At 36.2% G+C, this 71600-nt stretch overlaps 6 protein-coding genes across 9 annotated transcripts; all 6 read right to left on the bottom strand.

The window, feature by feature from the left end:
- Positions 1-6724: 6724 nt before the first annotated feature.
- On the bottom strand, positions 6725-16798 carry LOC114530319 (syntaxin-binding protein 1-like). Its single transcript, XM_028551930.1, has 29 exons — positions 16686-16798; positions 16547-16596; positions 15649-15730; positions 15422-15498; positions 15025-15103; positions 14873-14923; positions 14702-14754; positions 14457-14531; positions 13752-13819; positions 13314-13398; positions 12949-12989; positions 12827-12872; positions 12456-12499; positions 12225-12265; positions 12007-12061; positions 11768-11831; positions 11259-11324; positions 10615-10695; positions 10318-10406; positions 10056-10105; positions 9774-9834; positions 9279-9327; positions 8965-9060; positions 8519-8597; positions 8313-8331; positions 8207-8231; positions 7830-7916; positions 7679-7715; positions 6725-7312 (listed from the first exon to the last, which is right to left on the bottom strand). Exons 1-29 carry the CDS (start codon positions 16711-16713, stop codon positions 7251-7253), a joined length of 1740 nt encoding a protein of 579 aa, XP_028407731.1. The 5' UTR covers positions 16714-16798; the 3' UTR covers positions 6725-7250.
- Positions 16799-17090: 292 nt separating this feature from the next.
- LOC114530315 (probable Na(+)/H(+) antiporter nhx-9) lies at positions 17091-25928 on the bottom strand. Its single transcript, XM_028551927.1, has 22 exons — positions 25533-25928; positions 24638-24683; positions 24504-24545; positions 24286-24360; positions 24108-24189; positions 23640-23759; positions 23466-23541; positions 23109-23179; positions 22934-23045; positions 22755-22836; positions 22282-22377; positions 21372-21493; positions 21051-21124; positions 20673-20804; positions 20280-20369; positions 20017-20082; positions 19679-19794; positions 19408-19464; positions 18957-18997; positions 18636-18721; positions 18362-18435; positions 17091-18218 (listed from the first exon to the last, which is right to left on the bottom strand). The coding sequence occupies exons 1-22, from the start codon at positions 25771-25773 to the stop codon at positions 17726-17728; spliced, it is 2394 nt and encodes a 797-aa protein (XP_028407728.1). The 5' UTR covers positions 25774-25928; the 3' UTR covers positions 17091-17725.
- A 4529-nt stretch (positions 25929-30457) lies between these two features.
- On the bottom strand, positions 30458-36814 carry LOC114530275 (carbohydrate sulfotransferase 3-like). Of its 4 annotated transcripts, none has more exons than XM_028551875.1 (4): positions 36455-36814; positions 35839-36249; positions 34320-34431; positions 30458-31669 (listed from the first exon to the last, which is right to left on the bottom strand). In XM_028551875.1, exon 4 carries the CDS (start codon positions 31662-31664, stop codon positions 30504-30506), a length of 1161 nt encoding a protein of 386 aa, XP_028407676.1. In that variant the 5' UTR covers positions 31665-31669; positions 34320-34431; positions 35839-36249; positions 36455-36814; the 3' UTR covers positions 30458-30503. The 4 variants fall into 4 exon arrangements, with proteins under 4 accessions (XP_028407676.1, XP_028407677.1, XP_028407678.1 ...); XM_028551876.1 differs by having other exon boundaries at positions 35871-36249; XM_028551877.1 differs by lacking the exons at positions 34320-34431; positions 35839-36249; positions 36455-36814 and adding an exon at positions 34193-34262.
- Positions 36815-37847: 1033 nt separating this feature from the next.
- On the bottom strand, positions 37848-54140 carry LOC114530333. Its single transcript, XM_028551945.1, is given in 28 exon segments — positions 37848-38282; positions 38510-38651; positions 38796-38849; positions 39086-39144; positions 39411-39563; positions 39692-39781; positions 40181-40396; positions 40544-40627; positions 41049-41423; positions 41708-41827; positions 42144-42332; positions 42456-42512; positions 42515-42715; positions 43072-43151; positions 43362-43563; positions 43838-43987; positions 44359-44519; positions 44678-44968; positions 45636-45747; positions 45958-46022; positions 46284-46368; positions 46533-46631; positions 46752-47042; positions 47412-47561; positions 47712-47860; positions 48286-48432; positions 48733-48939; positions 53909-54140. Coding segments are annotated over 28 exon segments (4038 nt in total). The 5' UTR covers positions 53961-54140; the 3' UTR covers positions 37848-38225.
- Positions 54141-56661: 2521 nt separating this feature from the next.
- LOC114530198 (long-chain fatty acid transport protein 4-like) lies at positions 56662-71372 on the bottom strand. Its single transcript, XM_028551776.1, has 8 exons — positions 71105-71372; positions 69977-70368; positions 69710-69859; positions 69481-69550; positions 67597-67798; positions 66348-66726; positions 65467-66078; positions 56662-57003 (listed from the first exon to the last, which is right to left on the bottom strand). The coding sequence occupies exons 1-7, from the start codon at positions 71266-71268 to the stop codon at positions 65507-65509; spliced, it is 1929 nt and encodes a 642-aa protein (XP_028407577.1). The 5' UTR covers positions 71269-71372; the 3' UTR covers positions 56662-57003; positions 65467-65506.
- On the bottom strand, positions 57002-64079 carry LOC114530197 (long-chain fatty acid transport protein 4-like). Its single transcript, XM_028551775.1, has 7 exons — positions 63779-64079; positions 62601-62992; positions 62005-62154; positions 61229-61298; positions 60596-60797; positions 59532-59904; positions 57002-57615 (listed from the first exon to the last, which is right to left on the bottom strand). The coding sequence occupies exons 1-7, from the start codon at positions 64009-64011 to the stop codon at positions 57044-57046; spliced, it is 1992 nt and encodes a 663-aa protein (XP_028407576.1). The 5' UTR covers positions 64012-64079; the 3' UTR covers positions 57002-57043.
- Positions 71373-71600: the final 228 nt, after the last annotated feature.

Raw genomic sequence — 71600 nt, 5'->3', positions numbered from 1 at the left:
CCGAAAGGAATTTTGGTGTATTTTTGATTGACAAAGAAAGGCAGTATGGTGTTTGATCATTGATTATGGGCACTTCCGACTGGAATTTTGGAGTATTTTCAATTGCCAGTTATAGGGAAGATGCAAACATTTTTCCAGAGCAAGCAATGTGAACTTCTTTGGAGCGATGCAGATGTCATTCAACATAGGTTATGGTGCACTTCTGAAAGGAATTTTGGTGTATTTTTGATTGACAGAGAAAGGCAGTATGGTGTTTGATCATTGATTATGGGCACTTCCGACTGGAATTTTGGAGTATTTTCAATTGTGCGTTATAGGGAAGATGCAAACATTTTTCCAGAGCAAGCAATGTGAACTTCTTTGGAGCGATGCAGATGTCATTCAACATAGGTTATGGTGCACTTCTGAAAGGAATTTTGGTGTATTTTTGATTGACAAAGAAAGGCAGTATGGTGTTTGATAATTGATTATGGGCACTTCCGACTGGAATTTTGGAGTATTTTCAATTGTGCGTTATAGGGAAGACGCCAATATTTTTTCACACCAAGCAATGTGAACTTCTTTGGAACGATGCAGATGTTATTCATCATGAGTTATGCGGCTTTTCCGAAAGGAATTTTGGTGTATTTTTGATTAAAAAAGAAAGGCAGTATGGTGTTTGATCATTGATTATGGGCACTTCCGACTGGAATTTTGGGGTATTTTCAATTGTGCGTTATAGGGAAGAGGCAAACATTTTTCCAGAGCAAGCAATGTGAACGTCTTTGGAGCGATGCAGATGTCATTCAACATAGGTTATGGTGCACTTCTGAAAGGAATTTTGGTGTATTTTTTATTGACAAAGGAAGGCAGTATGGTGTTTGATAATTGATTATGGGCACTTCCGACTGGAATTTTGGAGTATTTTCAAATGTTTGTTATAGGGAAGACGCCAACATTTTTTCACACCAAGCAATTTGAACTTCTTTGGAACGATGCAGATGTTATTCATCATGAGTTATGCGGCTTTTCCGAAAGGAATTTTGGTGTATTTTTGATTGACAAAGAAAGGCAGTATGGTGTTTGATCATTGATTATGGGCACTTCCGACTGGAATTTTGGAGTATTTTCAATTGCGAGTTATAGGGGAGATGCAAACTTTTTTCCAGAGCAAGCAATTTGAACTTCTTTTGAAGGATGCAGATGTTATTCAACATAGGTCTTGGTGCACTTCCGATAGGAAATTTGGTGTATTTTTGATTGACAAAGAAAGCCAGTATGGTGTTTAATCATTGATTACGAAGCACTTCCGACTGGAATTTTGCAGTATTTTCAATTGTGACTTGTAGGGAAGATGCAAGCATTTTTTCCAAAGAAAGCAATATGAACTTCTTTAGAACGATGCTAATGTTATTCAACATAGGTTATGGTGCACTTCCGAAAGGAATTTTGATGTATTTTAGATTGACAAAGAAAGGCAGTATCCTTTTTGATAATTGATTATGGAGCACTTCCGACTGGAATTTTGGAGTATTTTAAATTGTGCGTTATAGGGAAGATGCAAACATTTTTCCAGAGCAAGCAATGTGAACTTCTTTGGAGCGATGCAGATGTCATTCAACATAGGTTATGGTGCACTTCTGAAAGGAATTTTGGTGTATTTTTGATTGACAAAGAAAGGCAGTATGGTGTTTGATAATTGATTATGGGCACTTCCGACTGGAATTTTGGAGTATTTTCAATTGCGAGTTATAGGGAAGATGCAAACATTTTTCCAGAGCAAGCAATGTGAACTTCTTTGGAACGATGCAGATGTTATTCATCATGAGTTATGCGGCACTTCCGAAAGGAATTTTGGTGTATTTTTGATTAAAAAAGAAAGGCAGTATGGTGTTTGATCATTGATTATGGGCACTTCCGACTGGAATTTTGGGGTATTTTCAATTGTGCGTTATAGGGAAGAGGCAAACATTTTTCCAGAGCAAGCAATGTGAACGTCTTTGGAGCGATGCAGATGTCATTCAACATAGGTTATGGTGCACTTCTGAAAGGAATTTTGGTGTATTTTTTATTGACAAAGAAAGGCAGTATGGTGTTTGATAATTGATTATGGGCACTTCCGACTGGAATTTTGGAGTATTTTCAATTGTGCGTTATAGGGAAGACGCCAACATTTTTCACACCAAGCAATGTGAACTTCTTTGGAACGATGCAGATGTTATTCATCATGAGTTATGCGGCTTTTCCGAAAGGAATTTTGGTGTATTTTTGATTGACAAAGAAAGGCAGTATGGTGTTTGATCATTGATTATGGGCACTTCCGACTGGAATTTTGGAGTATTTCAATTGCGAGTTATAGGGGAGATGCAAACTTTTTTCCAGAGCAAGCAATTTGAACTTCTTTTGAAGGATGCAGATGTTATTCAACATAGGTCTTGGTGCACTTCCGATAGGAAATTTGGTGTATTTTTGATTGACAAAGAAAGCCAGTATGGTGTTTAATCATTGATTACGAAGCACTTCCGACTGGAATTTTGCAGTATTTTCAATTGTGACTTGTAGGGAAGATGCAAGCATTTTTTCCAAAGAAAGCAATATGAACTTCTTTAGAACGATGCTAATGTTATTCAACATAGGTTATGGTGCACTTCCGAAAGGAATTTTGATGTATTTTAGATTGACAAAGAAAGGCAGTATCCTTTTTGATAATTGATTATGGAGCACTTCCGACTGGAATTTTGGAGTATTTTAAATTGTGCGTTATAGGGAAGATGCAAACATTTTTCCAGAGCAAGCAATGTGAACTTCTTTGGAGCGATGCAGATGTCATTCAACATAGGTTATGGTGCACTTCTGAAAGGAATTTTGGTGTATTTTTGATTGACAAAGAAAGGCAGTATGGTGTTTGATAATTGATTATGGGCACTTCCGACTGGAATTTTGGAGTATTTTCAATTGCGAGTTATAGGGAAGATGCAAACATTTTTCCAGAGCAAGCAATGTGAACTTCTTTGGAACGATGCAGATGTTATTCATCATGAGTTATGCGGCACTTCCGAAAGGAATTTTGGTGTATTTTTGATTAAAAAAGAAAGGCAGTATGGTGTTTGATCATTGATTATGGGCACTTCCGACTGGAATTTTGGGGTATTTTCAATTGTGCGTTATAGGGAAGAGGCAAACATTTTTCCAGAGCAAGCAATGTGAACGTCTTTGGAGCGATGCAGATGTCATTCAACATAGGTTATGGTGCACTTCTGAAAGGAATTTTGGTGTATTTTTTATTGACAAAGAAAGGCAGTATGGTGTTTGATCATTAATTATGGGCACTTCCGACTGGAATTTTGGAGTATTTTCAATTGTGCGTTATAGGGAAGACGCCAACATTTTTTCACACCAAGCAATGTGAACTTCTTTGGAACGATGCAGATTTTATTCATCATGAGTTATGCGGCTTTTCCGAAAGGAATTTTGGTGTATTTTTGATTGACAAAGAAAGGCAGTATGGTGTTTGATCATTGATTATGGGCACTTCCGACTGGAATTTTGGAGTATTTTCAATTGCGAGTTATAGGGGAGATGCAAACATTTTTCCAGAGCAAGCAATTTGAACTTCTTTTGAAGGATGCAGATGTTATTCAACATAGGTCTTGGTGCACTTCCGATAGGAAATTTGGTGTATTTTTGATTGACAAAGAAAGCCAGTATGGTGTTTAATCATTGATTATGAAGCACTTCCGACTGGAATTTTGCAGTATTTTCAATTGTGACTTGTAGGGAAGATGCAAGCATTTTTTCCAAAGAAAGCAATTTGAACTTCTTTAGAACGATGCTAATGTTATTCAACATAGGTTATGGTGCCCTTCCGAAAGGAATTTTGATGTATTTTAGATTTACAAAGAAAGGCAGTATCCTTTTTGATAATTGATTATGGAGCACTTCCGACTGGAATTTTGGAGTATTTTCAATTGCGAGTTATAGGGAAGATGCAAAAATTTTTCTAGAGCAAGCAATGTGAACTTCTTTGGAACGATGCAGATGTTATTCAACATAGGTTATGGTGCACTTCCGATAGGAATTTTGGTGTATTTTTGATTGACAAAGAAAGCGAGTATGGTGTTTGATCATTGATTATTGAGCACTTCCTACTGGAATTTTGGAGTATTTTTAATTGCGAGTTATAGGGAAGATGCAAACATTTTTCCAAAGAAAGCAATTTGAACTTCTTTAGAACGATGCAGATGTTATTCATCATGGGTTATGAGGCACTTCGAAAGGAATTTTAGTGGTGTATTTTTTATTGACAAAGTATGGTGTTTGATCATTGAATATGGGGCACTTCCGACTGGAATTTTGGAGTATTTTCAATTTATGAGTTATAGAGAAGATGCAAACATTTTTCCAAAGCGAGTAACTTGAACTTGTTTGTAAGGATGCAGATGTTATTCATCATGGGTTGTAGGGCACTTCCGAAAGGAATTTTGGTGTATTTTCGATTTATGAGCTCTTTCGAGGGAACCCGACGTTATTGATTTAGGATTAGGAGCTCGTCCGGCAGGAATTTTGGAGTATTTTAAATTTTGAGTTATAGGGAAGATGCCAACATTGGAGAACAAGCAATTTGAGCTTCTCTGGAACGATGCAGACGTTATTCATCATGGGTTATGGAGCTCTTCCGACATGAATTTCTGGGTACCTTCGATTGACAGAGAAGACAAAATCCGACGTTATTGATCAGCACTTCCGACTGGAATTTTGTTGTATTTTCAATTGTGAGTTAAAGGCAAGATGCATACATTTTTCAAGAGCAAGCAATTTGAGTTTTATTGGAACGATGCAGACGTTATTCATCATATAGGATATGATATAATATGTTGCTATATGATACGGTATGATATTGTATGATACTATATCATGCTATTTTATACGATATGATGTAATATGATGCCGTATGATACGGTATGATATAGTATGGTACTATATGACGCTATATTATACGATATGATAAAATATGATGCTATATGATACGATATGATGTAGTATGGTACTATATGACGCTATATTATAGGATATGATATAATATGATGCTGTATGATACGATATGATACAGTATGATATAGTATGATGCAATACGATACAGTATGATACGGTATGATATAGTATGACGCAATATGATACAGTATGATTCGGTATGATATAGTATGATACTATAGCATCATAATGCTATATGATGCTATTGTTATAGTTTGATGCAATATGATACAGTATGATTCGGTATGATATAGTATGATACTATAGCATCATAATGCTATATGATGCTATTGTTATAGTTTGATGCAATATGATACAGTATGATACGGTGAAACAATGAACAAATAAAATCGAATGAACGAATGAACAAATAAAACCATACTTTCAAGAATTTCGAAATTTCAGTTAATTCGGCAATGGGGGACCAAAGGAAAAATCCCAATTTTCGTCAAATGCTGCCAAAGTAAGTAGAATTGCATTCTTTCATGAAAAGATTACATATGAGCACATAAAATCACACTATCATCAATTTTAAAATTTTAGGCAAATTGGCAATGGGGGACCAAAGGGAAAATCCTAATTTTCGTCAAATGCTGCCAAAGTAAGTAGAATTGCATTCTTTCATGAAAAGATTACATATGAGCACATAAAATCACACTATCATCAATTTAAAAATTTTAGGCAAATCGGCAATGGGGGACCAAAGGGAAAATCCTAATTTTCGTCACTTTTATGTAATTTCAAAATTCGGTTGAAAATACGTCGAAATGCCGACGAAGTAAGTAGAATTGCATTCTTTCATGAAAATATTACATATGAACAAATAAAATAATACTTTCATGAATTTCAAAATTTCAGGCAAATCGGCAATGGGGGACCAAAGCAAAATCCCGATTTTCGTCAATTTTTTGAAATTTCAAAATTCGGTGGAAAATACGTCGAAATGGTGCCGAAGTAAGTAGAATTGCATTTTTTCACGAAAAGTTTACATATGAACAAATAAAATCATACTTTCATGAATTTCAAAATTTCAGTTAATTCGGTAATGGGGACCAAAGCAGTAATCCTTATTTTCGTCAATTTTTGAAATTTCAAAATTCGGTTAAAAACACGTCGAAATGCTGCCAAAGTAAGTAGAATTGCATTCTTTCATGAAAAGATTACATATGAACACATAAAATCACACTATCGTCAATTTTAAAATTTTAGGCAAATCGGCAACGGGGGACAAAAGGGAAAATCCTAATTTTCGTCACTTTTTTGAAATTTCAAAATTCGGTGGAAAATACGTCGAAATGCTGTCGAAGTAAGTAGAATTGCATTCTTTCATGAAAACACTACATTTAAACGCATAAAATCATACTTTCATGAATTTCAAAATTTAAGGCAAATCGGCAATGGGGAACCAAAGAAAAAATCCCAATTTTCGTCAATTTTTGAAATTTCAAAATTCGGTTGAAAATACGTCGAAATCCTGTCGAATTAAGTAGAACTGCATTCTTTCATGAAAAGATTACATATGAGCAAATAAAATCATACTTTCATGAATTTCAAAATTACAGTTAATTCGGCAATGGGGAACCAAAGGAATAATCCTTATTTTCGTCAATTTTTCGAAATTTCAAAATTCGGTTGAAAATACGTCGAAATGCTGTCGAATTACATTCCTTCTAAAAAAGAATACACATGAACACATAAAATCATACTTTCGTGAATTTCGATATTTTAGGTTTGCATTGAGTACAAAATAGCTTAGCTTTGGAGAGGATTTTATTTTAAATAGGGTAAGTAGTATTAATGTAATGAGTATTAGGGTACTTGTTTATGCACTAATAAATTGTTTTATGAATTGAATTGCACGTACGGGCCACCGTAGTAAACGGATGAGGCGGTGGCAAACAAAGTAAAAACAGGTTTAGCACATTTATTGAAACCATTTTTTGATACACTGCAGTGTTTATTCCAGCAATCAGCCTGGAGAGCCGTGCATGTCATCAGGACGAAACCTATATATCTGAGAACCAAGAGAATAAATCTTCGTAACGTTGACAAAAAGTAATATGATTTTACTGTGGTTACACACTTACAATGTCGTTTTGATTTGCTATTGTTTTTCCAGTTTTTAAAATAAGTTTACCAAAAAATGCCTCATTGACGAAAGAATTAAACACCCAGAGAATGTTATAATACGAATATTGTACAATTAAGTAATGGCATTATATGGCCCTTATGTCGTCCACTTATGCGGACAGTGTCTGCAGCATCGAGAGAAAGTCTTCTGGTCTGATTAAATGAGTTGAACCTAAACGTGAAAAATATTGGAACAACAGCTTAACCTATAGTTTCACTAAGTTATAAGTATATATACACTCTTATGAAGAGTAGCATACATGAAGAATAGCATACATTAACAGTAATAAGCCATGGGTTGAGTTAAGGCCCAGTTACAAGGTGCAATTCCTCTTGCAACGCAATTCTACTTTTAGATACTCTGCACTAATTTACATCTCAGACTCTGCACTGCACGTTGCAAGAAAAATTGCACCGTGTAACATGGCCTTTACTGAATAGTGAACCTATAACTTAGGCTTAGGCCTTACTTGGATAAATTCATGCAGTGATGCAGAGAGAACACATCATTTTTCTAGACTTAGCTTAAATATCATACCTATAATGATGTCCCAGTCTTTGTTCGCAGCTTTTACCTAAAAATATTGTGTTTATCTCTTAAAGTTATTCAGGTATATTCACTGGTACATTCTGCTAACAATACGAGTTCAAGATGCACACGTATGCATAAATCCAGTTAACTCACTGACCTCATAAGCAGTGCGCATTTCTGAATATGTGACACCCCCCATGATGAACACAATCAATCGAGGACAACTTCTCGTATTTTGCTGACCCTAAAAAAATTCTAACTTTTTCAAAGTATATTCCCATCCATGCTGTACTGCATGCATTATACATGTAAAAAGCTCTCGTTCATTGCATTACTTTAATAAGACTGTACTATAATATGCGAAATTTTGAACTGGGAAAGCGGGGTTGCCTTTGAGGGTGAAGCCTCGTATTCGTGTAAACCTGCAATAGAGCAGCCGTTTAGGTAAAATGCGCATGAGCACAGAGATATAAAGATGATTTATACGATGATAGGATACTAATTTTATAGGAGAGAATTATTCTTCTCACAAACCTTATGCCACTGGCCATAACGAGCGCTATAAAAATGAATATAAAAGTGAAAGTTTGGAAATATAATTTCTTAAAAACCAAACTTACTCTATAATGACATGTCTCACCTTTTCCCAACGCCACTGCCTAAACGAAATAATGAAAAAAAGTTATCAAATTGCCGTCTTGAACATCTTGAAGCTTTAAGCTTGATTTAGATTGAGTTTACAACCAAATACAAATGGAAAATACAAAATCGAAAACATCGTGTTGTGCATGGGCGATCCATTTGAACATCTTTTTAGGGAAAAACTTTCTATGAAAACAAACTTACTGTAACCGGAAGAAACACTTCCTCTTGCCACTGGAATATAATTGAACATCTTTTCATTCAACTTTTCTAGCAAGGAATCCTAAAGCAAAGCAAAGTCAAGGCAATTTTCTAGTGAAAGTAAAACCAACTGCATTTATCGAATAGAAATCCTCAACAACAGATTTTAATTTGATACAAGAACTCAGAACAAGCTTGCGATTTGACACGAGTACATATTTTTTTCATGGTTGTATCCAACCTCTACACCAAGCCTTTGCCGGATTTAAATAGCGTAAATGAGTCTATACTGTATGATAGGGGATATTTCGTTTCTTTTATACATTGTCAAACAGTCTCTTTTCAAATTTAGGCTACCGACAGGGCCGGTTCATGAGCACTCTCTACCCTCATTATACTATGTATATCGATCCATCATCATCGACTTCTTAGACACGCTATTCGCTCACCTCCATCAAGTCTTTAACAAATGGAACATATCTTGAAAGCTGGTACGTCTCAGGAGGTCTTTCTTTCCTTTCAGGTTTTGACTTCTTCTTCATATTCTAGATATGGGAAATAAATAACATTCAAATTTTAATAAGCTTGTTTGAACATTCAGGACAGTTGCAGGAGAATAATAAACTATTATAGTTGGGCTAAGGTTTTGCACACATGATAGAAGACATTATTGTGTTTTACTGTATAACAAACTCTCAATCGCTAGTAGCACTCATTCTTGTTGACTTGGGCAAACCAACACATGCCACCCACATATACATACCCCTTCTTTAATCAGGACTCCAATATTGGCCATGTTATGGATAATTTGCCTGAGAAAAAAGATGGGTATAGTGACTATAACAGAAAATCGTATCATATCTTATCTGAAAGAAATATTGCGCATTTTCATGAAGACATGCTGTAAGTACCAGGTGGCAGGGGATAAAAAGAGTGCCGTCATCTAGTAAACAGTGATTTAAATTCTCCAAACAAAAAAACATAATTTTGAACTATTTCCCATCTACCACTCGTCGCGGTGGTACAGGTAACAAAAAAGGGAACCTAAATACGCTTAAATAGAACAAGTTTTTCTTAATTGCCCTTTTTTTGCTAAAATTTTCTAAAGCGGCCGAAAATCCTCATGACAAGGTTGTGTGATATTAAAATTGATGAAATTTGCAAAGCTATTAAAATTAATAAAATTGGCAAAAGAGACACGCAAAATAAATCATCATCCCGCGGTTTATCGCCAGCTGTTAAGACATGCCATACTTACTGTTCACGATATGGAATCTGAGCATGTTGGCAAAGTTTAAGCAAATTTTCCTCACTGATACCTGAAGAATAAAATTTATGAAACTGACAACACAATTCAGATCAAGCAATTGCATGGTACAATTTTAAAAACAATTTGAAAAGATAGTTTGACAGGGTATTGAGACGTGGCCCTTATATGTGGAAACAAAGCTTTTTGCCATAATGCTCAATGACATTTACAAACTAAATATATTATGGAGATAAAAAAACATGAGACATGTTCAAGTAGTACAATACATACCATCTTTTGCAATGATGTAGAGAAGAATTATTCTGATTTTATCTGCGACACTAAAGAAACATTGTTAGAATGCTTTTTCAAAGGATTGAGAGTCTGAGATGTGCGAACTGCCCACATTGGAGACCATAAGGCAGATCATATTCGTATTTTCTGTTATGCCTGGCTAATTTCTTTTGAAAGCAATTTACTTTCAATAGAAATCAGCCTGGCATAACAGAATATCAGAATATACAAAGGCGATCGGACAATTTCTAATACCGACCTCACACCACTGTCTAGCAACAACGGATTGATATTCTTCAATGGATCTTTGATTTTTTCGCCAAGATTATCAACACCAGTTGCAAGGTCCTAAAGAATAGACAGAAACAATGAATGGTCTATGTGATTTTGGATAACTTTCTCGTTTCTAAACTGTTCTCATCAGTAACGGTCGTTACTGGACTAATTTAGATAAACTACATCATATCCAATGTCAACAACAAAGTACTTGTTTGATAAAGTGCACGTGATCGTCTGAATTGGAAATCATGGCTTCCAACATTATCACACTACATACCTGTTCAACGGGACATATCTTTTCTGCAGTCTTTTTGTATTTTTTCATACATTCTTCTGTCAACATGAAATGTACGTTCAGCTAAAATGCGGAGAACATGTGAGTTGATAAAGTCAAGCAATCTAAAAAAACACAGATACACTGGCGACCAAGAAGAACAGCTCAAAACAAGTTAAAATACTCTCAAATGAACGTGACTGTTCCTTTAACTGTTTATACGAGTAAATATAGACTAGATTACAATGCTAAGCTATATGAAATATAATATTTTGTTGACCCTCTTTTGGCCTTGATGACGGCCTTACACAGGCGTGGCATACTTTCTATTAAGGTGGTAATCGAAGTTAAAGGAAATTCATCTCATGCCTATGGACAGTCTTCACAGCAATCCATAAATCATGGACGCTTTGTGAATTAATTCATCTCTTGCACTACCCCTTTGACATTGTCCCACAGATTTTCAATAGGGTTAAGGTCTTGTGCACGCCAATCCATTTCTGTCACTCCCTCTTGCTGAAACCATTGCTTGACTATCATGGAGGTGTGGCAGGTTGCATTACATTATTGAAATGATTCCTGTTACATACGATAATAGCAACATTTGAGCAGTTCTTTTTGACTGCCAGTGTAATTTGTGCACTTACACCGCTCATCTCCTTCTGATATTGAGGTAACCGCTTCAGCATTTGTTTCAAATCCCTCATGTCAGCCTAGAGAAGAAATGGCGAATGAAGGATCGAATATTTAGGTTTACGAAACGTCATGTTCAAAAGATTTCTATCTATATTCTATTTGTAAGTGTTGTATATGTGGAGACGTGAATATGAAATACTTGCTTCATGTGCAAAAAACAATGGACCTTTTTAATGGGATTCTCTTTCCTGCTGTAAAATCGAGTTCATGCACTATTAGGAAAATCGCCATTGTCAAATTTCGCTTTCTACTTTCAATCACTGCTCAAAAAACCCATCAGGAATGGCTCAAATGAATAATTCCTTCCAACAAAGAATTATTAAACGACACTGGTACGTAGGGCACGATAACTACGCTCTTGCATTGGTTGTGGAACTCCTCTAATGCATTATAGAATGCCATTATTATACTCATAATAAAAACACGAGAAGAGTTTTCGATCGATTTTCTAATAACACACCTTGTCGCCTGCTTTACTAAGCTTGTTAGACGTTGCAAACTTCTTTACTTTTTCTGGCACTTTGCTAAGATGGGAAGAGCAGAGAATAAGAGGCGCGTGTGAGGCACGAGTAAAGAAATATGTACTGTATAAGAACTCGGGAAAGGGGGAGGGCGAGGCCGGGGGGGGGGTGGTTAATAAGGAATGAACATTATAACCCTGATCTATGCTGAAGCTTGTATCAATATCATATTTCTTACGTGGAAACATCTGCGATGTGTTTATGTCGTAGTTCAACCCAAAGTTTATCCGATTCTAAAAGAAAGTAAACAATTTAAAGGAGATATATTGTAAAATGTCCATAACGTAAAGAAACGCTTTGCTCGCCTTGTTCACCAGCTTATTCCTATAATATGATGCACTGTTTAAATATGTTACACCATGCATTTTGGGCAGCTTTGGCTATAGACTGGCTTACCATCAAGCACAACAGACTTCTCATCATCTCCAGACATAAACCTAATGACATAAGGCAGAAAACTGTAAGATATATGATGCAATAACTCTCTTCAAACGACGGCGACTTATTACTGATACTAAGAGGTCTTTCCTTGCCGGTTGACAAAATGGACATGTTAAATACAGCCCTATTTTGTATGCATATTTGACAATTCCGCTAACGGTAACGATCTCAAATCCTTCAACTTACGTGAAAACGTCATTTTTTATGTCCAAAAGATCGTACGCCATTGCCTAAAATTTAGAATGAAAACAAAATCTAGTTTTCAGAAAACGAGCATTTTGGAAGTCAGCTACATTATTAGCGTAGAATCCGATATCTGGACGGATAGTAAAAATTACTATCCCGTGCACGCCTGTAATGGAAAATATCATTGGAAATCCGCATCCAGAAGGATTCTGATGAATTTCTATCGAGGAACTAATTTAAAAACGGTTATTACAGCACACTGAGACTAGTTTCATACATTTCGAGTTAAAAAATTGAAATAATACGACACGAGCACAATAACAACTTGTACAACTTAACTTCCAAATTATATTTTTATCATATTAAAATACCTGAAAGGTGAGTTCGTGAAGCAAGGGTGCGACGGGGTCAAATCCTCTAAAGAAATATTATTAAGGCTTAAATTGATGATATCAAATTGGTGAAATAGGTTTCAGAATTTTCATCCAAATACCTGTCCAGAAGTAGAAATTGGGAACGGTGTTTTTGAGAACCCTAAAACAGGTAAGAGAAATGAGAAATCTAATTTATGTAGTTCTGGAAAACTTCACATAATGAACATGTGCATAAGATGTTTTACAATGAGCATATTACAGTTTGTAATTTAGCTTGTAGGTACACCACGTAAGTATTTAATACTGCAAAGCTTTCGGTCCGTTAACCCGGGCCTTCATCAGTGCGATTACCTGAATACACATCTACAAGCTAATTTACTTATTTATGTCACCATGCAAACATACAAGAACATTATATTGCAGTAACTTCAAACAATGAACAAACTTTGCACATTTGAATGCTGATATGACTGTGTAGACTGACCTCTCCCATTGACGGATCCTCCGCCTTGTATGCTGTGAGCCTGTTCTGTAAAGCATGTGCTAACTCTCCTAAACCAGGACATGTACTGAAAGACATAGTGACACACGTTAGTAAAGAGAACTGACTAAACTCATTCTTCATATCAGAGAGATAAAAATGAAATTGGTTTCAGAATATGCCACTACACACTAATACCCCCCATCACTACGTCCCTGCCTCCGATCCTACAGTGAGTTGCCTGCGCCGAATTTCCTTTATATAGGTTATAGATAGACTTCATGTTTAGCCAAACAGCTTAAAGGTAGAATATTCAGGGGCAAAATTATAACAAAATCTTCAGTATATTGGATGTAGTGTACAGTGGAATTATCTGGCATTAGGAGAGAGGATTACTAAAAAAAACAAATGAAGCCTCAAAATATTAAAAATTATACTTACGCTCTGAACCGGATGGAGGGGTACTCTCCTAGTGTTGAACAAAGTGTTGCCAACTGCTCTGCAACTTTCTGCACATAAAATGAAGATTCAAAGGAAGAATGACTACAAATTATCTATGTAATAATTATTGCTTAGTTTTGCATCTATATTTTTATCCTATTATTGCCGGGTTGAGGTCTAAAAGAAATTTTGGTTTCTTGCCATTTATAATCTCTGGAGGCTGGTTGTTAAAAAGTGTTTGAAAGTGTTTGAAAGGCATTTAGCTTAAACGATAAGAGTTTCAAGCCAAAGTTTTAAAATACTCTCATAAATCTTATGAATGGGTGAACCTGCATCTTATGGATTTAATATGTACTTCCATTGACAATTAAACTATTTACATCGAAATATTTCAGCTCAGTTGTGCAATAAAAAGATACTTTTGTTTTCCATTTTGAACTTATCCACCGTTTAAGATGAACGCTTTTTAAACAACCGGCCCCAAATTTATATATGTGATAAAAGTAGCTAAAATGTATGTGCATATCTTGGATGCTTACACCTTGGCATAATCTATCAGAAATGGTTGGATAGTAACACATTTTGATATAATGAAGTCATGTTTTTTCACATTCAGAGAGAAAAGACATGTTATGGACAGACAATCAATAATTGTAAATTAGTACGGGTTTCAACTAGATCAATATAAACAAGTGCATTTCTAACCTCAATATCAGCAATATGTTGCTCAGACTCCAAGTAAAATGTGTTAACAACTTGTGGAGTATCCAAAGAAAAGACCTAAACACAAAGTAATCTTAAGTAAAATGTGTTGACAACTGTCCAAACTTATGCAAGTAAAAGATTGGTGATGGGGTTGAATTGTTTTTCAATGATACAAGTGTTATAATGATACATAGTGAGCTATATCTGTTTTTATTTACTTTGTTTCTGTGTGTTTTAGCATTTACCTGGGACTCGTAAGGAATAAAGGCCATGTTGATTTCCTTCATGGTTTTAATAACTGGAAAGTCAAGAACATACAATGTTGAACTCTATTTTTCACAACAATCTAAAAGTTAATACAGTTTAATGTATGTACTAGTAAAAGATAATTGATAGTCTACATGTATGTGACTTACATTTTGCTGTGTAAGAGTTTGCTAACTTGCTAATTAGCTCATCATTGCAAACTGAAAATTAACAGTTGAACTGATCAAGAAATGAAAAGTTGGAGTTCTTCCCAACATTTAATGTGTTTTTATTCTATTTTACTATCTAGCAGTTAACTTACCTTCAGTAAAAAAAACATGTGCAGCTGGGTACTTTACTTGTTCATCCTCACGGAAGTCATTCATAAGGAGATCAATAGACTAAACAAAAGATGCACTTAGCATAATTTTAACAACTAAATTGGCTACATTAGTATCTTATTGAGATATTTTTACCCAAGCCCCCCGCAAAATACAGCCAAAGCTCTGCTGGCTAAGATTATTTCATTACCACAATAATATAATGAAGCATAGTGCTATATTTATGTTAAACAATAAAGCCTCACTTTCACTCATCGCAATAACTAACTTGCAAGTTAACTGTGAGGATTTTTGTCCAATGAAAATGCTTGTGTTGATTCTAATTAGCTGCAAGCACTTTTGTAGCGATAAAAGCAATAAAAACAATATAAACTGTACCTCTGCTATTGGTGTTAAAATGTAAATAGCCTCCAGTGCAGGCAAAGGTTCTCTAGATTTCTTAAGACCTTCAACAACTAGATAAACAATCAGAAAATATAATACAATAAATTACCACCATATTTATGATTACCTATAACCACAGGTAAAACTCTTGGTAAAATAGTCCAATTTATAATATAAAATTCTAAAGTTGTATGGGTTATATCTGATCAATATGAACTTACTGGTTATCCCTTCACTCATAATATCACTCATTTTGCAACAAGATGAAACAATCCTAAGGCTTAAGTTATCCAGTATTAACACCTAAAAAGAAAAATATCAAAATTATATCAATTTAGGATATATGCATGCTTACTAGGTCAAACTAGAAGACTAAATCGCCACAAAATTAATATTGAAATTTCCCTCTAATAAATATGGTAATATAACAAGACTGAAAGGATTGCTATAACAATGAATAAATTTTCAGGTCCTAACTGGATATATACCAGATTGCAAAGTTTGGCATTGCTGTATCTAAGATGAACACAGTTATGAGGTCTTGGTGAACTCAAGGTGCATGGTTATATTACTTTCTATAAACCGACTGGATGCATCTAGCACCAAGCCATTTATCATATGCTTAAAATCAAGACAAATATATTGTACACCTCCCCTGTATCTATATCTGCACTTAGAGTACAGCTGTGGCTTGCCTGCCATGATTTATGAAGATGACCTTTAGGCTTTCTGCACCTGACATCTTGGAAAGACGTCTGCTCAGGTAAATATTAGGTGAAAGCAAAGCAATCCAAATCTCTAGAGTATTAAATTCCTAACTGACTATCTGCATTGTCTATTCATGCAACAAGTAAAGCTGAACTGTTACATTACAAAAAAGCATTAAAAACTTATTTTTTCAAATTAATACGATGAAAACACTGACAACAATTTATAATCTTATGATACATAATCATATAAAGTGTCACCAATTTTCTTCACAAAACACGAAGAAAACTGAAAACCTCACAAAGATCACATGCTTCAACAGTTCAACTATCAGAGTAAAATTTAACCTAAAACCTTTTCATGAACAAGTCGTAAACAAGCTTAACACCAAAAGGAGCATAAAGAACATACCTTCCATTTCTTGGGTTCATGTAGTGGCTTGATAACTTCCTCTATAATGCCTAATACAATATAAACAAAATATTTCTGTACAAAATATCTGTGTAAAATATAAGGAAAATGCGACATTTATTGCTCGAAAGATACCCACGTTTCCCAACTGCTTCCTTCAAAGACATCTTGGTAGTTTTTTTGGTATCTAAATTTTGACAAAATATAAAGGTTTTTTACATTTTATTGATTAAATACTGAAAATGATGTTTTGAAGATGACTTTTTGTCCACTTTAAATTTTTGTAACCACGCCTCCCATCACGTCTCCCCCCCCCGGTTTACCCGCGCGACGGCGGCAGTAAAACACACAGGGTGCTTTACTGCGCTCTTGGGCTACAGAAGCTTACAGCCACCGCTACCGCTGTGGATTCCCGAATGATTTCCTTACATATTACTCGTCACACAAGTACAAATTGCCCGAGTACTTGAAGTGAAATATATACAAGAATTATAACAATGGATACCAATTAATTTATTAATTCAAAAATTTCTACAAACACGTTTTTGACAAAATATGTACATCTAAAACTATATGAAAATATTCTTCCTAAAACCTATTGGTTAACGTTGTTTAGAACAAAGTATGCCTACGTGAGGTATAAATTAAAAGAAACCATCCTGTTTATTGGATTTCTATTGTACCGACTACCGACCTTCCTGTAAATTCTAATAACTAGATTATAGAAATATGGCGAAGGTACATTCTGATGAATTATTGCTAAGACAAATAATGCGCTCGCTTGAAAGAGGGTTCTTAATTTTGATGTTTTTTTAAAACAAATATTACCAAAATATCACCAATATATTTCCCAATGAAGAGACACCATTTCAGTGGTACTCGACGAACTGTTAACCAGCCCTACGTAACTAAAACGAATTTTGTCCCCTCCCTAACTCCATACCATGGTGCAAAGCTCACTGCACACAATGACACACCAAGTTCGAATGGTATCTTTTTCTATGAAGACTATTATTGCAGATGGTCAAAATTTAGAAAAAGAAAATGCTCCCATAAAATAAAATGAAAACTGAAAAATTGTATGTGTGAACCAGTGAACCCTTAACAGCGCTTTCACCCTCCTGTGGAATCCTAGTGGAATGTACCACAACTGGTCAGTGCATAACAACATTAACATTGTTACATGACAGTTTCATCAACACCGTCTTCCGCCGCCGCTGAGAAACTGCCTTGTGTAGACACTGAAGGCTCAGATAAGCCTCCAAAGTTCATATCCAGTCGAGGAGAACTGGGTTCTAAGTCAGCTAACTTTGGCAATAAATCTTCGCGTTCTGCGTCTGACGCCGATTTCATATCATGATCACTTCCATCTGCGTTATCACCTCGCGCATCAGGTCCCGAGGGTGAATATCTTCCCGATGGGGTATCTGCACCAGGTGGATGATCGGATGAAGGACTTTCAGGGATGTCGCTGAGTTGTTTACAAACTTTCTGATGCTTGCCGTGATGGCGTCCATGTTTTCGATGTTTGTGGTGGGGTTTGCGATGATGCCGTTTGTGGTGGGTACTGACATTTTGTTCATGTGTACCGCTTTCCTCGAGATCTCTCTGTTGCTCGCGGGAGACTTTTCTGGAGATAACTGAACGGGGCATTTGCTGGGCCTGAGAGCGTCTAAAAGGTGTAAAAGTTTGCTGCTCATTGTCTTTTGAACGAAAAGTGGAATAGTTTACAGTTTAGTTACAAGAGCAAGGCCGAAGTCGGCCGAAAATCGGCTAATTTTAGCAATGACACTTTCCTCTGATCATGATTATTACCTTCTCAACCTTAAAGCTTCCTCGCAGATGTCAGATTCTTCTGCAATATTGTTTTTTGAAAATCTGCGAGTCCCCTGGAATAAAGTCAAAGAGAGCCAAAATATTTTAAGGATATTAAAACTTAAAGTAAAGGCTTCTCTGGACATCTCCAAATGACATCACGTTGAGGTTAGTTATATAGAGTCACAGTTTGGGACACGGCGAGGTTACACTTATAGTATCGGTTAGGGAAGTTGGGTTTTGGGTAGGCCATGGGAAACTGACTATATTGTACCTTTTGTGGTTTTGCAAGTAGCATAGCTAGCTGGACATGCTGGACAACATTTTTAAACCCCTCACATTCTTCCGGTTGGGAAACACCTAAAAGAAAAAGATTAATGTTGAAGAAAACAAACTGTTGAAGTTGACTTTGTAGCTTTCATTATACCAATTCTAAAATGTCGTGATATCGCCTATCGATTGGGAGGAATGTCAACAACAGTTTACGACTTACACGAAAATGAAGAAATAGCTTAAAGCAGGTCTAAGTCACAACTTAGTTGACTTTAGATACGAGTGTTTCACCCTGCCTTCATGTGCATTTAAAATTCTTTACCTGAAGAGCGGCGTCGATCTTTGACAACATGTTCGAATTCGCTAAAATTTAAAATGTTTTGCATCAACTTGCAACAGTCGTAAAATAATAAAAGAAACATTGATCACAGCAGTGTATAAGTGAAACGTACTGAGCCGGCAAATTAGCGCTAACTTCATTTCAGATTTATTTGCAGCCGCGTGAAAAACGCATCAAAACAAAATATATTGCAGACAAACAGTTCCTGATTGGCCAACTGGGTCATATTTTAGTCAACGCTCAAAAGGGTTGTCAAAATAGAAACCCGCCATTCTGCGTTTTACGAACTTTTTAGTTCAAAGAACTATAGCTTGGAAGCCGAAAGTATAATTTTTAGAGATATTAATTTCTTTTAACCAAGAAGTGGATTTACATTTGACAACTAGCTGCAGTCTTTTCCCGCTATTTCAGATATTGTATCAAAAATACTTACTCAGGCTCCTCATTCGGATCACTGGTTTCACGTTTATACTCGGGCGGCCCTACTTCTCTGAAAAAAAATTATTCCAGGCATTCAAAGGAGGCAGAGCGCGAATGGGGACAATTTTCCCCGGCAACCAGGTTTGGAGAGGGGGCTCAATGTCGCTTTATACATTATACAATACAAAACGATTGCATCATACTTAAAAATTAAGCTTCCCAAAATTCTCTGCGTTTGGTATCCTGAAAACGAGTAACGTTTTACTTCGGTTTTGAAAACTCACCGTGAAGATATCTTCCTGTAGACCATTAAAACAGTCTCATCTATGGCCTGTTGATCTGAACGGTTGCGCATGAACCACGGGCGCAGGTATTTCAAATCAACATACTGGTAAAGATTCTAAAAATACGGCAAGAAATGAGATGAAAGAAACAAACCTGTCATGCAAACTCTTTGGACTTCAGTCTTCAGATACAAAACTAATCAGATACAAAATCACTCAATGCCATATGCCACTTTCAGCAATTTCTTACGTTATTGTAACTATTTGTAATACGCCAAAAGTAGTCCAACAATTACAGTAATCTCGAAAGCGATCATGTGAACAAGCCCTTACTGTACCTTCCAATAGTATCGACCTCGATGTTGAATGACATCTTGAACCCCGCCAAGTAAATGATCAAGCATCTTTCCAAAAAAGAAACAACAAATGACATACTGATATACACACGGACGGTGTTACACCTTATAGTTTCGATAAAATTGGTATACAATCCTCACATTATCTAGCCTTGTGCAAGATTAAATCCCGATTAACAGAACTATATTTTTTTCTTCTCTTCTTATCATTAAGGATAGAAACAATGGACTTACTGAAACACTACCTTATCGTTGACTTCACCCAGCATTACTTCTTTTCTCTTTACAGAACGTTTGACTTTCAACAAATTTACCAGCGGTTTGATTGTGATTCCCTAAATATGGAATAAAACCAGGGATTTACTTGTGGTTGCAGTGGGGCGCACACCTCCTAGTTTAAACAGACGGACAATGCTATGTAGAACAATTGACGCAGGGGCATAGGAAGCGGAATATATACATATAGAGATAGAGAGTAAGGATTGCCATTCTCAGGTCTCTAGTAGTGTGGTACTTCTAATAACTGTAAGAAAACAAGACCAATATGAATATGCCGTTACTAATGTAAGTAATGTACGAACATACGGACTTTATAGGAGTTCCTATATAGAACCTCTATAGGAGTTAGCTGTTGTTACCTGAACAAAGACTGTGAAGAAAACGACAGCAATGGTAGTGGTTATCAAAATCTCCTTCTTATCGGCAACGTTTTCATCGTCTAAAACAGTAGCCAATGAGAATGACACTGCACCCCGAAGACCGCCATAAGCCTGCAATCACAAACAACAAAGAATTAGGACGTCCATGTTGCGGTGCATGTACTGTACCCGTAAACCCCATAACAACACTCATGGGGGAGGGGGAGGGTGCATCGCGGCTCAGATTTTTATGTTATCTAAACTATGATCAAACTATGATACGATCGTCATTGATCGTTTGACATGTCGAAGTCCATAACGAAATTCTATTTGAGTTAATTCTCATCATTCAAGATAATTTTAAACAACTTTTCTTACCATGATAAACTGATCTACTTTCCCCAATTTGTTTAATCGCAATTTGTTTGCCAACCAAGTAAGAAGGACAACGCCTATAGCAGATGAAAACGATTGGTATACATGCAGTGAGTTTTCGTTTTTAGCAAAAAAAAAGATATTGGGTTTCAGACATACAAGCGTGTTGTGTGCCTGTATCAATAATAAATCTTATTCACTTATTGCACTAGAGGTGAAAGGAAGATTTAGTTTTGAGATGGAACAGATGGATCACACTATGGAACGATAGTCAAGTCTAATAGTGTTTTGTATTCTAATAACAGCAATGCAAACTGTACACACCTACACAACGATATACAAAAATGAAGAATATCGTCAGGAATACGAATGAAGCATGAAACTCGAGTTCGTGTTCGAACAGAACTACTCCCAACATCATGAAGATGATTGTATCTGAAAGACCACTAGTAGAGAATATTTAATGTTAATGCACATCATTACAGCATCATTGTCAGAAGAACAAGGCACAGAGCTAGCCTCCTTCACACTGAGCCATCTCTGAAATATTTTGATATTTATTGTGCTAAAAAACGTCGAAAATGGATATATTTTGATATTCTAATATTTATCTTAGGTCTTCATTCTAAGAACAAGTCGACTCTTATAAGGTCATAGAAATATCTGAATATCGACGTTTATTAGAGATGGCTGTGGAGGAGGCTAGCACAGACCATTAATGAGAAAACATAACATGGTGTTGTCAAGCGAAAGGTTGAGTCAAGCGGGAACTGTGCGAACGCACTGGATGGAAGACACATTCTTTTACCTCTTAAGATATCAAACGTCAAACGTACTCTGACACTGATTTTATTATTTTACCCGCATGTATTTAAGCAATGATGTTGGATGTGTCATCGGGTGTGACTGCGCTGGCTTTTTAGGGGCTGTTTACATGCATGAGCCCGGTTTCCCGAGATTTAACGAAGCGTGAGATGACTTTGAGGTATTGAAATAAGCAGATAACATGATCCCGGCAGTCGTATAATCACCACAACAATAGCATGTGCTTGTTTGGTGTCATAAAGACTTATTTTAATACCTCAAAGTCCTCTTACGCTTCGTTGAATCTCGGGTAACCAGGCTCACGTAAACAGCCCCTTACTTTTACACTGTGTAATTTTAGTTTACATAGGTAAATTGTTTAGTCACAAACAGGATATTACACATTTGCCAGAAAACTCTCTCACATTACCTTGCCATCTTCATAAAATATTTCATTGGAATTCTTGATTTTTGTGAGATATTAGCTTCAACATATGATTTCATGACTATAGCGCATGTGACAATACTAAACAAAAATTCAGTAAATCAGTAAAAAAAGTATTGTTGGCAATTCTATAGACCTTTATAAAACGTCTGCACTGTGACGTAGTTTGCCGAAAAAGCATGTACACCTGGTTGGCCAACTGAATGCCAACCGAATGTATGAATCAGAAGCACGCTTTGTCCGCGAACTACGTCATAATACAGATCTCCTATACACCAAACAGCCAAGGTTCATTAATATCGCCTTAGATATTTGTGCCTGGGTTCCTATTCCTACTGTCTTGTTTTAAATTGCTCCTTACTAAAAATCAGCCAGCTGAAGGGCACTGCAGGTATATACAATGAGATAGAATGAGAATATGAGATAAGAAGGTGGGTTAGGTGACCTTTGCAACTCACCTGATGATTCCAGAGAAGTGAAAAAGTTCTGCAGTTAAATATGACATGTAGCACATACATACAACAAAGATTGGTTCCAAAACTAAAACAAAGTGAGAAATGGAACAGTAAATTAACAAATTTTGGTTTCTATGACATGATATAGGTTAATTTATTTATATATTGCAACAAATAGATACCTCTAACATGGTCAGTGAATTTCGTTAGGAATGCTGTCAAAAATGCCCAAAATACTCCAATAATCATTCCACCGATACTGACCACAAAGAATGCTGCAACTCCTATGAAAACCTGAAAGAAAAAGTGGTGAAGTTAGAAACCCACTTTTAAGAATAATTAACATGAATTGTGTACCTCTTCAACAGAAACAGATGGTTGGCTAACCAAGGCTTCAAAAAGTCGATATAGTACAACTGTTACAGCATCTAGATTTCAAAGAATTATAAAGCTGAAGTTCTTGTGCCATATTATTTATGCCAGTTTTTAAATTTGCTAAGCTGTATGAGCTCTTCTTTGAAGCCCTTATGACCACACTGGTTTTCACATATAAAAAACTATATAGTATGTACTACTACATATATAGTATGTTGTAAACATACTGTAAACATCAGTTCAAGCATGTCAGCTGTAATCCAGAATTTCTATAACGTACCAGCTGAATATACAGGCATGTAAAGACATACGTATCATATCTGATCTACATGCACTGACCATTTAGTAATGATTCACCAAACACCAGGATATACAACACTTCATTGACATGAACTTCTTCAAACACAGCAAGAACCTGAGAGCAAGAAATATAAATTATAAGACTTAATGGGTACTGAACAAATGAAAAACCAACTTTTAGTTGAGTCGAAAAAGAAATAACAATTAACTTACTGCAACAGGATCAACAGCAGCAATGAGACATGAAAACAATAACATTTGAAGAAGATTTATACCAAGGTCCGTTGTGGCATAAAGAGTTAACCCAACAGTGAATGTGTTGAATATGGTTCCCTGAAAGGCAATATGATATTGCATATTATTTATACTTTACACAAACCTAGCAGATCTATGTTTCTTAGCCTTACTAAATTAAAATTATGAATCATATAGGAGGTCTTATATTTGGGACTAATTAAATGCTACCAAACTAGCAATGCATCTTGAACCTTAGAAGTTGTACACAAAATGTGAAAACCAGAGATTTGTGTGTGGGTGACATCTAAAACTTCTACATTGTAGGTCCAATTACTATATCTCTGCTCAATATACAAATATAGTAATATTAGGTGCTTTCAATTTGACTTGATCAAACATTACGGCATTCATAAGCATGCTTTAGAAATCTGACTTTAAGCTCACCACCACAGCATAAAGAAGTATTGTTCCTATATTATCAAAGAATGCTCGAGTGTGGAGGAAATATCCAGCATCTAATACGATCCTAAATACAACAGAAAACAACACTAATGAACACTGTGCCATTACCACAGTTTTGGAAGTGTTGGACTGTGTGAAGTGTTTAAAGTGGCACACTTACGGTGGTAATAGAAACAGAAAGAAAATTCTAGAATTAAAAAATTGAATTGTCGCTACATTTTGGAAACCTGACACCCTAGAAAAAAACACCCAAAAAATTGACAGGCTGAATGTATCAAGAATAAATGCAATATCAAAAAAGACAAATCTTTTGCTAATACTATACACACTGTATAAAACACAGTAACTTAATATATGAAAATGAAATTATTTATATACTTTAATATCCAGCCAAGAAGAACTCCAAGTAATATAACCATGCTAAAACACAAAAAATAAAACATTTGTTTGTGAACCTTGGCATTGACTTAATTTAAATTGTACTAATTCACACCACAATATAATTTTCTTACCATGACTCTGGAAATACTTTGGACAATCTTTCAGTCATATGGAATACTATATAAAATTAAGTGATAAAATATGAGCTATTAAAGGTGAGTTCATTTTGAAAACCTCTGAGACCAGGTACAAAAGGCAGGTTGGAAAATTTCTGATTTGTATTTGCATGTGTTTATAACAATTTATGATCATAAAGTAGATGCAATAATCCTATTGGTACAATTTCTACAGGTACATTTAAACCTCAATCTGAGGGGTCCTATGACCAATTTTCCACTTAAAACCTAATTTCTACTTTGTCTTGGATGATTATAGGTCATGAACAATATAATCACTCAGAAGATCAAACCATTGATCTGACCAGTATATTTTTCAGTAGAGTGTTTATTGGTTTGATTTGAGAAGAATATCAGCCTCAAATGCTTGATTTTGTTTGAATTTTGCTTCACTCTACACACTCGAGTGAGCTGACATCAAATGTTTCATACCAAGCTAGCAAAGCCAGACATATGTACTGTGAACAAAGACTCATTGCAATTAAAATGTGAGCTCATGTGAATACTTTGGGTTCATTTTGAGTTGACTATAAAAGCCAAGTATTCCCAATGCTTGAAGCAAGTGTTCAAGGTATTGCTAATAAATTATTTAGCTTTCATGCTGAGAAGCTGAGTTATATAATAACACCCGGGTAAAAAAGAAATATTAAAATTTTGCTAGCGGTATTAAAATACCTAATAAAAGTTGATATTTAGGAAAGAATATTAAATTTACTCTTAGTCTTATAGTCCCAAAAATTATCATTATAGAAGCTTACGTTTTTAGCCTATCTAACAAAACTGTCCATATCACAACAAAGGTACAAAATATTTATGGTATATTTTATAGGAACTCGTCATTTGAACCTACCAACTTTTAATAAACTTGCAAGCAGCACCCAAACGGTTACAATAAAAGGTGTAGCTATATACTCAAAGTCGAACTTGGCAACTTTAATCTTGTGCACTTCGTTATGTCTGCTACGATTGTTCCTGAATTCAGTCATATTTCGTATGGACCTGGAATGAACAACATCAACCATACAAAACTGAAACCATATTAGCAATAATATGCCCAAGAAACACGGTGTGCCAGCGAGATTACGTTCCATTTTTAATAAATTCCAAACTCAAGCCATCACTGTCGTCTTTGGATGTTTATCTATGGCTTATCTAAATATTATAATAGAGCACCAAATGATTATGAAAGGGGGCACATCTGACATAAATAAATTCCTGTTTGTTATCACTGATGACTCACTGAGAGATCATTGAGATGTAAATTGTGGGTGGGTGCTGTGCTCCAGTCCACAGACAAAACGCCTGCACAAATTGCGCCTGCACCAGTTCAGGCAGTTCTGCAATTTCTGCAATCTGCACCGGTGGAACGTGGAACCTTGGGGGATTCCCCCCTGATCCCCTGCTCCACAGCAGTGAACTGCTGACTGCTCCACAGTCATTGCGCAGAGACGCTTATAAAAGCGCCTTGGTTCAAGGGTCGCGTTTACACGTATGAAAACCGTAAAAAAAATCCGAGCGAACTGACTGTTCTAGAGTATTCTAAGATGCAATGATAACCAATTTCTGCAGTGCTAAATAAGATGTGTGCTTTGATAAAAGAGATTTTGTGAAGTGTTAAAATGAGATATTTATCACTTATTATTTTATACATACGTGATACGCTATTTAAGAAATAGAAAACATTTTCCGTGTTTCTATACAGTTTTAGTATACACCCGACTATCGTCTATTACAAATCCTACATTCTGATTGGCTACTCAACCATCGTCTATTCGTGATAGTGCATGCACGTTTGGGAAAAATTCGCTCGCGCGACCGTATAAAATTGCATTTTAAAATTAAATTATTTTTCGGTGTAATTTTGCGGTGTATCGATTATTTCCTCGAAATTAATATATCTATGTACAGGGTGTATACTAAAACAATTAGACAACTCGCCTTCGTTGCCTATGAGCGGATAGTCAACTCAGGCTTCGCCTTCGTTGACTATTCGCTCATAGACAACTCGGACTCGTTGTCTAATTGTTAAATAGAAACACGCGTGGGAGTTTGGGAGAACGAGAAATAATCAGTGGGAAAACGAGCCCGTAGGGCGAGTTTTTCCACGTTATTTCGAGTTCTCCCAAACTCCCACAAGTGTTTCTATAACTGTATAGAAACACAGGAAAAAATGTTTTCTATTTCTTTTATAATATAACTCAATAAAAGATTTTGTACAAATATTATGATTCGATTCAATTACAAATTCTCATTACATCGCTTCGCTTGTCAAGTTCGGCGGGAAAATTTCCGTGTTTCTATACAGTTATAGAAACACGCTTCTCGACCAATCTGCACGCGCGTACTATAAATGTTATATTATAAACCTAATTGTAAGTATGGTACACGTGTTACTGAGTCGGTTTTCCACTACTAGCGACAATTTCCTTTTGTTTCAGAGCTCTTAACTGCAACAATCTTAAACAAATTGCTCCAATACAAATGAATAAAGTCGTTCGCGCAAAAATATCGCTAGTACTGGAAACCGGCTTTACTCGGGCAGCCAGAGTTTTACATAAATTTCTTGCCCTTTCGTGCAGTGATAAATTTCTTGGACAGTTCCCACAGATGGGTAGACCACATACAACAAGACTACAGTTATCTCGTAGTAACATGGATTCCCATGGTGACACCCGCGCGAGAAACGATCCTAGGACGATTTCGATTGGTTTGAAGACTTCGTGCTGCCTACGCGTGATTTTCGTAAACTCGCGACGCAAAAGGAAAAACCGAGCCCATTTTTCAACTCGCTCTACCTACGGTAGCCCAAGTAATAAATGTACCTAGCAGCAATAGTGATAAAACAGTCAGTAATAGCCGAAAGTTGAAAGGAATCTTTATGCAAGAAATGAATTATCTGTGCCAGTGGCGTCGCCAGCATCGATAAGTGGGGTGGGCATATTCATATACAGGGTGTATCAAAAAAAAGGTAATCCAACTTTGGTGCGCTATTGTACGTGAATTACTCATTCTATTAACGATTTTTTTTCACATTCCGAAAGGTTAGGCTTTTAACCATCGAATGACATGTTTTTGATAACAAATGGTGAAAAAATGAGCAAATAGGAGGGTGATAAAAAGTGTTAGTCAAAATCGCATATTTTCACCTCTGAGAGTTGGGACTAAAACCATTGAAAATTAAATCTCTTTGGGATTTAAATGAAGAATTTTGCTTTTGAATAAGCGACCCGCATATTCATATTAAGTAGGAATAAATCACATTAGGAGAACATTCTAAGCAATGCGGCATAAAACCAGTGCAAGCTGTGACATGTTGTGATTTATTGTTTTTTTCTTTTGTTATGCACTGCTTTAATTAGGCTCAAAGGTGAAAATATGCGATTTTGACTAACACTTTTTATCAGCCTCCTATTTGCTCATTTTTTCACCATTTCGTATTAAAAAACATGTCATCCGATAGTTAAAAGCCTGATCTTTCCGAATGTGAAAAAAATTCGTTCATAGACTGAGTAGTTCACGTACAATAGCGTGTTGAAGTTGGATTACCTTTTTTTTGATACACCCTGTATTTATGTTCACAGACCGTTAAAACAATGAATTTGAAAATGAATGAATAATAGTGTAAAACACGAATATATGCCATATGCCCGCCCCACTTGGCCCCGGCACTTATCAAGCTGGCGACGCCACTGATTTGGGCGACTAAATTTCCTGGGGAACCGGGAGCCTTTTCCCAGTGCACGTCACCCCAGTAAAACTACGGTAATAGATGCCATCCCAAGATATACAATATAAAGTTAACATGCCGCTGCCTAACTACTTTCCCGATGTGTCCCAGATTTTCCTTTTACCTTCATCATCGTATTCTTTTTAATCCATGAAAAAATATTCGCAGGAGCTGGTCCCAATTGAGGAAATCATACAATTCTTTAACAGTTGAGAATGGATCAAGCATCAGATCACTGAAAACTACAAGTTTGTAGCGGTCCTTATAATACATGGATTCATTTTGAACATGTTTAATGTTTGCCCAAACAGTGTCACAGACGTGTTTCACTTGTCGAGTAAAGTCCTTGCCTTTAATTAACCATCCTACCTTTTTCATAGATGCAATTACGCCAGCCTCGTACCCAGGCGCTTTAATACTAAAACATATAACGTTGCATTCAGGTCTTATATAGAGTTCAGCTGAAAAAACGCGAGCGCGCGGGGGTGCTTGGGGAGGTTGTTTTTTTGGCAAAACCACCCCAAGCACCCCCGCGCGCTCGCGTTTTTTTTAGCTGACCTCTATACAATAACTGAATGCAACATTATTTTTTGCTATTAAAGCGCCTGGGTACGAGGCTGCAATTACGCGGCGTGGATCGCGGATTAAATGAACAATCCATAGGCTCTTATCTGCGTCCAGAATTTTCCTTATCCCCCAAAAGCGGCCATGTGGAAGTCTGTGAGTCAAGACCTTTGCAACAGTGACATTAGAACCGGAGCAGGAAGATTTTAAAATGATATAAAGGCATCGTTCTGAACTATTTGATAACTTACTGCACTGTCCTGGAAATGTCGACAATTTGTTATTCTTTCCTCTATAACTATGTTCCTGCACCAAATAATTTAAATATGTTTAATCAGTAAATGTACAATTGTAAATGTCATCAAGAGTCTTGAATTTTGCCTGGTTGCTTCTGTGATCCCCCGAATTCAAAGCCAATTCCAATGTCTCAAACAGATAAAAAATCTGCTTGTTTTCGTTGAACAGATTACCCAAAAACGACGATCCAGATCTTCCACGACTAATTGTTAGAACCTTTCTTGGAAAAGGCTCCGACCTTTCTTGAAAAAGGCTTCGACTCACATCCAAATCGACGTTAACCAGGGGTAAAGTAATTTGGAATTCTCTAATAATCTCTTTCTAAGGATTTCATTCTTCGCTTGTTTTGAGGATACCCACTGGGCAGTGAATGCTGCCAAAGTTGAATTTTCCGCAAGTATTGAAACGGTTTCACGTGTAGCAAGCCGCGCGTGGCCTGGTATAACATTTTGCATTGCAAACTTGCGAGTTGCGAGTTTGTGTAAATATATCATAGCGAAAGTAATCCCACAGAGATATGTTTATAAGCAAATTTTGATCGAGTTGACGAAATTAATTAACGTATTTCCTATGAGACATTTTACTTCGTTGCCTATTGATAAGTATCATTTTACAGTACACATAGTGTCCTGTCATTACTCGTCTGCTAAATGCGCTTACTGAATTATTTCGCGGCGCACATTTATAGCTCTTATCAAAAATCTCTATTTATCAACATCGTGTGTATGTAATAACTCAAAATGGTCTAGAAACTCCACGTTGTGTTACATTACAAACTCATATATCCGCAATACACCAAGCAATTAATCCCAATTTTGTAGTCGAAATTTAATATAGGTTACAGTAGATTCAAGCTGCTAAATAGGAGTTAAAGTGTTTAACTGTCTAGTGTAATGCGGTTGTTTTGTCGTGAACAGAGTTTATTTCGGATCAGCTATATGCACTGGCTAAAATAGCCGGCAAATTGTGTATTCTATAGCCCGCAAATACACCGTAATGATTGCGCTGCCCGCGTCAACCTCAATGCCCAATATGTTGAACTAGCACAAGAGTTGCATGCGAGTCGAAGAACATTGAGCGGTAGTTGACAAGAATCGATCTAGAAAATCGTTTTGAGTTAAACCCCACAGAGTAAACCTCTTCATTGTACGTTTGATATTTAGTTGGATGATTAACAGCAACATAAATTGAGTCAACAAAAATGAGCGCTTTCATGATTGATATTAACAATTTCTAAGAATAGTTAAGCAATTTTCTGGAAATACTCTTTGTTGTATGTATGAAGTTAATTACATCTTCACAATATTTATCAATAACCATTTCTTCAAATTTCGGAAATTTTACTTTCCTAGTTAGAACCTCAGTTGAATTTCTTGTAGTCTGATATGTTCCAGATTTTCCTTTTACCTTCATCATCGTATTCTTTTTAATCCATGAAAAAATATTCGCAGGAACTGGTCCCAGTTCGAGGAAATCATACAATTCTTTAACAGTTGAGAATGGATCAAGCATCAGATCACTGAAAACTACGAGTTTGTAGCGGTCCTTATAATACATGGATTCATTTTGAACATGTTTAATGTTTGCCCAAACAATGTGACAGACATATTTAACTTGTTGAGTAAAGTCCTTGTTTTTAAACCATCCTACCTTTTTCATAGATGCAATTACGCGGCGTGGATCGCGGATTAAATGAACAATCCGTAGGCTCTTATCTGCGTCCAGAATTTTCCTTATTCCCCAAAGGCCGCCATGTGGAAGTCTGTGAGTCAAGACCTTTGCAACAGTGACATTAGAACTGAAGCAGGAAGATTTTAAAATCATATAAAGGCATAGTTCTGGACTATTTGATAACTTACTGCACTGTCCTGGAAATGTCGACAGTTTCTTACTTTTCCTTCTATGACCGCGTTCCTTTAGCAAAAAATTTAAATATATTTCATTGGTGAACCTACAATCATATATATCGTTAAGAATTTTAAATTTCGCCGCGTTATGTCCACGTTCTCTCGCAGCCCATCCTAATGGCTCAAATAAATAGAAGACTTTGTTGTTTTGGTTAAAGAGATCACCCAAGAACGACGATCCAGATCTTCCACGGCTAATTATTAAAACCTTCTTTGAAAAGGGTTTCCACTCTTTGTTTTGTAGAATATTTTTAGATTCAAATATATTTTCCACGTTTAGGTCTCTGTTGAACTCGTAGCGAAGCAACTTTGAATTCGCCAGTAATCTTGTCCGATTTGTTTCCTTTACTACCGACCATGAAGTGATTAACCATTTCTGTTGCCCTACAACCAAATGCCAGGAGAAAATTGATATAATCCCGACAAAAATGACAATTCCACAAAATATTCTCCTTGTTCGTTTGTTGTTTAGATTAGCCACAATCATCGGACCTTGAATGTAATAAAAAATTCATGATAATCTTTGTTTATATAGTATCTCGGTCAAAATCTGACTTCGATTGCCTTTATTCCAAACAATTACTGGTCGCGACCTCTTTGTTTGAACAGTGCACTGCACGTGGATTTGCAATAGTCGACATGTCGTTTTGATTATATTGAATGCGGATACATTCTTGCAGATAATGGTAGAAAACGGGGTAAATTCTTGCGGATAAAGTCAGAAAACGCGGGTAAATCCGGCTGCGGGTAATAGTAGAAAACGCGGGTATAAATCCCTGCGGATAATAGTAAAAAAACGCGGGAAAATGGTTTTATCATCAAACAATCGTAAATGAACTGTTATTCTAGAAGAAAAACCCGCTTAAGCCACGTTTTGACAAGGTTTTGTTACTTTTTAGCTATATTTACAGATTTAATTATTTCGATTTTCGACGGTGGGCGAAAAATGTTTTCCTAAACTTCGTGGACAGAAGTGACAGTTTCGAGTTATCATTTATTATTATTATTATTATGCTTTGCCAGATACACACAGACTTACAGTACAATAATAAGCACAAATGATATAGGACACGGCAGGGTATACGCTACAGCTTACGCCAATTACAGCGGCCCTTGACAATCAATACAACACAGAAGACAAAACGAAAACACATTTATAGGACTAATAACAACATGAAGTCGAACGAGACAGGTTACGAGACACGTTACAAGACAAACATATAGACTTCCACGTTCTAGGATCTTCGGCATTATAATTCGAGTGCTTTGAAGATAATTATCATAATTTGCCCGACGGTAGGGTTGGCCTACATAATACACTCAAAGGGAGTTGCTCATCATGAAATGTATTGGTTAATAACCAACACTATTCCTTCCACCGTCGAAAATAGAAATAATTAAATCTTTAGTTAAATATAGCTAAAAACCTTGTCAAAACATGACTTAAGCGAGTTATTCTTCTAGAATATTAGTTAATTTACCATTGTTTGATAATAAAACAATTTACTCGCGTTTTCTACCATTATCCACAGGGATTTACCCCTACTTTATCTGCACGATTTTACCCGCATTCTCTCTCATTATCCGCAAAAATCTATCCGCATCCGCGTTTTCTACCATACCCAATATACACTGTGGAAATGATTTAGATAACAGTCTCAGAAACTAGCGGTCTCAAAAACAAAAGGGTCCTAGTGCTATAGATTCTTCATGAAAATATGTGAAAATTTATAGCTTCTTTTAGCGGGCTATATAGGTCAGTGCTCTACACTCAAGTAACTAGTGAGGCCATTTCCATCAATAAAATCATCACCCGTACATGAGCTATACGATTAAATAAATGCTATTGGCTAGCTTAAGACAAGTGCTAAAATGTGATTGGCTGACATAATAAACAAGCGGTGACTGTTCAAATTCGTTAAAATTTTCCGTGACGTCCGTGCGTCCGTCCTCTTATAGATCATGGCTCTCGACCAATGAAATCGCTTAAATTCTTGTATATAGACCATAGTCATAGACTATGCAAATGAAAAGGTATATAAACTAGTGACCGTGTCCGTGTCGTGAATCTAGTACCTATATGCTGATACAGAGTGCAATTTGCAATAAAATGTATTTAAAATACAATTTAATACAGGGGTCCATCGGACTACGTTCGACATACAAAATATCTCTAGAGTTGTCCGGAGTCCCCCCGATAATTCCGTCTGAACTCCCCCCTCTATTATTTATTTCCAGACATGCGTGCGAACATATAAGCTGGACAGCATCAACTATTAATTTTTCATACAAAGTGGAGTTTGTCATTATCCTGACACCCCGCTATCTGTACCTATTCCTTTAGATTATTCATTAATAAAACAGTTTTCTGTCTCCAAATTCACTATTTCTCTTTTTTAAAAACTTTAAAAAACGAAATTTTCGCAAGCCCAACCGGTGCGGGGGTTTTTGAGCAATTTCAGATTACAATTTACAAATTAATCTAATTAATCTCCCTAATTTTCCTGTTGAGATTATATCTCTATGTTTAAAGCTCCAGATGGTTGAACATCACTCGTCAGTATAGAAAGGAAACAATCAACAATGCCTCTAACTTTTCGCTGTCTACTTTATACACAAATATACAGATAAGACTCTTATTTAACTGTGAAATATCGATACCATATTTTCCAACACAGTTAGTAAATAAACGCAGCGATTGTAAACTTAACCAGAGCCAGAGGTTAGGGCTGTTTACATGATCCCGCGTTTGCCGTTTGGCCTAATCGTTTGGCCAGTTCAGCTTCGACTTCAGCTCCGGCCCAAATAAGCAAAATGGATGTCGATAATCCGCAATGCCCGCGCCAGTTACGCGCCCCATTGTTTTCTAGTCTGATGGTAATACATGTTTTTATGGCCCTACGCAGTTGACTCACCTAATTCAGCGAAACTGACACCGATGAACAGTGATTCACTTGACTCACTTGATAACACAACCAATATATATATATGTATATCTAATTCACATCGACTTACTTTCTGTACTTTTTCACACTTATTTATCGGTCAGTCCGGATCAAAATTATATCATTCATCTTTGTTTTCAGACCTTAGTGCTAGAAGTAAAGGTGTCATATTACATGAAGTCTAGAAAAAAGCTTACCTATTTCAAATATTGCCAGCTTCTTGATCGTTGACCATTTATTTTTCAATAAACACGAGAAATTTATTACTTTTATTTTTCCGTTTCAAAATTAGCAATTCGACCTTAAGCTCTAAATATAAAAATTGTAATATTTTCAGTATACAGTTGAATGTATTTCCTGTGTTACTGATAACGAGCATATAATGAATAATATAAGCATTAATTAAGAAGAATGTTGTCCTTCGTGTAATGAAAACGAGATTAATTAAACAGACAAGGTAATAACTGCTGGCCATAGCAACCAGGAACGTGTTGAAACGTGTGAAGTATTTCAAAATAGGAAATTAAACTGTATAATTATTTTGTACAATTGCACTCGACATTGTAAGTTCTAAGGACAATTACGACACAACTATCATTCCTATTTTTAATACGGTTTTGTATGTTTGGCGCCATTTGGTATCACATAATAGTGATAATACATACGAAGAACCACATAAGTAAAGTGCAATGAGGATAGCAAAGGATGAAAAAGTCCTTGAATTACATTGAAAATTTGGTGTGATTATAATTCGAGCTTTTCTGAGATTTGAAATTAAATTAGAATTTGTAATTTAAATGTTTGCATATTCAATTCTCTGAAGCATAATTTGTCACACAGGCATTGTCATTGAAATCATGAAATGTTATCGCAGTTTTATGTACACAGGTGCCTGTTCGTAAAACGTAGCGATGATTGCGGGTTGAATAGGTAGGTCTAGTCTGGGTACGAGGTAGGTCTAGTCTGGGTACGAGGTAGGTCTAGTCTGGGTACGAGGTAGGTTTAGTGCATGCATACCGTTTATTTTTTTCGTGTTACATAGAGAATATAATCCATGGTTGCGCGGAAATATGAATTTATTTCCAGCGATGAGAACTTTTTTTTATTATAAATCTGTTTTTATTAAAAATTTTAATTCCGAGGGCGCATATACCCTGCTTCCTGATTGGTTGATCAAACACGATAATCGCACATGTGTTATTATCGCTTTTTACCATTGCGGATTCGCCAATAAAACACTGCATATTATATAATAAATATTAATATTAAACCTGGTCTTTCGGTTGATATTTTACCTAACACAATATCAGATATCAGACAAACTATGGCAAGACCTGAACACGTAGCAAGGACCTGGCAAGCAACTCTGGATTGAGGGTGCCATGTGATTTTGACCAACTTACATAATGAAGAGACCATTGTTTTGGGGCCAACATTTTTGGCAAAAGTTTTTCTTGCTGACTCGTACAACTTTACTTCTTATGCCAGTATACTCAATAACATTTTTTAATACTGTTATCAAAATTATATTGGTGTGTAAAGTTGGTTAGTATTGAGTGAGGTGCATGTTTGTGAGGCACCACACAACCCCCTCCTGGTCACTATGCTCTTAATTGTAGATTCTCTTTTGTGACTGTTTTTGACCTATCTAATCTTATGTTTGCAGCATAAATGATGAAGTAATTTAGTAAAATTTTCACTTTTGTGATTATTCACCTTGCGGTTGATAACACCAGATGCTGCTCTACCTTGTCGCTGTGGAGTTCAGTTTGTTCATTATTCTGTTGTTTGGTCTTCCCGAGACTTCCTTGTATGTTGCTTTACAGTAGCTCCACTGTGAGAATAAGAGATTTCCTTGTGTGCAGCTTTTCCAAAGTTGCTTGCATTTATGTTCCCTATCACCAAGACTGCCTATTCTTAGTTATGCCTGCTGATGAATTGTTGTGTTTCAGCATAAGTGTCACTGGAACCTTTTCCTGAAGTTACACCAATGGCACCCATGGTACCTTGGTTGTATCAGGCTATCAGCAAAGCGTGGTAGTTTTCTGTGATGAGTTTGGTTTTCCTTCTACAGCCCTCTTGCTTGGCTTCCTCTTTGGAAGGTCTAATGCCTTCCACTTCAAGCATCTGAAATGCATTTGATGTGACAGGAATATGAAGAATATATTATAGAACCATGATTTGAATTTTGAAGCAATTTTGACTATGCAACACATCATCATACTTTTAAACACATTACATTTCTATCGCCAGAATTCAACATTATTTTGTTCTATGAAATATTAAAAAATTACAATTTTTACAAGTCTCACTTTAATACCCAAATCTTCACCTTAATTCACCCTCCATAATCCAGTCTTTCATTTTAAAGCCCACTGCCATTTAAAAATCTGTAAATATCGTCAAAATCAGCATGTGAAACTGCAGCTCTTTCCATAGGGACCATACCAAATACCTTTGGCTTTGTTGACTTGTGAATTCAAAGGAATTTTCAATGCATGGTTTTGTGTGTACGATACTTGACTCAACTCGCCGAATCGTTGAATTTAATCGTTTTTTATCAAGTTCAATGTTATAATCTCTATTTCTAGGCTGTAACATGATGTAATTCAATATATTGCAGCTACTTTGAGACTTTCATCATCGCATATCTCGAATTTGCACGACTGCTAGCGCCCCCGGCCACCGCCATTTTGAATTTAGCCGCGCAGGGGTTGGGAAGAGCATTCGGATGGATTAATTAAGGTGGTAGTGAGCCGATAAAATTTTTTTATGGTCGAGCATATTATATTTCGGTATATTCGACCATGGTGGAGGATACCATATTTCGGTATATTCTACAATGGTCAAGTATACCATATTTCGGTATATTCGACGATGGTCGAGTACACCATATTTCGGTATATTCGACCATAGTCGAGTATGTTATATTTCGGTATATTCGACCAAGGTCGTATGTACCATGTTTCGCTATATTCGATCATGGTCAAGTATACCGTATTTCGCTATATCCAAAAATATATTTTATTTTTAAATAAAAATATGATTCTAAAAAACTTGAAACTTTAATTAAAGTGTCAAGAAAAGCCTGGCTTGCGAGGTTGCGGTTAAAATATGCCATTCATTCTGACCAACATTTTTTATCGGCATCGTATTTACTCATTTTTACTCCATTTGGTATTGAAACGGGTCATTATGGGCCTGTTTACGTAGGGAGAGTTATATATATCCTGGCTAGCCGGGGTGAAAACAAATGAAATATAATGAAAATATAATGCTTTTTACTCGGGATAACTCGCTCCATGTAAACAGGCCCTAAATAGTTAAAGGCCTGATCTTTCCGAATGTGAAACAATTTCACTCAAAGACTTAGTAGTTCATGAATCAGCAATGGCGACGTGTTGAAGTTGGATACACCTTCAGAAGGGCCAATTGGATCGCAACCTGTTCCGCCTTTTATCAGTTCTGGCCACAATTTATTTTATTTCTCCAATTTTTATCGAAAAAGCTTAATAAGAGTGCAAAAACATTTTTCAGTTTTTATTTACAATTATTTGTTATCAAGGCATAATGTTTATTTTCTAATATGAAATCAGAGATACCACAACACAATGTCCTTAACTTTTAATTCTTCGGGTCTCTGAAGCTAAAGAGATCGGTTAATCTGGTACATACAATTAAGGATTTCAGTTGGTTTAGCATTGTTTCAGGAAACACATCAATAATGATGAAATAAAAGTACATCAATAACATTTAATTTCCTAAAATTTGTCTGGTAACTATATACAACATTTATGATGAATTAGTGCCATTTTTTATACTACATTACAACTGCATTTTTCAAATCAGACACACTGACCTCATTTGAAAAAGCTTTTTAAAAATGGTCATATAAGTGAAATTTACTGTCTTCATTTGGCGTGGTCTGGCTCGCTCGCTATTTCTACAAAATACCACAGGTAAATTTGTTTATCTGCGAAAATAACACTTCAGTTTGGAGAAGTAACTTGCTAGTCTTGTACAAATACTTTTAATGCCATCGTTGGCAGTTCGCTCTTTCGAGCATACAGCATGCGCGGATGATTTGAGAGGATAATGTGAGGCTATCTATTGATGTTGTTTTTCACAGCTTGTCCATTAACATATCCCACTTCATCTCTCTAGGAAATTGTAATGTAAACTTGTTATAGGTCAGATGTTAACTGCATACAAGATGGGATCTTTGTTGAAATAAAATTGTTGTTCAGTGTTGTACACATGGTTTTATGTTTCTTGACGCTAAAGTCGATTTAACTGTCCTATATTTGTCCCAGTTATTCAAATCATCGAACACCGTAGGAACGTATTTTAAAGGGATCCTTTCTGGTAAAATAGGTCATTTACATACCGCGCAACAGCATTTGAATTTTGTTACTATCCACAAGGTAACGGCAATGATTACAACCAGAGTAAATAATGCGAATATCACGCATAACGCTATCAGAACTTTTCTATCGACGATTTCTTGAACACGGGTCGAGGGGGCATCCCTGAAGTGGGAAAATAAAACATAAGAATCGTAAATGCAAAACGAAAAATGTTGCACTCTAGACTTTAATACTGAAGCTTTAACAATACCATTTTAAAGGTTTGATTAGTTCAAACAGCATATATGTGGATTTTAGGTAACTTACTGTTGTTGTTGTTCAGAGGGTGTACTAAGTCCGCCTCCAGACCATACTATATGTCTAAAAGTCGCAACAAAAAATGATATAACTATGGTTATCTCTTTTAACGCTGTCTTGCAAGTGGTGCGTCGAGGAAGGAGCAATCTTTTCAGATGTACAGTAAATATAATTTGGGTTCTATTAGGATAGTCGCGATCTCCGGTTATCAAATGAAATGGACAAGCATTGAGTATAAAATGCGAACAGGTTACATGTTACGTGAGTGATATAAGTTAAATAAAATTTCTTTCACTCACCCAGTTAATTGCAATCCATCTTTAGGGGTATATGAACCAACTTTGACCCAACTTTCGCCCTGTATTATTAAGACGAATAATAAATTATAAGTTCGACGAACAACAACAACGACAATGTACTACACCAAAAACAAGAAAATTGTGCTCATCTGAAAATCTAACAAGTCTTTTAATGCAGACTATCCAATAGCGATAATCAACGGCGGAACAGTTCAAGATAATTTTTACAAGCATAACAGTGAGTATGTCTGAAGTGGACGAAGCTGCTGTTATATCAAAACCCTTCGATATCAATTTTACCAAAAAATTATTTAAGTATTCGTACGTTTAAATTAACGACATCATAAACAGGCACGCCATCTTGTTTCTCGGAGAAATACTGTTTTGATCCTGTAGCGCTGTCAAATCCATTTTTCTCGTTTTTCATTTTCCGTAATTCATCCAGCAGATGTCTCCTGAGGACTTTCCGGTCGGTTTTCTGAACATGTAATCAGGAACACTTTCATTAAAATGTGAAAACGGTGAAGATGTGCAACGAAATGTGCAACGAAATGTGCAACGAAAGTTTATGCAAATATCTATCTTGTCATATCATGGCCGTCCTACCTCGTTGATTAGATCCACTTCGTAAAGTCTTTGTAACGCGGTTGCATACGCCAAAACTGCATCAAATACTTGAGGAACATAAGCAGAAACCTAATGAGAAAATATCATCAAAATATATCAGCACTTGCAAATGCGCTGAGCTATCAGGTGAGCTGAGCGTCACTCGTGGCTATTGGCGTAAGTTGTTTCCTGTGTCATATTCGGGCGTGCTATAAGCGCTGGATATTTAACAAGTTGAATAACTTCGTGCACGAGTGAACATTTCCTCACAGTGCGCGCGGTTATCAGCTCAGTTATCAATGTGAACGCGTTCTTTTCACGTTTACTGAGGTCAAGAAGGCGGATGCCGATGAAAATCTATATTGATGCTCGCTGGAGGATAAAGATGACAAAGACGTTTTGCCTTCTATCACTGCATGAGACAAATACGAAGACGCTTGAGAGACGCTGAACGACAGACATGCGCAAAGTCTTGGGTTTCAGACTAACCTGTTCTATCCTAGAAGTATGGATAATTCCTGGAAAGTCATTACGTTCACTGTTTTTCCATTCCTTCAAGAATTTCTCGTACACTGATCCTTTGCCACCACGTGGCCGCGTTCCCACCATGCCTTGCATGGCGCTCTGAAGGTTGGGGGATCGTTTGAAGGTGGATGAAGTTGATCCATCAGTACCCAACCAAGTCCAACCTTTACCTGTCATACCCTGAACAATGTGAGAATCATCTTTAGTCTTAAGCAGAATTTTATAAGTTTATAGCACTACTTGTATACTGACAATACTGATCATTGAAATGTTTTCCCCCCTAGAGGACTGTTACGGATTTTAAACGTTCTTCATATAGATACCTACCATATCGATTGCCGTCTGGAAAATTTTTTCCGCATCATCTGTACGCGAGACGACAAGATTCACAGCCATCTTGCTGTCTTTTATCTAAAATTAGGACAGAAGTTGGTCGTATGAGGTTTGGAGGCTTATTATCATTGTTCCGCGTAGGGGAATGGTGCGAGGGGCATATCTCAAAGTGATCAAGTCAGAGGGGCAATAATTACAGTTAAAACAAGAGATATGAAAAATCTTCTCTTTAGAGGGCTTCCGGATAAAAGTTTGTGTCTAAGGGCGACTAATTATTGCCCCGTTTAAACTACACTCAATTTATTGGCACGCCACGGCTAAAATGGGTTATTATATTAATGTTCAGGCGAACAAAACAAAGGCCGAGAACGGATAAAATGGGCACGGGTACCCATTTTAGCTGTGTCGTGCCAATAAATCGAGTGTAGTGTAAACGGGGCTTATGTAACACCCTACCACCTATCAATAGCAGGACCAAGGTAACAAAATCTCACCGTACCTTCCTTAAATGTCCCGCAATCTCCCTAAACTTCCTCGGTGTCATGCGCTCTTGCGCAGCTAAATTGATGCCGTCGTTCTGGAGCTCTTTTTCCGTTCGACGGATCAACTCCTTACTATATTCATCTTTTACGGAAATCGTTCCCAGTGCTTTCCACTCATGATGCGTGACCAGTTTACCCAGTGCCTTGGCTTGATGAACATCGGACGGACAGGTGCGGAAAAAATATGGATACTTGGTTTTATCTGAGAGAAATGGTGATGTCGAAGCGTATGATATTTGTGGAATGGCGCTATGGTTCGTTTGTTTTGAGATGGCTATTGAACACTCTGACCGCGCTTCGCCAATGATCATGTCGACATCATCAGTGAGCATCTGTGGATAGAGAAGGAAATTTTAATACAAGTGCTTGATAGTACATGATATGAGGATGGCAGAGGGGCTGAAAGGGTGGAGGCTTTTAAAAAGTTTCTACTTTTAAAACAGTGGAAGGTTCTCGTTGGTATTTTAGCTTATTCGAGGTGATTTTTTGAGAAATGCATCATTCTCTTTTCAGGAGTTCCGATTTTACCCATCCGGGACCGGGAATACTATCTAAAACTGTGTAACGGGGATTATGAATATTTTGTGCGAACATCATGAAATTAATGAACACTCACAGCAGCTTGTTTACGGCAAGAATCAACGTCCACAGAAGTCTCAATGATGTCATATTCCAAGTGAATATTGTACACAGAATCACTATTGATCGTCTTTACTGCGATTTTAAAAGCTGATTTCTATAAAAACAAAAAAACGATTATCAACATTTCTATGAGAGGTTCATGTTAATGCGCATTCTGTAAAAGGATAGAAGGGTTTTGGTGTTCTGTTTAAACGAAAGACAAACATCTAGACAAGTTAATCACGTAGGGTAATAACCAGGATTCTTAACTAAACCATAACCTAAGGCCCCGTCCACACCATTCAGAAGAATTTGAAAACGCAAGAATATTCTTACGGTTACGCGTATCGTGTAAAAAGTCATCTCTCGATATTCCATTGTTTAAATGACAAATTGAAAGGTATAGTCCATAGTTTTCTATGCTAACTCACCCATTCTTCAGCCAGATCAGCTATGGGCCCAAACAGCTCACTGGTCGGAAAGAACGCCGCAATCTTGTAGGAAGGTTTGACCGGTCCCACTATAGGAATTGTGACACCACCGGAGAAAATAGGATCTCGGAACAGCGATATACTTTTAGTCCGCGGGATATAACTACCAACTGTTTTCCACTGCTTGCCCTGGAGGAAAGAATAAAAAAATTTTTTGAGAAAGATACTATTAATGATCTCAACCAAAGTGCATATATTTTCCTAGGTTGACTCGATAACTATATAAATACATTCTGATGTACATGTCCTTACCACTAAATTGACAACTTCAAACGCTGGTGGACCTCCTTGTTTTTTGTCGAAGAACATAGTATACCCCCCCCACCAATAGCGCTCGTAAAGCCTGCCTCTTTCTTATTGGCCCGTTTCAACTTATCATAGAGTGCTTTGCGTATGTCTATAATCTTAGATTTGCTAGTAATTATTTCCTTTCTGGCCAGTTCAGACAGTTCCAAAGCCATGCCGTGGAAAGCATCGAAGAGATGAGCGAGGTATGTGGTCTTTGAATGACTCTGAAAGTGAAAGATTACAACAAATATGCTCGTTTAGACCTTCGTTAATTGTCGTCGCTAAGCGATTCGTCGCTAATCGACGTCACTTCTTTACTTTACGTGTATATTGATGAAAACGCCGGGATTCAATAATAAATGTTGGGTTTAAACTAGTTAGAATATCAAGAAACTAAACAGTAACGAAAGGTCCTGGGAGGGTTAAAAATCGTTAATTTGCCGACAACTAGTCATCCCCCTCCCAAACCCCCTAGCGACGGCCCTGTTGGTTGCTTATTTGTTTGTTTATTTGTTTACAAGACATTCTCAAGCGTGGACAGGATTCGTTAGGATACGTGTTGAAATTTAAGGATACATACATGTTTCTTTTCATGATAGTGTGATGCCTCGCGTCTTGCCAAAGCCAGCATGAACTGATCAAATAAACGACCTTCACCATCTGAAATATGGTAAATCAATCAGAGTATTAGTATAAAATGTGCATGCGCACTATATATTATTTGATAGAGTTGCTGAAGTACATATTGAATGTTGCATTGGTAAAAGTCTATAACTGATTGCAACATGTGCTTTTTTTACACGTTATTCAGACACAAACGACGTGTGGTTAGAAAACTAAAATGAAAAAACTGCAAAAATTTTGACTTACGACTTGGGTGAATCCCAATCACCCCTTGCATTGCTTCTTGCAAGTTCGTAGCATCATCAAACACAGAAGTGGTTGATTTATCTGAACCAATCCAGATCCATCCTCGTCCAACCATATCTAGTTCCTTCAACTGTTGAAACACAACCTCGGCATCATTTCGTACCATAAATACCAAACCAACATTGCAACCCGCTCGCTTTAACTGTAGTTAAAAAAAGAAACATACAAAACTAGTCATCATGGTAGTAGATTGGTAGTTTTGAATTGTTCCTCTTAGCTTTGCATGGTTATTTTAAGACTCTCTTAGGAAGAATCCTAAAACTATTTTACCAAACTGAAACTGAACTTAATGCAACTGAAACGAGATAATATAACCTTCAGGACATAGCTCCAGCCACCAAAATAAGAGGCACATATATTAATAACTGTTACAAACACACAACTGATTCTTACGAGTTACTCGAGACCATAATTACCTTGGCCACTTTTGGTCTGACAATCCCCGCATGAGCTCTTGTTTGAAACTTTTCAGTTACGGTAACCGAGACATTTGTTTTTGCAAGTTCAGCGAGAACCAGTTCCGTGAGATCTTGACCGTACGCATCGTTGGTGGCGATTGTACAAACCTAAAAGATAGTATACACCAGTGATTTACTGTTGTACATACTTAACCCTTTTCACCATGCAGTACAGTGCTATCCATTACTGTCCATCTTTTTTGAGAAAAATGTTATGAATGGGATCATCAGGGACACTATGTTGTACGCAGGAAATATATCGAGTTAATTTATTCTCACGATAAAAATGCCTGCCAAACATAGCCTACCACCAGTAACATGGAACTTGGATGCACTTCAGAACTGGTACAACTCCTTCAGAACGATTTTCATGGTCGATATTAATCTATTGCACCTTAAATACTTCTTTAAAAAAGTAATACTAGTATGGTATTGTACCTCAAACCAAAATGACTCAATATTGATAAACTTTAATTTACCTTCTTCCACTTATACAGTTTGATGAGGGCCACAATGGCTATAGCTTGATCGACATTGGATGGAGCAGTTCGGAAGAAATATTTGTACGTTGACGACACATCAGAAAGTTTACTAGATGTTGAAGCGTATGAAATTTGTGGGATCATGTTATTGCTTGTTCCTTAATGGAAGAAGAGAAATACCGTGAGTTTCTTTACACAATTAACCCCAATGAACAACTGGTATTCGCAGAACTGCGGTTCGTGCTCTATAATTCTGTGCTTTTGTTCTTGATATACAGACTGAACTTGTCTTCAATAAAACATTTGAAGTGCATACCTAATATATCAGCTGCTTTCATGGAGCAAATCGACCTGTAAGCCCCAATTACCGCCACCACATCAGACTTAGCAAATTTAGATGCGATTTCTTGACATGATTGCGAAGGCTTTTCACCGGAATCATGTTCGATCCCTAAGAAATCCACAGCCAATGATTGATCATTGTTGAACATTTCTAGAGCGGTTTGAAATCCTTCAAGATACTGTTTGCCAAGGTCCGCCAGCCCACTCAATGACGGGTAAAAAGGAGTTATGAAACCAATCTTCAATGTGATTTTTCCAGGTTTACCTGTGGTAAAATACCCCACAGTAAGTAATAGTGACACTACTCTCTAGCTCAAACTAAATTAATTAATTTATATAATATATACTGGTAAGCTTAAGGGGCATTGCATGAGGACAATCGTTTATTGTTTTCCTGCAGTATTTACACGAGTTTCACTGCCAGTGATTCTATTGAAGAAGGCTAACAAGCTGGGGGGGGGGAAATTTCGAAAAAAAGTCGATAAGAAAGTAGATACATAGAAAAGGCTACATATATATGAAAACATATACTCAATAAATGAATTAAATCATTAACATTGCACAATCTTGAATTGTAATTCCACTATCCTATTTAAGGGCTTGAAATCACTTCTCCCAAACTTGACATAGAATTTCAACAATATAGCTAAGTCCCTTCTAGTTCCCCTCAACTCACTCTTAGCTACTTCGTTTTTCCCCATTGGCATTTTTTTGGTCAAGTGGGTTCAATGATGGGTGTAGTCGTGTGGACATAAACCGTCTGCCGCCATCGCTCATCAGTTCTTATCCACACTCATCAACTTTAAGCTGGTTTAGTGTAATCGATGCGCGCGGTGCTATCCTGACGACGTCTGGTTCCAGTTGCAAGCTAGACCACAAGAAACCGTAGTCGGCTAGTCACAACTGACCTTAGTTTGCAATGGAGTTCTTACCCGTATCGCTGGGAGGCTGCATGGTGTCGCCTGGCCATCTTATTTTTCCTGGTAGAAGAGAGAGCCCTGATCGTCTTCTGCTCCAGTAACCAACTTGTTTCCATTCATTATCCTGTAATATAATACGGTCAAGATGTGCTGAATTGTTTCACTGTTACTTGAAACCTTGTATTAATGTTTGTATGGAAAGCAAAAATTAATGGGTAACCTACGAATTTTCTAACACTTCCCAATTGTTTATTTTTAAAAATAAAACCTTTTTTTGGACCCGTAATTAAACGCGAAGTGAAGACAAAGACTGTTTTAAAAGAGAAGCATTTACCACTAAATTCACAATATCGTAATATGGAGGTGCATCTTGATTTTCGTCAAAGTATGAAGGCGGACCTATAAGAATACGAAAGCATTTTTAAGGTTTTTATTGTGATTGAGAAATGAAGCGAGCAAAAATATAGCGCAATCCCAAAACAATAAATCCTACAAGCACATAGGAGAACCAGCCATAACTTTACAACTTTACTACGATACCAACGGCCCCAACGCCCCCCCCCCCCCTTCTCTTTCTACAAAGTGGAGTAAAATCTGCCATACAACCCCCATTTGCTACCCAGGACACAAGTTACTTTCTGGTCACTTTGAAATATTTACCAGTAGCGCTATCAAATCCATCCTGTGCATTAAAGTTCTTCAGTTCATCGAAAACAATGTCACGAAGCCTTGAATTACTCTCCCCCTTTACAGAGAAAATATAGCACATGAGTTATTCTATTAGTTGCATTTGAATAGATACAGCAGATAAATCGATATTTTAAATGTATAAATGTATATCGAGAAAATGGATAAATGTTTATCATCTAATTCATTAAGTAAGTATTAAAAGTGGTAATGACTTCTCACCGGCTGAATAATGCCTCTTCTTGCCAGTTTATCAAATGCTTTGAAATACGCAGAGACAGCATCAAAAACTTGTGGTGCAAATGGCGACATTTTCGGCGTCTGTAAAATAAGGTGAAATAACTTAACTCATCGCTACAAAAAAGATAATTTTAAAGACGCTGTGACTATGATCCTGGAGTTCCTCCCCCCTCTTATTATATCACAAAAAGATCATCTTACATCATATGACCAAATAACCCCGGGGTATTTTCCTTCTTCTTTGTCTGACCATAATACTACGAGATCCACATATTTCGGTCCACCGCCGCTTTTCACGGTCAGCCCGATCAATCCATTCATTGCCTCTCTGAGCGTAGGTTCATTCCTTAAGGAGGCTGCGGAAACTTTATCTGATGCAATCCAAACCCAGCCTTCACCTGTCATGCGCAACTGTCGTATTTGATGAAATGCTGTGAAGGCATCATTTGGTAAGGCACTAATCACGTTAATTCTTGTTTCCCCCTTTTTGATCTAGAACACAGATTGTTCAGAAAATTGTCATTGCCACCAAAATAAAATGACAACCCTTAAAAACCCTGCTATGTCGAAATGCATAACACTCTAAATATTTTTCCCACAAAATTCAAATTTTTTTTTAACTAACAGAAATATGAAAATGCCAACCTTTTTAGTCTAATTTTTTAACCCTAACTTTGTTATATATTTATGCAACTTGGAGATGTTTAAACAAAAATAATATCTTCTTAGTAGACTGTGGTCATGTAAATTCACACGTATCTTTCACAGGCCATACCTCCGGCCTCCCCTACGAAAGGTTCTCAGTACTAAATTAGTATCCTTTGTGGATCAATTTACCACTGAATGTTAATATTTGCAAACCTGTTCAACTTTTGTCTGAACAACTTGTGAGGTATCTCCTCGATTGAACCTTGCTGATTCAAGGACGTTCACATTTCGTTTCTGTACTTCGTTCTGAAAAGCATTGGCAAAATCTTGCCCATCACGGTCTCCAGTAGCGATTGTACTGACCTGAAAAGATGCGTAGAAAAATTGTGTAACAAGTTTAAAAAAAGGAAAGTATTTCTTCTTTCTACTTCACTTTGATAACTTCGGTTAGTTCATACTTCTCAGTGCTTCATGTAAATGAAGTGACTGAGATGAAAAGAACATTTGCAGTACCTTCTTCCACTTATACATTTTAATGATATCAGCCAAAGCTTCTGCTTGATGAATGTCACTCGGGACTGTCCGAAAAAATCTTGGGTAGTTTAATTTATCTGAGAGTTCGACGGCTGTAGATCCATAGGAGATTTGAGTCAATGTTCGTGCTAGGATGACAAAAATTAAGAATTACTAAAAAATACATTCAGTAAGTACCAGCTTATATTTAGGGTATAAGATATTCCCTAGGCCTCTGGGAGGATATCTGAGTCGTGAAACTGTCTAGGTGGACACGTCTGAAAGCTGAATTTTCTCAAGAAAATATATAAATAGGGCTACAATTAACAGAATTCCTCTGTGTTAGTTAAGCTCATTAGTTCTGGTTTAGGAGCCCTCCGGCAAAAGAAAGCTCCAGTCCAGAGTATAACTCCCCTAATTAAGGATAAGTGCAAACAAGCATGAATAAAACGATGTAGTGAATGGATATCAGCTAGAGTATTATTCTGTGATGGACCCAACCATGCATTACTGTATTCCTTCTCAAAGATAGATTGAAAAAGTAAAATCGGTTTCGAACTTTCGAATGACTTACATTTCGTTTTAAAATATTGATTGAGTTCGATCGAGCAGGTTGATCTAAAAGCACCAACAACTCCGACTATCTTAGGGTCCGCAACGAACTGTTTGGCTATTTCTCTGCATTTTAATTTGTCGTTATATCCGCTGTCTTTGACTTGACCTAAAAGCAATAATTATTTTCAGAAGGAAGTTTGAGTAAAGGCAAGCAAAGTACATAAACAAACAGCCAAATAAGTGAGCGAAGAAAAACAATCAAAAGCAAAAATCGACACAGGGAAATAAATTAGTTGAACAAACGAATAAGTAAACAAACAATGAAAAAATAAACAATAAGAAAGAACTATATAAGTGAACTGATTTCAAAAAAAGAAACATATAGTCACAAACAACACTACAGTCATCACTACGTTTATTCGAAGTATAGCTAAACGGTTTAGGCAATATATTTTTGCATTCTTACTAGAAAAATCTGTTTCCAACACGATCTTACTGCCCTGTTTCCTGGCTCGTGCATTTATAACTTCAACTGCCAGTCTAAATACTGAATCCAGTTCACGACCAAGAGTTGCTGTGGCCGCTAATCTGTTGTCCAATGGAGCGACGAATCCCAATTTGATTTTAATTTTATCCGGTACAGTTGAATTGCTGGTATTTCCAAAAACGAATTCTAGAAAAACAACATAAAATCACCACCATCCTTTTATAAAAAACGTTGCGGTCATTGTTGGCCGAAAAATATCAGGAGAAATTTGATGTCGCTATTAAGCAATGGGCATGAACGTCGGTGGGATTAAACAAAAAACCCTTTGCTCAAAACGTCGACGTACATTTTTGTATATTTTTGTACAAATTATTTTCACCCTTCACTCAGTCTCAGGTTTAAATGTATGTGATTAAACCACCACTCTATTTTTAGAATACTATGGTCATCGAGTATTACACAACAGTTGGCCATATTTTATACAGAAGGCGGAATAAATTTAGGGCGTCGAAAGTACTTTGGTTTGTGCGTGACTCGTGATGACTGATTTCTGATGAGGTATCAAGTATCCTTAATAGTCTACAAATAAACTATCGTGTTCAACTACCTGGACGCAATATCGCATATACGAGTAGGTTTTCAAGAGATAGAGAACTCTAACCGTAAAATTGAATAGGGAGAATGTTTTGTTGTAGTCTTTCCCTTTAGCCCTAACCCTTTCCCTCTATTCTATAACATGGGGTCCACGCTGTACAATAAATAGGGAAATCTTTTAGATTCAATATTTTATGCCATGAAAATCAAATAATGGGCTAGGTGCATTTATAACCAGAGGGCATTGCAAGATAAATAGAAAAAAGAAATTTCGGATGGAATTTACGTGCTTTTTGTCAAAATCGGTATACGTCCAGCAAATATGAAAACATTTACAGACAGGTATTTATATTTTAAAAATAGCTGGAGACAAACGTCACTGATTTTAAGTAGATAAAGCAAATTCATGTTTTACAGATTCGACTGAATGTTTGAAAAACAATGAGTTAGGACAGGTACTTTTGAACTGCATACACTGGAACGTTAAAATTTTGCGAATCTTGGAAGGGTTGCAGGATCTGGGAAACACGCGGAGATTATGCTAACAAGCCGTGGACAGCTCGTAATGCGTCAGGTCGAAATAATGGCCGTTTCTATCAGTTAAGATAACCATATGTTGATGACTTTGTGTTTTTTAGCCAATCACATTTGGTCTAAGAAATTCTTTACGCCTTGCGAGGTTAAACAAAGATAGGGTTACCACAAAAATGCCCGCCTAAAATAAGAATTCTTGTTAACACTGTCAAAATAAACTAAGCTATTAAACTTCCACATTTCAATTTAATATAGTTTTAAATGATCAGAATCTATATGTTGTGTTCAATTAGTCGGAGTGGCTTTAGACAATTACCAACGTCTTTATTTTAGGATTAACTAATTCAACTCTTCAACATCTCTTTAAATTATCTCCATGAATATGCCCTATAGCTTGGTTTGATTTACCGAATACCCATCCCAAAATGCGTTTTTGTCATAACTTCACATTCACATTCATAAACTAAAAATTCAAAATATGGAATATCGAAGTGCATGAAAATGTCTTAAAACATATTGAACCAAGCCCCACAGGTGTGTCCGTGTATCAAGATTGAATTTATTACCTGCATCCATATTGTGTGGGTTGAAGTCAAGTAATTTTATATCATTGTTATTGTTAAACTATAAGAAATTTTGATGACTATAAGAAATTTTGACATCGCGTTAATTTTACCTCGGTTGTGGCATAATATCCAGTTTAGTCAACGACTAAACCTATAGAGATCTTATTTTACGGTCTATAGGCGTATTATGCTCTCATATATGTTCGAAAGAAACATAAAGAGTACATTCTATATAACACAAAGGTCGCTCTAAAAACATCTCGCAATTATCAAATTGACAGTACTAACAAGGTTTGACAGCTCGTGTATTTTTGGTGGTGAACTGACTGAACTCTTTATCGCGCATGTTCAAAGAACACACAATTCATCGGTAATTATCTTAGTTTAAACTAGCAGCTTTTAAACTATTCGGGAAAATATATCAACGATAATGACTTGAAGTATTCAATAAAAATTTCACAATAGTCAATAATCAATATATACGAAATGACTGCTAAGACAACAAAGATTTCTACTTGAATTAATGACGTTAACAATCAAGTTTTGTTATGGTTATACAAGAAGTGAGAAGCTTCGATGAAATAAATAACAGGAAACAAGTAGACAAAATTCATATAATACAAAATGGTTGGAAGAATATCAAGCATGCATGCGTGCATGATCACAGGGTTTTTTGCTTGCTGATGTTTAACAAGAAGATATAAAACAAACAAAACTTGCTGATATAACACCATATCATATGGATTTAATGGTCTTAAACCACACCGTCTAGCTATATTTGAAAGTATGGTATGTGACTTCATGCCTAAAACAATCTATGACAACGAACATCAAAGACAAAGAACTATAAATTACCCTCCAGTTTATCGGGTGGTATTCTCTAGCGCGATTATATGCAGCTGGAAAGAAAATAGGATTATTGCGTGGGCAAGGTGCCAGATTTCCTTCTTACACCTGTATTGCCTCATTTGGGAGGCTAATTAAAAAGTAGGCAAATTTATCGTTTTTATGTATACGATTTTTCTCACTGCCTATATAACACACATACGATATACAACTATAGTCAAAATACGGAAACATATATTAAGTGTACTTAAAACTTTCACAGTAGACAAACAAGGTACTAAATATCTGTTTTAATTCATCTTAATTCTTCCTTTTCTTAACAACACTCGAATGTCCTGACGGATTAAACTTTAATCCAGGCCATGGGTGTATACTCTATCTAATGCTATCGATTTGTGGCCCAATATACTATTTGTAAGTTGTTCGTGATTTCTCTTTGAACTTTTCATTGTCGGTTAAACATCAATAGCAACTTTCCCGAAGGACAAATTTCCACTTTGAAACACCTTGCCTCTGCTTCTAATCACGCTAACAGAATGGAATGCGTCTTCGTCGAATGTTAAATATTTTGATACAAGTTTCAACAATTATAAAGTGAACCTTTTGAATAGTTGAAAACAAATAATTTCACCCCAAATACACTAGTCCACTGTTCAACGATATAAAAATGTTATAAAAGTGAAGTTGTTAAATAGAAACTGTGAAGTTTAAAGAAAGCGTAATATGAATACGCAATATGATTACTCCCTATCAAAGAATCAAAGACTGAATTTTGAAGTCTACAAAACAAGTTTTATCTATGTTGCCACATAAAACCTTTTGGTACATTGACGGCCAAGAGGTATATGAATAACAGTTGTATTGAATCAACCACATCTCAAACTGCATTGTCAAAGATCTCACACGCGCCCACAGGCGACACTTATAGCTAATAGCTAATAAAAAATACACATAGTCTCTTTTAATTCTACTCTATACCTTTTGAAATAACTTGGTGATCAAAAGAATAAGTCAAGTGAAATGCTTTCATGATATTATTATACTAATTAAAAACATTTGTCAGTTGTGGGAAAATTTACAAAAAAATGTCTTTAGATATTGAACGAAATGAGCTGTAAATTGAAATATATTATCAAATGTTTAACGCTTCCAATATGGCACTTTCTTCAAATAATCTCCAGCAATTATAGTTAAGAAAATCAATAATATTTTTTCGCGTTCCTTGCTATCCGGTATTAGGAAACGCCCGACTGTCGATGTTTTCAATATTTCAATGGTGCACAGATGTTGAACGCAACATCAAATTATTATTCTGTTTTTGATTTTTTTTTAGTTTACGCATTTTATTTTAAACGCTGCGTTCTTCCGCGCGCGCTCTGCGCTAAACAGAGTCACAACTAGGGGTAACGAGTGCGAAATTTATCAAATTAGTGGAACGACAGCTTTTTGATTTATGGCTTTCGGGGCTCGAATGTCACGGAGATCAGACACAGTGGGTATATAAACGATACAAATTAAACTCATTTATAAATATACACACGTGAAATTTCACGCACAATACTCTACTAGCAAGTATAGAAGCACAAGTTTGCCAGTTTCGATGGAAAATATAACCGCAAAAGAACTAAACTGAAGCGGATTTGCCCATTTCTGTCAAGAGCACATTGTCACTTTGGACAGGATTCAAATTCATTTGAAATCACAAATTAGAGCTATAAGGTGTAGGATACATACAGTACAATTGTACATAATTTTAAGTTAGAGAATCTCAAGAGAAATCATAAATTTCTCCAGAGTAATCTGCTTTTGGTTTCACATTTAATTGATATCCTCTCTTGTCTTGGGCAGTTATTAAATACCTATATATATAATACTACAAATTCTCCACGAACAACAAAGAAGATCTGTATTTATTTGGTTTGAAAATGATTTTGGATTTGCTGGTCAAGCATTAAATTCAAAAGAATTATAAATCACACAAGCAATTAAGAAACATTGGCTGGAAAATTTGCCCAACAAAAGTAAAATATCAGGTTAACATACATCAATTGCGGTTGTGTTTCATTTTTGTGCTCTTCAACTCATTAATACCTTGCAGCTTTGTTTGAAGTGATATAAAGCGGACTGTTCAATTAAACTTCAGCTAGCTTTTCTAATGTTAGTTAGAGCTATTAAAACAGGGTACCTTTAAAGTTTACGTATGTATTTTAAGATAACTGAGATCTATCGCAGCACTAAATTTTAAAACTATCGAAGTACTGCATCATCGCTATTATCTTAAACTGCTTCAAAGGCTTTTGTCGAGTATTTCAGCTATAAACGCAGTATTCAGACGTTTGTCTGGCAAACTAGCGAAAGCCTTTCAACAAGAACAAGCTAACAATGATAAACTGCCCGGCGTTTATCATATTTTGACGTTTCAATCGTTGTGGGGTTAAATAAAAGAAGCTTGAAAGTCAAGCAAGCTTTGTGATAGGACGAGAATGATTCCGTTTTAATCAGAAACGTCGCAAAGTTTGACAAATGGCGCTTAGCGTGGCGAGAGCTATTACGGGTAACAAATGGGTTTGGGAAATCTTATACAGCGCTATTAATCAACGGAGAGACTGGCTTACCTGTGAAACATACAATGTACAAAATTAAACCATAAATTTGTTTGTATTCCATGGTCAGTGGGAATATAAAGTATGTCCAAAACTCCACTTTTCTTGGTAGAACATGAGTGGTTAGTCCAACAAAGGTCTGAATGCGGCAAGTGTTTTGAACTAATATACTAGGCAAGATAAGAGAGTAATGGTCGGTATCCTGTAGGGGTCCTCCTGTTGCTTGACAGTTAGCGTCAAATCGTGACACCCAAGTGTCATTTTTAATTGCTATTTTGATATATCAGGAAGCGGCACGAATTCCAGCTTCAAGCACGAATATAGAACCTTCCTAAACATCAGCGCCTTTTCCAACCATAGCGCGCAAAATTGTATCGGTTTTGGATTATTTGAACAGCATAATTAACATAAAATGCGCGGCCGTCCTGAATTTAATTCTTTCTTTTATATACAAAAGTGACAACAACATATGGGCATAGATTGATGATGGTGGGTGTAGCATGCTAACCCAAGCCAAGATCTAATGAAAAATATGTGATGGGGTCAATTTACCGCGATTGCTAGGAAATAAGCCAATCAGAGAACGAGAAAACGTAACCTCGCAGACATTTGGTCTGTTATTTGTTTCAATGAAGTTTTGAATATAGCACACAAAGAATGATACCTTGTTAGTCAAATCAGGGAAAAGTTAGACATAATAGAATAGGCAAAACATTAGAATAGAAGTCAACCCTGGAACGGCGGGAAAAGGCTCTTCAGTTATATCCTGAGCGGATAATAATCATAATAGCCTGAGAAAGCAAAGTCTGGCATCATAAAGTATTCACCTAATTCAATTACATGTCACTTAAAGCTTTAGATTTTTATGTGGTCTCACAAAGGTGTCAAGTGTTTTTCTTACTTACCCGTTTCAATTCAATAGTTTGTACAAATACACACGCGCTTGTATAACTGTTTTCCCTATCTTCCCTTTACAACGTTTTATTTCAAATAAATCTGCAACAATGATAAAATTTCATACTTGTTAAAACCTCAGTAAATTTGCTTTCAGGCAATGTTGGATTCAAGTTTCCCTTGCCACGTCTTATAAGCTGTACGCGATTTCGCACGTGGATAACACGTAGAATATGGTCCGGGAGCCATTAACGATACAATAGCCGATATAGTAATCTGTATTTGTATTCAGTTTTCAACCTTAAATATATTTAGATTTGATCATTGTTAAAGACACTTATATTCCCAGCAATAGCTACAAACAGTGATGTCACTTACACAGTTACATTACACTATCTTTTTACGGCAGCGACTAATTCACGTCGAAAACTGCAAGTATAGGAAATACTACGGGAAAATTGTTTACCCTACGGCAACACTTCAGAACGATTTGCGCTATATAAAGCTATAGTCCCTGTGATCGGATTTGCGGAAAGTACAACTTCCTTTTCCAAGTATACACATATAACTATTATTACGTGTATTAGCCCGTTCGTGTCTGCAGAATGCTTTTAAACTTTGAATGTTTCAGATAAATTTTAAACTTTAAATGCATGTTTTTCTTAGCCATTAAGTTTTTGTTCTCTTCCAGTTTTTTTTAATCTTTAGCTTGTCGAGGGCCTAGTTATAGCTACAACTACAGTATTATAATATATACCTTGAGATAACTATCATAATGTTGAATTGTAAAAATAATTGTCGCCGGCATTTGTATTTTGTAAAAATAATGTTTCATGAGACAAAGTGTTAAAAATAAAAAACGTCCCTGACTGAGCACAAGTCTTAATCCAGGTGCTTTTTGCAAAAGGGCTCCCCGCGGATGAGTTTAAATTGTATTTACCGTTGCATTTACAAGTTTCAGAAAACTTGTCCTAAACTATTGACATAATATTCTTCTTCGGTTTATGAAGTAATAAAGCCAATGGCAATGGAACTTAAAGACAAAGTTTCGAAAGCAGTTAAACCAATTATTCAAATAACCGGAAAGTCCACTTCGAAACTCAGGAAGGGAGCTTTCGTGAGGCAGACCTAAGCAGACAAACTGGCTCTGCAAGTTAATAATTTTATCCGTGTCTTGCGACGTTTACAAGACCCACGTGTGCGACGTATGCCTGCTGTATGCTAAGATTAAGCTTTTATGACTTGTTTTTGGTCAAATGTATTCACTTTAAAGACAGACATGTGATCTTGATTGCTCGTTCTCGTGTTGTGATAACTTTGAACGCATGTCCTGCGACATATGGTGTAGGCATGGAGTTCGTGCTCTCGCGTGTCCGTTTTTCAATCGCGTGTAACCGGAACTAGGCGATTCCAAGGATTGGATTATTCGTGTTCTTAGGGAGAAACTGGTTCGATTCCTAATATGTCACATAAACTGCCATCACTTGTCGTACACGTCACGGCAGAAGGGCGGTGGGTGACGAATTAGGCCATTACAGAGCAAGGAGAGAGAGAGTGGTGTGGAGTGCGACTGGGTGGTGTGTTGACTGTTGAACGAAAAAATCTCAACTTGTGACAGTCGAGAATGTCACTATATTAACTATATATAGTAAGAAACTTTCTTTCCGTATCACGCCGGTAGTCAAATGACCTCTACAAATTTTTTCCTTAAATAAATATCAAGAGCGCAGCTCCTTCTTCAAGCACCGACATGAATCCGTTTCTGTATGATCGCGCAGGTGAACACGTTGTTCTCCAAAAGAAATCCGCACCAAAGTTTACAAAACCGATAAACTAATTCAAAAACAGAACTGATAAATTTAATTGTTCCAATATTAATCAATATCAATAAACATAAGAAAGACATTGAATCGAAAACAAATACACTTAAACAAAAAATTCAACGTAAACAAAATAATAACAAAAATATATCTAAACATAAAAGCTATAAATAAAAATTAAAAAAGTTTTAAGTGTTTCTGAAAAGCAGTTCACATTTTTACTAAACTCTACTTGATATTACCTTACTCATAATATTAGAAATTATAAGACAAGACACAAAAACATCAGTAAAAACGACAACTCGCAGTCAATGAAATATAAACCCCGCATTTAGTTTTATCAAATGCATTCCTTACTCCAACTTTTTACTAATAACCCACTCATTACCGGACCTACACCGCTAGTAAAGTTCGAGATAAAGTTTTTGATCATTTAAAATCTCATATCACCATCGACAATTTTTCCATGAATTTCCGCAGTCAAGACACAATACTCACCTAACTTCGAGTCAAGAAAGAACAACTTATCCTTAACAATAGAAAAATCAAATCCTTCTTTTCGAAATCTTGTTTTCTGGAACTTAAATGTTCCTGTGGTATCCACAACATTTGTAACTCTAAGGAATACTGGTCGAGCATAAGAGGGTAACACCTCCGGTAGCTTACTAGAGATATACTTCACGTCTATGACGTCATCAGGATCTTCGATCGCAGCCATTCCTGCGCGGCCTTCGCATCCGGGAATCTGAACGCCGTACACCACCACAGAATTCAAATCTAAGGCATTCGCCATTACTCCCTCGACCTCAGAGGTTGAGACATTTTCGCCACGCCATCGGAAAGTGTCGCCAAGACGATCGCGAAAAAAGAGATAACCGAGTTCGTCCCAGTAAAGTGCGTCCCCGCTGAGGAACCATTCGTCTCCTTTTTTCAATAAATCGTGGCCGACTTTCTTCTGAGTAGCTTGCTTGTTCACGTAACCATCGAAACGACTGAGTACGTCACCTTAAATTTAACAAACAAGTATTCACAATATGAACCCTTAAAGGACATTGGCAACGAAAATTTTTATTTGCCAAATCTGTTGAAATCATCTAGGAAATACTTAATTTAATGTTTTTGTGTGTCTATCGTATTTGGTTCTTGAGAAAATTTCCAAAAATGTTCATCGGTGGTCCGCCATTTTGAAAATCGAGCCTTATGCTAATTTATGCTAGCATACATTTGTGACGTCATTTGATGGGTTCGGGAAATATGATTATATAAACTATTGTTGTATTCTCATATGGCAACTTGAAAAACTTGGTAAAATAGAGTATAGAGGGGGGACAGAATCAAATACCTATGCAAAATTAATGCATCAACATTGCGGGGACATGTTTTTCAAAATATTTGGAAGAGAACATTGAATATGAACTATGTACACACATATTTACACATGCAGTGCACGTCGACACACAACAGGACGTTACGGTGACAACACAACACAACTAATAACCAATCTCCCAAAGTTTAGAATTTTACCTATATTTAGATTTATACTAAAGCTAAGGCGCGCATATTTTCCCCTGCTAACAATTTTACTATATTTTAGTATAAACAAGACGCCTTTTCTGGCGTTAACTCCGGCGTGCCGCGCACGTGCTAGTCTTCAATATAAAGGCTCTGAACATAAACAATACTATGGAATGCCATAGCTGTCTTACGTGGTATACATTGATCATATGCCGTGCAATTGACATTATACGCGGTGCATTTCTCTTTATATGCCGTGCAATTGACATTATATGCGGTGCATTTTATACAGTTCATATTCATTTAGATGCCTTGCAAACCTAAATGTTGTTCGATCGCGAAATTCAGAAGCTCATTGTACTTTAAAAAGTATAGAAGTTTAATTGTTCAAAAATGTAAATAAACCGCATGATACGTTCACTTTGTCTTACACTTTGGAATTCGTGCTTTATATATTAAATCTTCAATCCCGTGCAAATTAACTGCGACGTGTCAACGCAACCATAAATGATCATATCTTGTTAAACGGCGAAATAGCAGCGATAATATTAAAATAGGACCAGAATCTACATGTATTAAATATATTCTTTCCCCAATTAAATCTAAACTTAATCGAACAGCATCAAACGCACGGTTTATTTGTTCCTTTTAGAGGAATTGCCGTATCATGTGAGAGAAATCAAATGAACATGTCATACGACACGACAAAATATTATTTGAGTGACCACACGACGAAGCGCGAGTTTGCGAAATGTTCGTATTCGTCGTACTCTAGTGCTTTTTCATAGCAGCAATAACATTCTACAGCCCTTGTTAATAATGCGCAATGTCCACATTTACACCAAGTAAGTTTTTCAAGGCGCCCGGCATTCGCTCTTTCGAACTCGCGATCGAAATCTTCGTCAGAGGAAGATGGATCTCTACCGTTTTCGGCATCGCTATCGTTAGATATATATCACAAGATTTTCCCTGCACCTCTGGCTCATATTGGTAGGGCAACACTTCCTCTAACTGCATGGTTTTCGTTAATATGTTCCATGACAATCATAAAAAAACTACAACTCCCTTTTTAAAGCAAAAAATCTCGATAAACACAGTAAACACGCTAGTAAAATATATTGATGTGTTTAGGGAACCCATCAAATGACGTCACTTCCGCCAAATATAATTTTTTCAAAAATTGATCCAATATGGCGGACGAGGTCCAAATTTTGGCTGAATTGTGGTGAAAATAACTCATAAACGAAACATTTTTGGAACAAATTAACACCATATCTATGATTAGACGGTTGAACACTTTAAAAATAGCGAATAAAAATTTTCGTTGCCAATGTCCTTTAAATATTGAACACGCTAGAAGAAGTCTTACACCTTTGCATACTTGCTTTTACTTGAATTTAACTCACGTTTACTAATTCTACCAGCAACCTGTCCAACTTCTCCAGGATTACAAGGAACAGCCAAGCCGTCCGAGTTTCGAGCCAGTTCTCCGGACAACGGATCGATCTTAAACATCTTCATTGGCGACAATGACGACGCAATTATGGGCAGAAACCCAATGGCACCAGGATAGCCGTTCACATTCGCCAAAGTAATATTACCTTCGGTTGCTCCGTAAAACTCATTAATAGAAGGAATATTAAATCTTGTTTTAAATTCATTCCAAATTTGAGGACGAAGACCGTTGCCAGTCATAAAACGTAGCTTGTGTTTTTTATCGCTTTCCTTTGGTGGTTGAGCCAGTATGTAACGACAAAGTTCACCAATGTATATTGCACCCTAACACGGCAAACAATAAATAGAACTCTATCAATTCTGAATTTTTCTCCATACAAAATAGATTGCAACCTTTGATATTGCTGCAGGCCTTTTGTAAGCGACATTTTATAGCCAGAGTACTTAATGGAAATCCTGATCTCGGTTGACAGGGCAAATACTGTAGTCACGAAAGCTCTGATATTTATGTGCTTTTATCCGAACATCCGAAACTTATTTACTCGTTCACATACATCAAAAGAAGAAAACCACACTTAGTTCAGTTACTTTCTTGCGTACCTACTAATGGTGGAGCTTATAGTTTAATTTTGTTGAAATTGGACTTTAAATTTCGCCGGCATACTAATCTTTAAATGAGCAGAATTTTAAAATTCAAATGTTAAAACAATGCAATGTAACATACGATCTGTAACATCAAATGCAAGGCGCTTGCATATATGATCGCATGTGCTATTTAACAGTTATTCTGCGAACTCGAGTCGTATATGAGCTGATAGGCTCATATGATCGGCCATTTTGTTTACTTTCTCTACTAGATAGATATGAGCAAATATCTGTCTAGTAGCCAACCAATGAAATTGCAGCATACCTCATATCTGGCGCTTGTATATATATATATAAGCGCCCTGATCAAATGCCATCTTCGAACATTTGAAAAGAAACACGATGTCCTTCGTACGTATTTTTCACCTACCGTCGCTTTGTACTTGATGCATTCATCCCAGAAACGACTTGCTGAGAATTTTCGTCGTACCACTAGCGTAGCACCATTCGAGATCACAGTACTGACGCACAAAACACCAGCAGACGTGTGGTACAGCGGTAGTACACAATAGATTACATCATCAGGAATTATCTCGACTAGTTCGCAAAATCCGGTAGATATACTCAAAAACCTTAAAAAATTGATAATTCAATTAGGGAAAAATCTGCATAGGAGAGGAAGTTGCCTTGGTGAAGAAAAAGGAAATATTACCAATTACCATACCAGGTAACGTGGTGCAGCCAATTAGTTAACCGGTTTGATTTTTGATAGAACTTCACAACAAGACCCATTATAACACCATTCTATGACTATGAATCTCAGCACATATTTTTATCCAGTCAAAAATATTATGTTAAATAAGAAAATTAATGTACAATAATAATAACAATAATAACAATAAAATAATGTATAATTATACATTACTACATATTGACAAATTACCGAAAAATTTCTCGCGCAATTTTCAGGGCCGCCTATGTTCTCACTTCTCAGTTCTCAGGCACAAATGAAAGATGGATTACACGTACATATATATGGGTACATATATAATACGATACTGACCTACTGTGTTTTATGATGGAGGCTTTAGGCAGTCCTGTCGTCCCTGACGTGTAGATGTAGAATAATACATCTTGAAAAAGAAAAAGATGATTAGCAGCTGTCAAACAATTTTCAGTCATATCCTGTCACGCTTTAAAACAATCTTTGAAATTTTCAATCCCTTGATCATGAAACAACAAATCCTAAATCGAGATAATAAATAGACCTTAGAGGCCTATTTCAACCTACATTGCATGTATACCTCAGGGGGGGGGGTATCAGGGGCGGTAATCAACATTTTGGCTGACTGTTGCGATATTTTAACTACGTAACTCCATATTTCCATAATTCCATATAATCGCTCTACTAAGGTCTAACATACCATATTCCAGTATTTTGGAACCTTACGAATGATCAAGATCGTACCATGGTCGAACATACCATATTCTGGTATATTGGACGTCAGGAGGGCCCAAGGTCGAACATACCATAATCCGGTATTTTGGACGACAATGATACTGGAATATTCGACCTTCACTACGTTTTTATCTTGCCAGTCTTTTTTGTAACTTCTTAACCATATTATATTTAATGTATTCAATTGGTTTCCATCAACCGGTTTACTCAGTTGAGTATAGCATACATCGGCATCTTTGCCAAGATGTTTGCAGGAAATTTATGCATCAGTCAAATTAGTCTGGTGCAAATTCAAGTCAACTGAGCCTGAGACATATTCTCAAATAAGCAACCATACGCACAAACATATTGGGGAATATATGTTGTAATTGGCTCCCTACCATCAAATTTTTTCTCGTGAAGTAATGGTGGTGGATTTTCTGAACATTCCTTGAACTTCTCCAAGATATTTTCTGATTTGAGGCTGCTTGAAATGCCCCCAACATCAAATTCATATAATTCCACATTTGGCGAAATATCTGTTACAGCATCTAACGAAGCAAATTGGTTAGCAGATAAAATGCTAAATGACCAAATATACTTTGTTTTGAATGGTACTTCAGCGAATATCAATTTTGTGTTTAGTTGTGAATATCAATTAATGGTAATTTACATAGTGATAGTACATATGATTGCAACTGTGTGCATGACACACTGGCAATGTTTAGTTCAACTCTAATTTATATATATATATATATATATATATATATAATTATATATATATATATATATATACTTATTCATTTGAAAAAATTGTAATGAAAAAATAAAATAAATGCTCTTAAATAAATACAAAACTTTCTTGTATTGAGCATTTCCGTTTTTGAAGACGAGAATATTACATTATAATTTATATAGGATGATCGAATGATGCTTATTACATGTATAAAAACGATTATACACAATTTAAATAAAAAGTAAAATTAATAATTCTTACCAACAATAACAGGATCATTTGAATAGATTAACCCCTTAGCATTTACAATCGATATAGAATGACTAAGTGACTCCTTTCTTAGGTTATAATTAACAAGAGCTGAAATAACACCAATTTTTGCCAAGCCAAGCCAAAAGAAAACCAACTCTGGTCGATTCTCCATAAAGAGTGCAACAACATCTCCTTTCTTATATCCAATACTTTGAAAATAATTTGCAACTTTGTTGGAGAAATATTCAACTTCTTGAAATGTCCAATACTTGTCCTCAAACACAAATGCAACTTTATCCCTGTGCCTTCCTGCTGTCATTTGAAAAATGTCACATATGGTGTTGTTGTTACGTGCATGCCGCCGAACGCTTGATATACGTTTGAAAAGAATAATACCACCTCTATAAATTGATTAGAAAACAGACATCTGAATGTTGTAATAGTTCTTTATCATAGCAAAAATGTATTTCCCTAGAAAGCCTTGCTAAATTCACATTAATTTCTGAACATCTTCTGCATGGGATTTTCAGTTAACCTTGAGATGGGGGGTGGATAAAAAACTATATATAGTAGAGTTGTGAATCAGACAATGTTTTTCAAAACAATAGAGCCATTTTTGTTCAACCTTTTTGCTTCTTAGTTTTGATAAAATCAGATTTTCACTTGCAACTTCTGCTTTACATAATATATTTGTTTGATCCAATGCCCAACCTAGAAGCCCTAAAAAGGTCATCACCTGATAACCCCCTTGCCCCTGACAAAAGTGTATTATATCAGAACATTTTTGATTATATTAATCCTTGTGTACCTGTCATGCATAGTGTATTAGTGTTTTGTATGGTATAAACTTATATACTTGGCAATGAAGCAGTTTAAATTATTAGGTTGTGTTCAATATACCATTGTTTAGGTGTACAGGGCTACATATAAGAACCTCATCATGATCATGTTATAATATTCATACATCAGGATTCACCGCCATCTAAACCGCGGCAAAGCTTAACAAGTGCAATAAATTACAGAAACAACGCCTTTTTAACTTTTTATTCTCACACAGTGATGATAACCACCACCATTCCTTAGCAAACAGTCTAACATATCTGTCCGCATATCCAAATGCCAGTAACTTGACCCTATACACTTTACAATTAACGTCCCATAGTTATTCAAACGAACCTCACACAAACCTGAGATCACGAGGAAAAGTTAACCACAACAAACGCACTAATCTCCAGCCACCAGAAACAAGGTAGAGACCAAACGTAATACTACACGCCTGCAACCAGGTGAGCTTTAACCATTTAACTTGTACTGCTAGTAATGCTAGGCCGACAGCAAGTCGATAGGCCATTTTGTTTGAACGAAAATGGCGCAAAAATCGAACAGAAATCGAAGGCTTTCGTAGGCTCCAAATTGTCATTAATTGAAATTACGTGTCTTCTGTTCCAAAGTTCAACCGGAGCAGACCTGCAGAGCAACTCAAACTATTATTATTGTAACTGCGCTCAAACCAGCCTCGTTCCCAGGCGCTTTAAATAAAATTTAGGAACACCACAGGCTTTTACATAGTTCAGTGGCTTTTACCATAGTTATTTTACATAGATCATATTCATATATATATATATATATATACATATATATATATATATATACATATATATATATATATATATATATATATATATATATATATATATATATGAATATGAATATATATATATATATATATATATATATATATATATATATATATATATATATATATATATTCATTGAATCTTCATGCCATTTTTGTATATTCGTCCATTATTCGGACACGACGTGCTGTTAAACGAGCAATAATGAAACTCGTAGTTTTTCTTTGCATAAAAGTTTAGAAAGATGCAAAATGATGCAAAAATATGCTTTTACTCCAATTCTTGATTATATAGTGTTAAAAGAAGAACTAGATAGTAGATATGGCTACAGTGCACTCTAAAATTAGAAGTGCTATAGACGAAATGCCAGAAAAATAACATTGTTTAAACTAAAACGTTATATTTATCCTACATTAAATTTCAATATTTGCGATATTTACGTAAAGGCGAAGAATAACGAAAAAAATATTTTGTGTCCGAAAACTGGACGATATACTGTAGTCAAATGACCTTAACAAAATTTTTACAATAGCGACAAACTTATTCAAACACAGAAGTGACAAAAGAACCTATAAATTTACATGTTATTATTCTAATATGAATCAATATCAATGATTAAAAACGAATATTCTACAAACAAAATAAAGAACATAGCTAATATATGAAAAATATAACATAACCTGAGTCATGGGTAAAAAATAATTATAAACAGTTACAGTTTTATTAAGTGTTTCGACATATACGAGGTATCCCAAAAAACGGAATTAATTAATTGGCAATTCAAACTTTGTGTTTTGAAGTAGATCCCAACAAGGAAAGCTCTTTCGGCTGTAGTTAAAGTACCATGACGTTATACGAGTTAGGTCTGCATTTGTAGTTGGTTTCTGAACACCACGGGACATAAAAAAAAGTTCTTTCACGGTGCAAATAATCTTATAAATAGATTTCTTGCCTGAAATACTTAAGAAACGTATCGTTGAAAAGACAAATGAGCAGGCTTTAATGAGACAATTCTCGATTAATTTGATCACGTTTTCATTTAGCGTTTATATTTTTGTGGATATCCTGTGTTACCTACATATGTATATATTACTTTCGAGATATATTACCTCACTCATAACGTTTAAAATTATGAGACATTGAAAGCATGAAAGCTCGCAACTAATTATGGACACACTAATTTTTTTAAATGTATTCCTTACTCCAACTTTTTACTTATATTTATATAATTACCGGACCTACACCGCCAGTAAAGTTCGAGATAATGTTTTTGATCATTTAAAATCTCATATCACCATCGACAATTTTTCCATGAATTTCCGCAGTCAAAACACAATACTCACCTAACTTCGAGTCAAGAAAGAACAACTTATCCTTAACAATAGAAAAATCAAATCCTTCTTTTCGAAATCTTGTTTTCTGGAACTTAAATGTTCCTGTGGTATCCACAACATTTGTAACTCTAAGGAATACTGGTCGAGCATACGAGGGCAACACCTCCGGTAGCTTACTAGAGATAAACTTCACATCTATGACGTCATCAGGATCTTCGATCGCAGCCATTCCTGCGCGGCCTTCACATCCGGGAATCTGGACGCCGTACACTACAACAGAATTCAAACCTAAGGCATTCGCCATTACTCCCTCGACCTCAGAGGTTGAGACATTTTCGCCACGCCATCGGAAAGTGTCGCCAAGACGATCATGAAAGAAGAGATAACCGAGCTCGTCCCAGTAAAGTACGTCACCGCTGAGGAACCATTCGTCTCCTTTTTTCAATAAATCGTGCGCAATTTTCTTCTGAGTAGCTTGCTTGTTCACGTAACCATCGAAACGACTGAGTACTTTACCTTAAATTAAACAAACAGATATTCACAATATGAACCCTTAAAACACGCTAGGGCTTTGCTAGATTGCCTTTCAAGATGAACTTAAGGAGGAAAAGATTAGAAAGAAAGATACTCTAAAGACAATTTTCTACCTTTAAAAGACTACTAAAAAACAACTCATTTAATATTCCCACGGTTAGAGTCTAAACTCCTTGTACTGGCATCAACATGAACCATCTTTAATTGTGTAATGTTATATGACAAAAAAAATCTTTCGAGCCTTAACTCACGGTTATTAATTCTACCAGCAATTTGCCCAACTTCTCCAGGATTACAAGGAATAGCCAAGCCGTCCGAGTTTCGAGCCAGTTCACCAGACAACGGATCGATCTTAAACAACCTCGTAGCCGTAGGCGACAATGACGACGCAATTACGGGCAAAGATCCAATGGCGCCAGGATAGCCGTCCACATTCCGCGAACTAACATTACTTTCAGTTGCGCCGTAAAATTCAAAAATAAAAGGAATATTAAATCTTGTTTTAAATTGGTTCCAAATTTGTGGACGAAGACCGTTTCCAGTCATGAGACGTAGCTTGTGTTTTTTGTCGCTTTCCTTTGGTGGTTGAGCCAGTATGTAACGACAAAGCTCACCAATGTATATCGCAATCTAACACCGCAAAAAAATGAATACAACTCTATCAATTCTGAATTTTTCTCCATATAAAATAACCTACAGCCTTTGATATTGCTGCAGGCCTTTTGTAAGCGACATTTTATAGCCAGAGCACTCAATGGAAATCCAGAGTATAAGTCTGTAAGAGAATTCTTTCTAAGGAGACAGCCTGGTGTCATATAAATCTTAAATTCGCATAACGATTTCGGATTTGCCACTGAATTTTTACCCAAAATAAACAGCAAGGCGGTCGCTCTACACAATTCGTAGGCTACTGGCTACAAACTAACGTGTTTACACTACCTAGCTCTAAACTGTTCGTTAAATGTGGAGGCAATGCTTAAATGGCCCAGTATTTTGAAAAAGGGGATGTGACAAATTCTAAACCCAGAAGCTGCAGTAAAAACCAGATAGGAACCGAAATTATGCTTTCAGAATTCTATGTAAAACTCTCCGTAAAAACTAACCTGGCAAAAAAACACTTTAAAAATACGTACAAAATATTGCAATTGTGAAATGCTCTTTAGTGATAGAGAGGCCTGTGGAGGAGGCTACTTTAGTGAGTAATTCGATCTTTTAAACTAGTTTAATTCAAGTTGATGATGCTCAGAGTTGAAAAAATTTGTTATAGCTACAAGCGGGATTTTTAATTTCATAAACTTTCAGTTATAAAGGAAGAATAGAACCTACATAGCCTTGCACACCAATTTCTAGTAGTCAGTTAACAATAATAGATAATAATACCGCTAGTTGGCGGCTTGTAACATTAAATGGAACAGTGGACTGGCTATAGGTCGCATGATATAAATGATCAATTCATAAGTTTTCAAAACACGATATTATTCATACGTATTTTTCACCTACCGTCGCTTTGTACTCAATACATTCATCCCAGAAACGACTTGCTGAGAGCTTTCGTCGTACCACCAGCGTAGCACCATTCGAGATCACAGCACCGACGCCAACAACGCCAGCAGATGTGTGGTACAGCGGTAGAACACAATATATGACATCATTAGGAATTATCTGAAGTAATGTGGTCAAAGCGGTAGTTATACGCAAAAACCTTAAAAAAATTATAATTCCATTTAGGGTTTGTGAAATGGACCTCGTTTTACTTTGTTTAGGGAAAATTTTAAACGAGTTATAGAAGGTTGTATTGCCCATATAAAAAGAAATATTACCATACCATGGGGCCGGTTGTTCAAAAGCCGGTTAGCTAAACCTTGGGTTCAAGCAAATCTTTACATTAACTATTTTAATCGCTTGTTTGCAAAGTTAAAGACAGCTTACAGCCACTTCTGCGCATCGGTTCTGCTCATAACAATGGGGAAATTCAATTTTTAGAAACTGCTCAATTTTCGCATGTTTTGAATTTCTTTAACCATATTAAAACCAGTGATTAAAACTCTATCTCTTATTCATTTAGAAATATACTGAAATAGTATAATAAATATTCCGACAGGTCAGGATATTTTAAAATTGATATAGCGAAATGTAAACAAAATGTTTGATAATAAAATTTCTCAAATATAGGCCATGTTACACAGTGCAATCCTTCGTGCAACTTGCAATGCAATTCTTATTTTGAGAGATGTAAATTTGGCATCTACCGAACTTTTGTCTTTATCACACTCCACTGTTCACTAATTTAATGGGTTCAAGCCACCCCTCCCTAACCGATTGGACAATCGGGTAAGTAAGGTGGACGTCTGGACGAAGGTGTTAACATCTCTTAAAAGTAGAATTGCATTGCAAGTTTCAAAAAAAATAGCACCCTGTAACATGGCATTATTTTCTGGACCAATGGAAGTAATATTTTCTAAAGTTTTAAAACGAACAGTGGTTTAAAAGCACATAAACTCAAAGAATGGATTAAAATTTAACACAGGGTTAGCGCTAACCTAGCTTAGTTTAAACAAAGTGGCCTCAGCTAGAAGCTCTATATATTACACCCAACTAACATGTTACATACTTAGCGCCAATCAACTGATGAAAACGGGTGAACGATTCGGGCTATGTTATCGTAAAAGTTTTCACTGTATTGACCATAGTTATTAGTATACATACCTACATACTTAATACATATACTTATAGCCAAGTTGCGTAACCTAGATCTCCCAAACTGGCAAACAGCGTGATCGATGAATTGGATAATTGATTTTTTGACACATAAATATTATATAATAATATAAGTCATGTCCTGGTCTTCTGGGAATAGAGTTCAGTTCAAATGTTGAATGCGGAATCAGGATTAGTGTAAATAATTCAGAATATCCTTTTCTAACCAGCCTCGTGAGTTTTATCCTATGGTGGTTAATGGTAAAGAGATGGAAGTAGTTGACACCGCTTATCTTTCAGCTCTTACCGGTCGGTTAACCAAACCCTCATATAGATAAGGTTATATAGAGAAGTGAAAAACTTTTCTAGTTCAACTAAAGCGAGCAAAGTTATTTACAGGAGATTTGGCATTATTCTATTGCGGGGTCGATTGTCCATAGACCATACGATGCGCGTACTACCATCATATAGTCCGCATGATAATTTAAAATTGTGATACTTGATTGAATAAAAGCAATAACGCATAATATTACTGAGGTTTTGATTGGCATATTCACAGTGACGCCGATTTCTAGAATCGGCATTCAGATTTGGACCTTCCCAGAATTTGCCCCCTCGCTGGCGGCGCCACTGCATATATATTCACTTAGATTCTACCGTTCACGGATTTACGTTTTCAAATCGTACCTACTGTGTTTTATGATGGAGGCTTTAGGCAGTCCTGTTGTTCCAGACGTGTAAATATACAATACGACATCTTGAAAAAGACAACAAATATAATCAGTTGGCAGTTGTTGACTATTGTAGTATATATGTTTTAAAATAATTGCTCAGAACAAGTGAATTTTAGGTACCTAAATTAATTTTCTTATCTAATATTTGATTTATTGCTAATATTAAATTCTTTGTTCCCTACCATCAAATTTTTTCTCATCAAGTAATGGTGGTGGATTTTTTGAACATTCTTTGAACTCTTCCAAGATATTTTTTGATTTGAGGCTGCTTGAAATGCCCCCAACATCAAATTCATATAATTCCACATTTGGTGAAATATCTGTTACAGCATCTAACAAAGTAAATTAAGTAGTGCAAAGTTTGGTTACAAAAAAATGATATGATATATGACATCTATTTCATTTATTTATACATGATTTGAACAAAAAGTAAAATTAACAATTCTTACCAACTATAATAAGGTCATTTGAGTAAATTAACCCCTTTGCATTTACAATCGATATAGAATGACTAAGTGACTCCTTTCTTAGGTTATAATTAACAAGAGCTGAAATAACACCAATTTTTGCCAAGCCAAGCCAAAAGAAAACCAACTCTGGTCGATTCTCCATAAAGAGTGCAACAACATCTCCTTTCTTATATCCAATACTTTGAAAATAATTTGCAACTTTGTTGGAGAAATATTCAACTTCTTGAAATGTCCAATACTTGTCCTCAAACACAAATGCAACTTTATCTCTGTGCTTTTCTGCTGTCATTTGAAAAATATCACATACTGTGTTGTTGCTATGTGAATACTGCCGAATCTTTGATGCAACTTTCCATTGAAAAATAGCACCCCTGAAAATTAAACAGAAAAATATTCAATCTACATGTTTATATTAGCAATTCTTCTAAAAAGCACCTACTGAGATTAAAAAAATTACAAAGTTTGGTGGAGAAATTTTTTTTACGATATATTGCAAAGAGATTGTCACCATGTTTGGTCTGAAAACAGTAACACACAATAAAAAATATAAATTTCAATCAACCTGAATGTTTTTCAAAATGACAATTAAGTGCTGTCTTCTGTGTGGAAATTGAATTTAGTTTGACCCCCCATAGACAAATGAGGTGGGGCTGGGATATAAATTTAGCCATTTTTTAAGCAGTTTGCTCTTTGGTTGGTAACATCAAATTTTCAACTGCAACTTTTGCTCTGCACAAGATTTTTTAGTTAGTTTGATCCAATAGCTAATCTAGCCCATATTACATCCTCATAATTATGCAATTTCTGCTGTGATTTTACGTGCGATTTTCGTCTTTTGATAGATGTGAACGAGTGAATTTGTTACTGATGTTCAGAAAAGAGCTCTTATACATCAGAGCATTCGTAACTAATTACTCGTTTACTTCTATCAAAAGAAGAAGATCGCAGCAAAAATCGCAAGTGTGAACGGGCTAAGACGTATGCGTCTGCATCACTGATCTGCTCATACGAATTTTCCGGGTTTTCTACCAGTATCGATCCACTGGTATCCACACACTGATTAAATGTTTATATAATGATACACTTTACCACAAACGCCAAACAAACCTGAGATCACGAGGAAACGTTAACCATAGCAAACGCACAAATCTCCAGCCACCAGAAACAAGGTAGAGACAAAACGTAATACTACACGCCAGCAGCCAAGTAAATTTTAGCCATGCAACTTGTACTGCTAGTAATGCTAGGCCGACAGCAAGTCGATAGGCCATTTTATTTGAACAAAAATAGCGCAAAATTCGAACAGAACTTGGAGACTTTCAAAGGCTTTAAATCCAAATTAAAGTACGTGCCGAGTGTTCCACCAGCGTGCAGCCATTGCAAAGGGATAAAGAGATTAGCTAGGGTTGTGACCAATCACATGTCGTCGGAAGCGTTAAAATACCACGTGCAAAGACGCAAAATACCAGGCTTTAATATGTGTTGTTGTGCGGTTTACGATCAATTTTTTATGTTCAAGCTATCGAAACTGAGCCACATCAAATATCAGAACCATATAATTTATTATAATATAATCTTATGACGAAAATAAGTGCCCAGCCCA

Source organism: Dendronephthya gigantea, unplaced genomic scaffold (genome assembly GCF_004324835.1).
Source record: "Dendronephthya gigantea isolate DGI-Jeju-01 unplaced genomic scaffold, DenGig_1.0 000061F, whole genome shotgun sequence".
NCBI classification, from domain to species: Eukaryota; Metazoa; Cnidaria; class Anthozoa; order Malacalcyonacea; family Nephtheidae; genus Dendronephthya; species Dendronephthya gigantea.
This window is presented reverse-complemented; position numbering and strand designations above follow the sequence as displayed.

What these genes read in the sequence shown, in the direction of transcription:
- LOC114530319 (XM_028551930.1), bottom strand. Translation starts at nt 16,713, where the DNA reads ATGTCTTTGAAGGAAGCAGTTGGGAAAC. An exon ending in CAATTTCTACTTCTGGACAG is followed by an intron (nt 12,873 to 12,948) that starts GTATTTGGATGA and finishes ATATTTCTTTAG; the next exon opens with AGGATTTGACCCCGTCGCAC. An exon ending in TTCACGAACTCACCTTTCAG is followed by an intron (nt 12,500 to 12,826) that starts GTATTTTAATAT and finishes TCTAAATTTTAG; the next exon opens with GCAATGGCGTACGATCTTTT.
- LOC114530315 (XM_028551927.1), bottom strand. Translation starts at nt 25,773, where the DNA reads ATGGAACGTAATCTCGCTGGCACACCGTGTTTCTTGGGCATATTATTG. An exon ending in CTGCTGTTGATCCTGTTGCA is followed by an intron (nt 23,542 to 23,639) that starts GTAAGTTAATTG and finishes TCTTGCTCTCAG; the next exon opens with GTTCTTGCTGTGTTTGAAGA. An exon ending in GAGGTCGATACTATTGGAAG is followed by an intron (nt 19,795 to 20,016) that starts GTACAGTAAGGG and finishes CCGTATTTTTAG; the next exon opens with AATCTTTACCAGTATGTTGA.
- LOC114530275 (XM_028551875.1), bottom strand. Translation starts at nt 31,664, where the DNA reads ATGATTGTGGCTAATCTAAACAACAAACGAACAAGGAGAATATTTTGT.
- LOC114530197 (XM_028551775.1), bottom strand. Translation starts at nt 64,011, where the DNA reads ATGACAATTTGGAGCCTACGAAAGCCTTCGATTTCTGTTCGATTTTTG. An exon ending in TCCATCATAAAACACAGTAG is followed by an intron (nt 60,798 to 61,228) that starts GTCAGTATCGTA and finishes CAATTTTTTAAG; the next exon opens with GTTTTTGAGTATATCTACCG. An exon ending in TGCTGGTAGAATTAGTAAAC is followed by an intron (nt 57,616 to 59,531) that starts GTGAGTTAAATT and finishes GTTAAATTTAAG; the next exon opens with GTGACGTACTCAGTCGTTTC.
- LOC114530198 (XM_028551776.1), bottom strand. Translation starts at nt 71,268, where the DNA reads ATGGCCTATCGACTTGCTGTCGGCCTAGCATTACTAGCAGTACAAGTT. An exon ending in ACGTTTCCTCGTGATCTCAG is followed by an intron (nt 70,369 to 71,104) that starts GTTTGTTTGGCG and finishes TTTAATTTTCAG; the next exon opens with GGGTGCTATTTTTCAATGGA. An exon ending in TGCTGGTAGAATTAATAACC is followed by an intron (nt 66,079 to 66,347) that starts GTGAGTTAAGGC and finishes GTTTAATTTAAG; the next exon opens with GTAAAGTACTCAGTCGTTTC.